General features: G+C 45.5%; 1 protein-coding gene and 1 pseudogene across 2 annotated transcripts; both read left to right on the top strand.

Moving 5' to 3' along the window:
- Positions 1–37,591: 37,591 nt before the first annotated feature.
- LOC144492408 (interleukin-13 receptor subunit alpha-2-like) lies at positions 37,592–67,191 on the top strand. Of its 2 annotated transcripts, XM_078210416.1 has the most exons (8): positions 37,620–37,724; positions 44,117–44,204; positions 47,850–48,031; positions 50,403–50,545; positions 55,091–55,250; positions 62,673–62,769; positions 63,668–63,707; positions 67,007–67,180. In XM_078210416.1, the coding sequence occupies exons 1-8, from the start codon at positions 37,622–37,624 to the stop codon at positions 67,037–67,039; spliced, it is 846 nt and encodes a 281-aa protein (XP_078066542.1). In that variant the 5' UTR covers positions 37,620–37,621; the 3' UTR covers positions 67,040–67,180. The 2 variants fall into 2 exon arrangements, with proteins under 2 accessions (XP_078066543.1, XP_078066542.1); XM_078210417.1 differs by lacking the exon at positions 62,673–62,769 and having other exon boundaries at positions 37,592–37,724; positions 67,007–67,191.
- On the top strand, positions 51,128–51,374 carry LOC144493263 (U2 spliceosomal RNA; annotated as a pseudogene).
- Positions 67,192–72,089: the final 4,898 nt, after the last annotated feature.

The following is a 72,089-nucleotide window of genomic DNA, read 5'->3' as shown; positions in this document are numbered from 1 at the left end:
CCACTCGCTTGCTAGGGGAGTTCGTACTCTACAAGGAGAGATCTTATTGACAATCCCCCGTGGCCATCATAACAAAAGTTAAATTAAAACCAACGCACATTTCAACTGCTGTATAAACTGCTCAAGAAAAGGATGGACCTTGCAAAAAAAAGCCTTTTCTTTCCTTTTACTGTCCCCTAGTGTTTATAGTACATTATCACAATCGGTTAACAAAATGTTCATTATTTGTGCATAAAAGTCACGTCTAAAATTCAATAAAAATGCATTAAAAGCCTGTGAATGATGTGTAATGTTCCACAGGTCTGTGATTAATCTTGAATGCAATATAATGTTCCTCCTGCAATATATCTTGTGTGAGATTGAGAGGAAAGATTTATGTCAATTGTTCTTCTTGTTAAATTAGTAGAGTAGAGGGTTATCTTGACAAAACTCACCAGTCTCTTCCTGTTTGAACTTTCCCCTCACTTGAAACCTGTTGTCTCTACAATGCCTGGGAGATGATCTGCAGTAGGGTCACCGCACATTAGCTCTGCTGATGTCTTACTGTAATTCACGCTCTCCCCAACCCAATAGACCTTATCATTTTATTGCATTTCTTATGTACAGACTACCTCACCTGGCTCTTTCGCTTCTTCCGCTCAGTGTCTGACCCCCTCCCTTCTTCAAGCCATCTTGCACATTTGCAACCAAATTCTGCACCCTTGCTAGGTGCCTCCCCTTACATAATGGGCAGGGGTTGCACAGCCCTGTTGGGGGAGAGGTGGGTGATAGTGTAGGTAAATAGCAGGGAGGCACATTGGGATGACTCTCCAATGTAGTCCTGTCAGCGGGGAGGTTTACCAGTGGTGAGACCAGATGTAGAGCAGCCACTCTTCTGCATTTGCCGAGCAGTCGATTTGAATACTTAAGCCCGTTAGTAGGTTCGATTCTTTGGGCTCGCCAGCATTTAGCTGGTGGTGCAGCACATCCCACCACGTGGGGATGAAACGAGCTTCATGGAGGAAGCCTTCCTGCTGTCATCCAGTAGGGGGCAGGGGAGGTCATTTGAACTGGGAGCTCCATGCCCCAAAGAGCCTCCATACAGAGACATCCCTCTATCTCCCTGAGTTACCTCAGCAGTGACCACTTCTCCCAGAGGGGCCTCTGGCCCACTAATTGAGCCAGCAGCCCATTTACCATTCTTAATCAGATGACGTGCCCAGAGATGGCTGTTTAAGAGGCTGCCTCTGGTAAAATTGCAAGCCTGTCCCGGACCTGTTAAGTGTGAGTTTGGGACCTCTGAACAAAGTCCTTACTTTATGGTCCTGAAACCCACTGGAAAGTCCAGCATCTTGCATCTGTCTTTAAATGGTTGAGGGGGTGGCGGTGGTGAAGGGGGAGGGGGAGGGGGAGGGGGGGAAGGAGGGTGCAGTGGGTAGGGATTTCCTCCCCATCACTCTCGATGCTTAGAGTTCTAGCACAGGATCTGTGCCAAAACATAAGTACAAAGTCAACATTATCTAGAAAGTTTGAAATTTGAACCCCTATACCTTTCGCTCCTCAGGATTTCTCTGACACTCTTCGTATCAGAGCCAGCTGTGGAGTTGCAAAAGACTTTTGCTAAATAGTTGCAGTTTGCAGGGGGGACAACATCTGGCAAACCTAAATATTGGCAGTAACTGCCCTGCAAGTGCAAGCACACTTCCTCGGCTTTAGAAATCAGCTTTAGTCCTCCTTCTGACTCTTTTCCAAGTTGTCTATCCAGATCCAGATTAGGTGCAAATGTCGGGGGTGTTTGTTCCGGTTGTCAGTCTTCTATGGCTTTGTCCATGCCCAGAAGGCCCTGATGAAGGAGCACACAGTCTTTGCTAGTATGTCTGAGACCTTCCACAGCTGTCAACACTAGAGGGACTGCAGGATGTAGAATCATAGCATCCTACAGTGCAGAAGAAGCCATGTGACCCATTCTGTCTGCACCGACTCTCTGACAGAGTGTCTTACACAAGACTTCTGCCTCACCCTATCCCCATAACCCCACACGCTTACCATGACTAATCCTCCTAACCTGAACATCTTGGGACACTAAGGAGAACGTGCAAACTCCACACAGACAGTGGCCCGAGGCCAGAATCGAACCCGGGTCCCTGGCACTGTTGAGGCAGCAGTGCTACCACTGTGCCACCGTGCTGTCCAAGTGTAATGGATAGAAAATACAATATTCTCTTTTAATTTTGAGTTTCCTTTCTCTTGAATGATCTGGGTGCTTATTTTTGCTCCCATTTAAAAAGGGGGAAATAATGTGAAGCTCTTTTAATTTTGTTTGCTTACATTGGGATCTCTATCCTAATTGGGCAGTGAAAAGAGTAGCAATCTAGAGATTAGTTACTCATCATGTTCTGGGATCTGACCTAAGATGGGGGGAGAGAGAGTGGAACATTGGTTGTTTGTGTGTTGGGAATAAGTCTGGTTGAGATTCTGTAGACCAAAGAAGAGAGAGGAAAGGAATAGAAAAAGAATACCAGACACTCACAGGACATCATTTACTCTGTGCAGGTAAAGTGACAGCTTCAGGTCAAAAGATGTTCACCGTGCGTTACCGCCCTCCTGTAAATAAAAGAAAACGTGTTGGTTGTTTTCAGAGCGAATCCTATTGGGAAATGTTTTTTGAGTAGTCTGTTCAAATAGTTAAGGGGGAGAAACAGACACTGAACATTATTTAACCTGGAGAGATATTAAAATTGTTCATTCCAAATAAATGACTTAGTAACAATTATTTAAAAGCAATGTATTGCAGATGCTGGAGTCTGAAACAAAAATAGAAAATGCTGGAAAATCTCAGCGGGTCTGACAGCTTCTGTGGGGAGAGAATAGAGCCAATATGTTTCTTCTTTTCATCTCATTCATCCATTTTATCATCCATCTTTCTCACTTCCATTTTTCCACTTCTCCATTCCAGCTCTCCTTCTCTACCCTCCACAGCCCCCCCCACACCACACCCCCCTCCCCCCCATCCCACACCACCTTCAGGGCCACTGCCACATCCCTCAGGCAGTCCCTTAACTGTCTGTACCTCTATTCTGCCATTCACACATTCGGGTCACGTAATGAACATTTTTAGCACTTTTCTCAGCCTTCTATATCCTCATTTACATTCCCTTTGTCTAATTCCAGCCCCCCCCCCCCCCCACCCCCCACCCCCCACCTCCCCTCTCCCCTCCCACCCCCCCAGCTTCCCCCCACCTCCCCCCGCCCCAGCTCCCCCTCCCAACCCCAGCTCCCCGCCCCCCCCCAGCTCCCCCCACCTCCCCCCGCCAGCTCCCCCCACCATCCTCATGGTATAAATCTCTGCTGATTCTCTTTGCTCTGACGAAGGGTCATCCAGACTCGAAACATTGGCTCGATTCTCTCTCTCCACAGATGTTGTCAGACTTGCTGAGATTTTCTCGCATTTTCTGTTTTTCTAACAATTATTTAAAGACGGGGAAACAAAACGGACAAGTGAGTGAGGTTGATGAATAGATAGAAATTAAAATATAATATCACTGCTCTTCCTCTGGATTAATCAGCAGGTTAATTTGGGAGTGTTGAAGAATTAATTTTATTCAGACTATTCTCTGCTCTGAAGAGATCAATTTGTACTCTTTCTTTTTGAACTTTGCACACGGCTAGTTATCTTTTTTTCCAATCTCTCAAAAATAAAGTCTTAGTTCCATAAATCTTTTCACAAAACTAAGAATCTATTAGAAATCAATTAATAGCTGTACTGATGATTCACAATGAATTCATGTGAGTTAAATATCTCATCAATAGATTATTAGATTTACGGCGATTGACAAAGAAAATCGCAAAAAATCTGTTTTTACGCAGCGACTGTTTCTGATCTCTAATACATGGCCTGAGAGTGAGGTGGAGGCAGATTCACTCATGGTTTTCAAAAGCAAATTGGACCATAATATGCAGACGAAAGAGTTGCAGGGTCCTGGGGAAAAGGGGGGAAGTGGCATTTGAGCAGATGATGGTGTAAGTGGTAATGTCACTGGACAATCTAATGCTCAGGGAAACAGGGTCAAATCCCACCAGAGCAGCTGATAGAATCCAAATTCAATTAATAACAAGAAATAATCTGGAACTGAACAAGCTTGTTTCAGTAATGGTGACCATAAAGCTATCAATCCTGCAGGGGAGATTCAGAAGCTTTGAGGTGGGGGATCGGATACCATTGGATTGGGGAGATGGGATGTTGGAGGGCTTGGTGGAGAGTTGGAGGTTGGAGGGCTTGGTGGAGAGTTGGAGGTTGGAGGGCTTGGTGGAGAGTGGGAGGTTGGAAAGGACATTGGGAGGGGGGCTGTCCAGTCATAAAGGGTAATGAAGCAGATACATTGGATCCAACAGGAAAGGCATTTAACTCATGGATGCAGCAGTCCTTGGCTCCAAGTAACTGTGGGGTTTCTCAAGACTGGGAAAATCAAGCTGCGAAGGGTTAAATTTAAGGTGATCCATAGGTGTGAGATATGTAGACTCATTGGAGGTGGTCGTACTGGCTGGTCATGATCGATCAGCGTGGCAAGCCAGTACGATCGGGCGAGAGGTGGGAAATTGGGTTCGTGCCCGGTTTCTCGTCTCTTGCAATGTTACCGGCTGCATTCTGCCAGCGTAAGCAGCCTCGCGCCCGGGAAGAGTGCATTGGGAGATCGGGGAGCATGTGCAATAGCGCCCCTACAGCTCAGCAGCCGACATCCCAGCATGAATAGGCTCTGTCCACTCCCCCTACTGGCGAGAATCAAACGTGGCCTCATTTGTTTTTCATATGATTGTGTCTGGGAGCTGGCTCAAAAAATGGGCGCGATTCTCTCCCATTTCCACACTCGTTCGGCACTTAGAATTTTTTTGGTAAGACCGCCCCCCATTATATTATTTACACTGTCTCCTGGGAAAGGGTTGACTGCCCAAGCAGCCCCTTCCCCCACCTCTTTAAAAAATGGAGGTAGATAGGTTGGTGTTGTAATTCAGATTTCACAGAATCACAGAGTTTTTACAGCAGAGAGAAGCCCATCATGTCTGCACCAGCTCCCCGAATGAACAATTCCCTTAGAACAATTCTCCTCCCTTCCCCTCCTAACCCTGCACATTCTTCCTTTTCAGATAACAGTCTAAATTCCCTTTTGAGTGAACCTGCCTCCAGCACACTCAGGCATTCTGGACACCAAATACTCGCTGCGTGAAGAAGTTTTCCTTCATGTCTCATTTGCTTCTTCTCACAATCACTTCAGATCTATGCCCTCTCGTTCTTTAGTCTTTCACAAGTGGGGTGAGTTTCTCCATATACACCCTGTCCAGATCCCTCATCAATTTGAATACCTCGTTCAGATCCCTTCTCAGCCTTCTTTCTCAAAGAAAAACAATCCTAACTTCTCCAATCTATTCTATCTAAAACTTTAACCTCCCTCTTGACTCAAACCTGCCCATTTGCTGCATTAATATGTAAAGATTTTCACACAAAGGTAAATTGTTTTCTGGGGGTTAAAGCAACCCCTCTTTCCCACCCCATTATTTTGCTGATTCATGGCTAAATGTTATATTGCAATGGGGTAGTCAGATACTTTGTTAACTTTCTCTACCTTATAACAGTATGATTAGGCATCATTTATATTTGGAGCTGTACTGAGGATGTGAAAGAGGTTATATAAACCCCAGCACATTATTTTACCTCAGCGATACAGTAAAATATGGTCCATAATCCTCTGACCTCACCCGTTGCTTGGATTATCCGGTCCCGCTGCAGCAAACAGAGATTCGGCTGAGCGCCAAATTCTCCGTTCTCGCCGGCAGCGATAGCGAGGCTGGAGAATTCCGGCCACGGTTTGCTTCACGTGTGGACTTGTGATTTCTGAATTGAAACCCTGGACGGGATTTTCCGACCACGCTCATCCCAAAACCGGAAAATCCCTCCCAAGGTCTATGGCCTGCCCACCCCCCCCTCCCCCCCCCCCCGCACCCCTCCTCCCCCACCCCCACCCCGTCCGCTACAATTCCCATGGTGGGCGGGACAGGAAAATCCCCCCCCCCGCCCCACGTTTTCCACCATACAGCACAAAAATGCTAGAAAGTAGTATTTAGTTTAACCTCTGCCGGACTTCCTTCCCAAATCCAACTTGGTCTTCCCGGAGGCTGATGGAGCCATGTCCTCCAGTGTAACTCTCACAGTTCCTTTCCCCTTCTTCATTTGCTGAACAAAGAGAATTAAATAGTTTAGACTTCTTATTTCTGCATTAAAATCATGGAACTATTACTCGACTCCACAGCCACTAAAACAACTCCCTCTCCCTCGCCCGCGCAGCCTAACCATTTCTCTACAGTAAGAAGTCTCACAACACCAGGTTAACGTCCAACAGGTTTATTTGGAATCACGAGCTTTCGGAGCGCTGCTCCTTCCTCAGGTGAGTGGTGTTGTGAGACTTCTTATTGTGCCCAACCCAGTCCAACGCCGGCATCTCCAAATCATTTCTCCATAAGAAAAGGAAAATTCTGCAGGTGCCGGAAAACTGAAATAAAAACTGGACAACTCCCCTCCCAAACGGCCTTTCCAATCTCCCACTCTCCACCAAGCCCACCCACATCCCACCTCCCTATTTTCTGGCCCCTCCCCCAGCCCCGCGGTGTGTTTTTCCCACAGCGGATTTGACTCATAGAGTTCTCGGTGGGATCCTCCGGTCATGGTGAATTTATGGCCTTTTGCACGGCTCGTCCGACCCGTCGCTGGGGAACAAACCGTGCACGGTCGCCTATGGTGGGGCCAGAAGATGCCATCGGCGGCTAGGGCTGGAAAATCACGGCCGGAGAATGGTGAAAACGCTCGGCAGATCTGGCAGCATCGGTGAAAGGATGAACAGATCTTTCCAGATCAATGATCTTTCATCAGGCGGAAGGTCTTTGATCTGAAGGGGTTACTCTGACTGGATTGTTTTTTTAAAAGTGTCTCAGATGGAAAAAGCCAAGGGCAGCCTTCCAGTTCTCCAAATGGCATTTTCTGCCACACTTTCAAACACTTTAAAAAGAAATGGAAGGGGCGCATCCCACGACTTCATGTTGGTGGATTGGGCACCAACAATCTCGACCTCTGATTGGCAGCACAGTGGCACAGTGGTTAGCACTGCTGCCTCACAGTGCCGGGGCTCCTGGGTTCGATTCCCGGCTTGGGTGACTGTGTGGACATTCTCCCCTTGTCTCGGTGCTCCAGTTTCCTCCCACACTCAAAAGATGTGCGGATTGGGTGGGATTGGCCATGCTAAATTGCCCCTTAGTGTCAGGGGGATTAGCAGGGGAAATACGTGAGGTTACAGGGATAGGGCCTGGGTGGGATTGTTGCCTGTGCAGATTCAATGGGCCAAATGGCCTCCTTCCGTACTGTAGGGTTTCCTATGATTCTATGATTCTGACAGATCGGGGCGCCCTGAAAAAAAATAAAATGAGAGCAGAAATAAAAAATCGACCTCAAGTGCAGAGTGCGCAGTGGTTCTACCCACCCCCCACCACCCATCTGGCCCTGCCCCCAGAGTACCCCTCCCCCTCAGGCTCCACCCCCTGGCAATGCCCAGTGCCCAGTGGGCAGTGCCAGGGTGACCGATGGGCATCACCAGTATGCCAGGCTAGCACTCCCAGGTTGCCAGGCTGGCAATATCAGGTTGCTAGGCTGGCATTGTCCAAGGGACACCCCCTCAGCCCTTGCCCTCCCAGGGGGGTGCCTCAATGGCCTCTGCCCCCATCATGCCTGGTCCCTGTTGATGGGCACCAGCTTTAATCCCGGCTGGCGGGAACCTCCCGTGGCGAGGTGGAAAAGGAGAGGAGAAATTTCTTCACCCAAAGAGTGGTGAGCCTGTGGAATTCATTACCACAGGAAGTAATTGATGCCAAAACATTGATTGTATTCAAAAGGTGGCGAGATATAGCACTCGGAGCGAATGGAATCAAAGGTTATGGGGAGAAAGCAGGATCAGGCTATTGAGTTGGATGATCAGCCATGACCGTAATGAATGGTGGAGCAGACTCGAAGGGACAAATGGCCTCGTCCTTCTCCTATCTTCTATGTTTCAACGTTTCTATGAGCTTGGACGATACCATCCCCGACGCGAGGCTGATTTCACCATAAAAAGTGGCTCAGGAAAATTGCGATCGGCTGAACGCCAGTAGCGAATCCCACTACAGCCCTCCTGCTGGTATTTCCCGGCCCACTGCGGTACTCGAGCAGTGCAGCGGGTCAGGAAAACTATGCCCTAGATAAGGAGGGAACTGGGCTTGTATTACCAATATTTAAAGGAATAACCAGGCTGGATGCTGGTAAGATTTTTCTCCAGAACCAGGGAGCACAATTTCAAAATAAGGAGGATGCCACTTAGGGCTGAGATGGGGAGAAATTTCTTTACACAGAGGGTTGTGAATCTTCAGAATTCTCTACCCCAGAGGGCTGTGGAAGCTCAGTCATTGAGTATGTTCAAAGCAGAGATTGATAAATGTTTGATTAACAATAGTGTAAAGGGTTCTGGAGGTGGTGGGTGCAAAAGACATCAAAGTGTCCAATCAGCCATATTAAATGGCGGAACAGGCTCGATGGGCTGAATGGCCTATTCCTGTTCCGATGTTCTTTTGTATTTGAAGCCCCCTGAGGTAAAGTGGCTTGTCAACACTCGCTATCAAGATTCAGACATAAAGAATGGCTATTTGAATAGCTACTAGGTTCGCTTCAGAAAAGGAAAAAGAGAAAAGAAAACAATAAAATAGATTAGAAAATGTAATTATTACAGCTGTCAAACTCGTCTTCCTGGTGGTCTTTTTCTGTTTTGGATGTTCCAAAGTGACACACTGAACCTGAAGAGTCTCTGTTAAAAAAGGACAATACACAGTTAACAGTAAAATGTGAAGGAGCAGCACTCTGAAAGTTTGTGATTTCATATAAACCTTTTGGACTATAACCTGGTGTCGTGTGACTCTCACCTTGTCCACCCCAGTCCAATACCAGCATCTCCACATCATAACAACATAAGAAATAGGAGCAGGAGAAGGTCATTGAACGGGAGATCGTAGTTGACAAATCTACTGGAATTCTTCAAGGATGTAACTCGTAGAGATGATGTGGGAGGGTCAGTGGATGTGGTTTATTTGGACTTTCAGAAGGCTTTCGACAATGTCCTCCCACATTAAGAGATTCGAGTACAAAATTAAAGTGCATGGGATTGGGGATAGTGTATTGAGATGGATAGAAAACTGGTTGGCAGGCAGGAAACAAAGAATAGGAATAAATGTTTTTTTTCTGAATGGCAGGCAGTGAGGAGTGGGGTGCCGTGGGGGTCAGTGCTGGGACCCCAGCTATTCACAATATATGGTCACACCACCTGCAGCCTGTTCATCATGATAAATAATAGGATGGGGGCACAGGACAGGACTATGCTGAGATTCGCACTGCTCTGAGCCAAGTCGGATGTCACAGGCTCTGATACTGCTGGCATGATGCAGTAACTATATCCACGATAGTCACGATATTCAGATGCTGTCATCCTTGTCCCCAGCAGTACATAGAATCATAGAATCCCTGAAGAGGCCATTCAGCCCATCAGGTCCACACCGACATTCTGACAGAGGTCTTGACCAGGACTTTCTCCCCCACTCTATTCCTGCAACCTCACACAATTACCATGGCTACACATCTTGTGATACTAAAGGGCAATTTAGCATGGCCAATCCATCTAACCGGCACATCTTTGGACGGTGGGAGGGACCTGGAGCACCCGGAGGAAACCCACACAGACACGGGGAGAACATGCAAACTCCACACAGACAGTTACCCAAGTCCGGAATTGAACCCAGGTCCCTAACACTGTGAAGCAGCAGTGCTAACCACTGGGTCACCGTGCCGCGCAGCTCCACATTGCTACTTTCTATTGTCCTGCAGTGGACATCGAAGAATGTTGGTGACTGTGTGGGTGACGTAGCTAACATAGCTGAACAGCTGGAGGTGTGTGGCAGCTGTGTGGTGGACCTCAGTTGTGCCTTTGTCCTATATGGACCACCGTTGTGTGTGTTTGTCATACCTGGACACATCCCCTTCCAGTTTGGTTCCTCCCCTCAGCACCTAGTATAAAGGTGGCTGTCTCCTCCCCCTTGTTCAGTCCAGGTCGGTTATTTGTTGGGATCTGCTCCTGATTCTGTTGTGAATAAAAGCCTACACTTATATTGGCATATCGGTAGTCTTTCGCCTTATTGATAGCGCATCAAGCTGTGAGAGAGATGGGTACAGGTCAGGCAGCATTGGTAAGGGTGTGAGGTTGAGGTTGTGTATCTGGATATGAAGTGCTAGGCCCTGCTGAGGCAAAAGTTAGCGGGAGGTCAGAAGAGTGTGATAGATTCAGAATGCAGCAAAGGTGGACTAAAAAAATAATCAGAAAGGAGAAAATGAACAATGAGGGCAAGTTAGAGAGAAACATAAAAACAAGCAATAAAGGATTTTTTAAGTAGGTTAAACAAAAGAAGGAAGTAAAAGAAAGCATTGCCCCCTTAAGAAGAAACTGGGAAAGTAATTATGGGGAACAAGGAAATGACAGATGCTAAATAGATGTTTTGCATCGGCTTTTACTGGAGAAGATACAACATGCATCCCAAAAAATGGTAAAAAAATTACAGGGGGAGAAATTAGTTTTAGGCAAACTAATGGGGTTAAAGGCTGGCAAGTCTTCTGGACCTGATGGTTTGAATCCCAGGATCATAAAGGATTTAGCTACAGAGGTTGTGGATGCATTGGTAGCCATTTTCCAAAAATCCTTTCACTCTGGAACTGTGCCAAAAGTTTGGAAAACTGCCAATGTGGTACCCTTGTTCCAAAAGGGAAGGAGGCAAAATGCAGGAAACTACAAGGCAGTTAATCTAATTACAGCTATTGGAAAAATTTTAGAATTGACTATTAAGGAGAGAATAGCAGTGCATTTGGAAAGTCATAATCTGATCAAGCAGAGTCAGCATGGTTTCATGAAAGGGAAATCATGTCTGACAATTTTACTGGAGTTCTTTGAGGAAGTATCAGCCAGGCTAGATAGAGGAAAACTAGTCAATGTTGTATATTTGGATTTTCAAAAGGCATTTGTTCAGGTGTCACACAAAAGGATACTGCACAAGATAGGATCTTGTGGTGTTGGAGGTAATATTCTGGCATTGATAGAGGATTGGTTAACTAACAGGAAGCTGTGAGTAGTGATAAGGGGGACTTTCTCAGGTTGGAAGCAGTAACCAGTGGAGTGCCACAAGGATCAGGGCTGGCAGCTCTTCACAATACATATTAATGATTTGGAGGAAGGAACAGAGTGTACTTTGGCCAAATGTGCGGATGACACAAGGGTGGGAGGGAAGGTGGGATGTAAGGGGAATATAAATCGTTTACAGAGAGATATTGACAGGTTAAGTGAATGGGTGGAAAATTGGCAAATGGAATTCAACGCAGGAAAATGTGAGATGGTTCATTTTCCAAAGCCCAGCACTGTGCGCTTGGGGGATGCATCAAAACTTGGGGCAACTGCTGCAAATGCTCAACGGGGAAAGGCTACTGACTAAGATCCTTGTGCCGTAATACACTATAGAGTTAGTAAGCTGCAAGATCCCTTGAGCTAGATATTTGACATGAAATGAATTTTGTAAAGTAAGTTGTAATTCTAATGTACCGCTATATATTATATTGAAAGAAACAGATTCCCTATTATGAAATGTCAACTTTGAACTGTTACGTAATGTATTAAACTTTAGGAACAAAGGATATTTTTGGAATTTATTTTTCAAAAAGCATGGACTGACTGGGCCAAAGAGTCTCCATGTGGTAATTGCAGAGTCGTTCTAAGGGCCTATGAGCCAAGGGCCTAGGAGAGGAGAAATCAGACCTAAGCCTAGGATTATCAATCCTCCAGGACTGGTCTGGACACTCCAGGAGTTGAAGATTAATCTCCAGGCACTGCTGAGAGCAACATCTCGGCATTAAAAAAAATTCAACACTTCAGTCAATTAGTTACAGAAACATTGAGGATGGGAATAATAGACTCTTTCACTATTGTCAAGGATCATTCAAAGCTGCCCGCTTGACCAGCACCACATCCATTAGCTTAAAAATTCACTCCTTCCATCACCAACACACCGGGGCAGCAGTATGTACCATATTCAAGATGCACTGCAGCAACTCGCCAAGGCTCCATCAACAGCCTAACCCCCAATTTTTACCATCTTAAAGGACAAGGGCAGCAGATTCTTGAGAACACCAACATCTACATGTTCCCCTCCAAGTCAGACACCAGCCTGACTTGAAATTATATCACTGTTCCCTCACTGTTGTTGGGTCAAAGACCTGGAACTCTCTCCTTTACAATACTGTAAGTCTTACTCCATGCATGGACTGCAGTGGTTCAATAGACAGCTCACTATCACCTTCTCAAGGGCAATTAGGGATGGACAACAATATTGGCCTTGCCAGTGATGCCCACATCCTGTGAAAGAATACATCTTTTGAAAATCCAGTTGGGTAATGAAGGGTATTTTCGCTTTCCAATTGGACAGGGAAGGCAGGACGTTTTGTGGCTGGATGCGATGGGTGGTCAATCGTAGAAGAGTGGGGTGGAACAGCTGCCGATGGGAGGTCATGTGATGACCATTTATATGGGCAGCACGGTAGCACAGTGGTTAGCACTGCTGCTTCACAGCTCCAGAGTCCCGGGTTCGATTCCCGGCTCGGGTCACTGTCTGTGTGGAGTTTGCACATTCTCCTCGTGTTTGCGTGGGTTTCCTCCGGGTGCTCTGGTTTCCTCCCACAGTCCAAAGATGTGCGGGTTAGGTTGATTGGCCAGGTTAAAAATTGTCCACTAGAGTCCTGAGATGCGTAGGTTAGAGGGATTAGCGGGTAAATATGTGGGGGTAGGACCTGGGTGGGATTGTGGTCGGTGCAGACTCGATGGGCCGAATGGCCTCCTTCTGCACTGTACGGTTTCTATGATTCTATGATTCTATGAATCTTCCAGGGATACATCTAGCCAAATTTGGTAACCCTACCTGGGTCTGCTCAAAAAAGTGTGATTTATGTCACAACGCCAGCGTCTTCGATTCTTTGTCAGAAAATAATGATTACTGTACCTATCAAATCTGCTTTTGCATTGTTGTCAAGTGCAACAATCGATTTAAAGGAATTGTCTTCTGGGTTTCCTGTAACAAGACAGACAAAATTCATTTTATTTTTTACTCATTCACTCTCTTACTGAAGCTGCTGAGTGTTATTGATGTATGGTTCCACGAGTTCAATAATCTCATCCTACTTGCCATCATTCTCATATGTGAGGTTAGCAAATGTGACAACATTTGACTGTGCAAGACAACATGGATGGGCAAGCACAATTTTGTCTTCATTTGGCACAAATGTGCAAGCTGCTATTTAACAGGGGTGTGTTCACTCAGAGAGTTTATGCTCTGTACCACAGGGCTGCTGGGACTGACTATAAGTAAGATAGAGGGTTATAGGTAAGCCTAGTCGGTAGGGACATGTTCGGCGCAACTTGTGGGCCGAAGGGCCTGTTTGTGCTGTAGCTTTTCTATGTTCTATGTTCTATGTTCTATAAATGTCACCATTCTGGAGTTCAACATGGGACTTTTCTCATCTCTATGGTTTAGTATCACACCGGGCACTGAATGTGTTTACCAAGACATCAAGGGAGTTCATAGAAATCATAGAAACCCTACAGTGCAGAAGGAGGCCATTTGGCTCTTCGAGTCTGCACCGACTACAATCACACCCAGGCCCTACCCCCACAGATTTACCCGCTAATCCCTCTAATCTATACATCCCAAGACTCTAAGGGGCAATTTTTAACCTGGCCAATCAACCTAACCTGCACATCTTTGGACTGTGGGAGGAAACCGGAGCACCCGGAGGAAACCCACGCAGACACGAGGTGAATGTACAAACTCCACACAGACAGTGACCCAAGCCGGGAATCGAACCGGGGACCCTGGAGCTGTGAAGCAGCAGTGCTAACCACTGTGCTACCGTGCCACCCATTGGGTTGGGTGTCTTTCGGTCTCGGTAAATCGAAGCAAGTTTGCAAAGAACTGAGAGAAATAAATGTTTTCCGATCCTTTCGAATGCAATAATAATGGCTCAGTATAATGGAGCTGATTTTCATTTTTGGTACACATAGCTGGCCAGGCCAAGGGAAAGGGACATTGTGAAAGCTGCCCTCAGTGACAAGCAGGACCTCATTCACATCTGACTGATGAGCTGCAAGTGCTGGACCCGAGCTCACATAAAGTTTATTGATCAGGTAGGGGCAAGGTGAGCAGTAAGGCCCTGGAAATCTGGTAGCCTTTCCATGGAGCCAAGCCAAAAGTCGCAACTTGATGAAGGCTTCAGGAGATTGGGGTGGAGGGCACAAAAGGATCAGCAGCAAGCCAGAGGATTCTTGCAGGACATAGAAGCATAGAAATTAGAAGCAGGATAGGCCATTCAGCCCTTCAAACTTGCTCCGCCATTTATTTTGATCATGGTCGATCATCAAACTCAATATCCTGATCCACCCTTCTACCATAACCCTTGATCCCTTTAGCCCCAAGAGCTATATCTAATTTCTTCTTGTAATCAGACAACGTTTTGGCCTCAACTACTTTCCGTGGTAGTGAATTCTACAGATTCACCACTCTCTGGGGGAAGAAATTTCTCCTCACCTCAGTTCTAAAAGGTACAATATAACCCCTAGTTCTGGACTCCGCCACCATCGGGAACATCCTGTTAGGAAGCCTTCTGAAAGTCTAAATAAACCACGTCCACTGGTTCTGCTTGGTCAACTCTACTAGTTACATCCTCAAAGAATTCCAATGAATTCGTCAAGCATGATTTCCCCTTTATAAATCCATGTTGACTTTGTCTGATTATGCCATTGCTTTCCAAATGCTGAGCTGTGAAATTCTTGAGAATGGACTCTAGCAACTTCCCCAGTACTGACGTAGGCTCACTGACAAATATCCCGGCTGCCCATTTCCAGGACTGGTGGAAATGGTGATAATTGGGTCCAGAATGTTGCAGTGCTTCTCATAGCGCTTACCACCATATTCCCATCAGTCAAAAGTAGTGAAAATCACCCCAAAGAGGTATCTCTACACCTCTAGGACCATTTTAGATTGATAGGATGATATCTCTTGCTGCTAACTACAGGTTGTTAAGGATGAAAAACACTCAGAACCCTTCACCATTTGGAAAGAAACTGGCCAGTCCCCTCAGGGCAAATACACAGATGGCTGATGTGGGAAATAGTGATATACTGATACCCAAACCTGTGCTGGAATTAAGATACATTATTGGAGTAGGAGGGAAAGAGCTTTATCCTGCACAGAACACATAATTGTAATATTGACAGCAGGTATCAAAAGTGTTCTATTAACCAGCAACATTCCCCATACTGAGTAAGGAAAAGCTCTCCAAATAAAAGCTGCAATGAATCATTTAAATCCTTACTTTCGATTTTGCATGCATAGTAGGTTCCTCTTGACTCAAACAGGTTTTCAAGATTTTCAAATTGATCCTTCATTCGGAACAGCAACTTCATATTCACCTGGTCATCATACAAGTCCACTGTGTCTGCAGAGACAGAAGGTTTGCATTATGAATCTGGAAGACCCAAGCTCCAATAATTCCACTTGCTCAGCTAAGAATAAAGAAAGGCTTGCATTTTCATAGCACCTTTCAAGCTCTCAGGAGATCCCAGAATGGTTTACGGCCAATTAAGTACTGTTGAAGTGCGGTCACTGATGTTATGCAGGAAAGGCGGCAGCCAATTTGCACAAAAAGCAGATGATGTGAAAATGACTGGATAATAACAGTAAAATCTGCGGATGCTGGAAATCTGAAATAAAAACAGAAAATGTTGGATAAACTCAGCTGGTCTAGAAGCAAGCACCTGTGGAGAGAAACAGCCAACGGGCAGAATTTTCCTGCATGTTTCACTGCAGCGGAGGTGGCCTGCTATTGACCAGTGGTGGGATCTTCTGATAGAGTTGCCAGATTACCTCATTGTGAATGCTTGGCTGAGCTCCAAAAATTGACATATGGACACAGCCCTGTGGACATTGTTGACACAGCTTGTACAAGAGTTCTAGTTGTTTGATTGACATCTTTATTGCCCTGTAATAACCTGATATTTCTTGAAATGATTTCCAATGCCTTTTAAAGAGGCATTAACTACATGTAATAAGGGGTATAAAGTGGATTAAAGTATGTTATCACTGATCCTATGAACGGTTGTGTGTATTTAATACTTTTATGAGGTGGTAGGATGAGCATTGTTTTTCAAAAATCTTCAAAGTCTCTTTATTTATGACTTCAGTTTTGGAAGCATTATAAAGACTTGCCAAACTTGTCAATGGCTTGTTTGTTCTCTACACAGTGAATTATGACAGTGGATATGGAAATTGCACGGGGACGTGGAGTTAGGATATAAGCGGAGCATGGAGGGGGCATGGAGTTGGTGGGTATGATTTGTGAAGGTTAGAAGGCTTGTAGACATTAACACAACTGGGCTGAGATCCCAGTGAATAGAGATGTACAATCTAACCTGTCAGACTCACCACCTGCCTGCTTCCCTTGCTGCTTTGTGTCTGCCTCAGGAGGCAGCAAGGCTGACCCCATTCCGTCCCCACCTCCCCAACACAAAAATTGGATGGGCAGATTCCTTCAGGACGGAGATGGAATCACATGGTTCTTGGCTTCCAATATTCATCTCCTTGGCAAAAACCCAGCCCTTAGAAACTGGGTCAGATGACTCCACTTAGATTGGTGGGGGGGGGGGGGGGGGGGGGGTGGTGGTGGGGGTGGGGGGGAGATGGCGGGAGGGAGGGAGGCAGGAGTGGGGCTGGGGGGCAGGCAGATCAGATGACTTCACTAGGATCAGTGGATGGTTGGGGGGAGGGAGGTGGGTCAGATGGTTCCACTCAGATTGGCTGTGGGGGGGGGAGGTGGATCAGATCCCTCTACTCAGATCGATGCGGGGGGCGAGAGGTGGGAGGTGGGTCAGATGGCTCTCTGACTCAGATCAGTGGGGGGGGGAAGGGGGGCAGGGGGCTGCAATCGGTCTGGGTAGCAGGGGGATGGGGGGATAAGGGGGTCATAAATGTTGTGGGGGTGGGATAATGTTTGTGTGGGCCAGGGGGAGGCATTATCCGGCCCGGGAGCGATGTGGCAGGGGAGCGGTTTTTATCCGATCGGAGCTGCAGGATTTCGGGCGCGTTAAGCCCCGCCCACGGGCTTATGCAGCACGATTCAGAATCGCTGCTATTTTTTCAGGCAGGGTGCGAATGGGGGCGCCTGAGAATGGGTCTAAAAGTCGGATCTAAAACACTCCCAGTTTCAAGTCCGCCCAGGAGACTTAGAATGAAAATGGTAAATTAGGGGCTAGTGTATCAGTTGCAGGAAGTTGAAGATATGCCAGGATAGACACTGGTTTTGGGTCTATATTGAGTCCAGTGGGCGAGTGGGGAAAGAGTTGAAGAGGGAACCTGATCGTTTTAAAGTCAAGTTAGGAAAAGCACTCTTACTCCTGTTGGCTTCACATTCTATATGTAAACATGTATAATCAGCTTTCTCCTGGCAACATCTAACGGTACATTCCATGAAACATCTGAGAAAATGTATTTAACTTCCATTGCCATTTGGCCTGATGCTGGCTCCAGGTAACCTGGGTGACAACAGTTTGCCCTGACAATACGGTGTGTCGTTCAGATATGGTATGAAATGTGTGTTTGTAAACTGCACCTTATTCTGGACACTTCAGCGCCTGTTTTTGTCTGATCAAATTTCTCGGCCATTGCAGCCACACTGCCAGCTTTCTCAATCAGACAAACCCCGAAAAATCAAGAGATTTAGCATGAAATTCCTGAGTTGCTATTTTTGTTACATAGAAACCAATATGGACTGATAATTGGTTTAGAAACCTCTCTGGTGCAACCCTGCCTGTGGGCAACGGTCAACAAAAAGTCTTGTGGGCCGCACTCAGAGCCCAAATGGAACACATGTTTTTTGTTTTTTTTTATACTTGTCCAATTCAATCAAATCAAATCCAATTCAGAGTCTCAACAAGTTGAGACATTTCCGATCCAGGCTGACAAGACAGGGCGGGCGACCAAACCACCCTGTCCTGGGCCCGATCTACACGAGCCAAGCTGATTGGAGAAGGGGGAGGTTCCTCCTCCAAGACTTGAGCTCATTTGCATCTTAGCCAAAAGGCCGAGATGCCGCTTTTAAAAATTGCTTCATATGAAACATATGAAGCCCCAGCGCAACCCAATGACCTCAACCAAGTGCGGCCGACCATGGGCTGCCGACCACACCACACCCGATCCCAGCCAAAAGGCCGAGAAGCGGAACACATGTTACAAACGTCTGGGGTCACGTACCAACCGACTCAAGAACAGCTTCTTCCCTGCTGCCATCAGACTTTTGAATGGTTCTATCACACATTAGGGTGATCATTCTCTTCACCCTATCTGTGACTGTAACACTGTATTCTGCACACTCTCCTTTCCTTCTCCTCTATGTACTCTATGTACGGCATGCTTTGTCTGTGTAGCGCGCAAGAAACAATACTTTTCACTGTGTACCAATACATGTGACAATAATATATCAACTCAAATCAAATCAAAATGCGGCCCCCTGGGCTGCCCACCATTGTTCCAGAATGTCTCTTAATGCAGTAGTCTTACTCCCACTGCTGACAACAAACAGAGCATAGTGGTCACCAGGCTGCCAGGTGACACCAACACGGTGAAATGCCCGCAGCTCCTCACCATGTAGCCAGCCTCTGGCACCACGAAGCTTGAAGCTCCCAAATGTAGGCCTCAACTGCAAAGTGAACTTGCTTGAATTTGCTAAGGTTTGTGCCAAGACTCCTGGTACGCTGTACAATGCATTGAGTACAGTGGCACCATTGGGAAATGGGACTGACATATTATTACAGCAGCTTCATGCTTAAATTCAAATCTTTTTGCTCCAGTTTATAAATGGAAATGGGTTTATAAATATAGAAACACCCTGCTACCGAGAGTTAACGTGAACATTCATCTGTGTAGGTTTGCATGAAGTTCTTCCTTATCCTCAATTACCTCTACTACTATTTTTCTCAGGGTTAGTTACCCATGTTACAAACAGTGGAATTCGGTTGGCAAGGTCACTATCTAACCTTGCAGTACCTATAGTTCAGGATAGATTCTTCCTTTCAAAGCAGACAAGCATACTGCTGTATGTATTTTGACAAGCAGGGAGTATCTTCTTGGTGCCCAGCATCTTCCCTGGGAACAGTGCTGACTTGATAAGATATCTCCTACCATGCTTAATGCACACGGTGGAGCAGAGGGGGCTTCCTGCAGCTTTCCTCCTCTGCCACAGCTCTTCCGACACAGCACCCAAGTTTGCTTCATTCAAATGGTCCGGGCATTTCACTGCCCAGCTTCCACCATTGACTTGGTTGCTTTCCTGAAGCCAATATGACACAGTTGGTGTGAAACAGGAGTAGCGACCCTTGAGAGAGAGAATTCCCTGTCCACCTGTGCTCCGGCAATTACAGTGGATTCTGCCTTGTGACAAACATAAAGGGAATTCATTCCATGATATGCCTGAGCTAATCTCAGAGTCATTGAGTCATAGAGGTTTACAGCATGGAAACAGGCCCTATGGCCCAACTTGTTCGTGCTGCTCAATTTTTACCACCAACCTAGTCCCATTTGCCCGCATTTAGCCCATACCCTCTCTAAATCCAATCAATTTAGCCACCCTTCCCTGAACACAGTCATCCGAGCATCCTTTCAGCCAGATTGCTATCTTTCCGGCTTTGCCCCCATTTCAACTTTTCTGTGGGCCGAGGCCTAGATTTGGTGATATGAAGTGATTCTCTTGTAGGGGCCTTCAAGAAGTTGGTCCAAACCGCTTGATATTTTCCAGATATTGGACAGAAGTTGTACATCATTAGTTCCCACACACTTTTGTCCCAAAGCTGTTTTCTCCATGGATTTGTGGTGGGTTTTAATCATAGTGGAGCACCTAAGAGCGGTTTAATTCTGAAGCCAGGCTGCACAGGCTGGGTGTCACACAAGATTAAAGGGTGACCTCATTGGGATGCTCAAGATGTCTAAAGGATTTAGTGGAGTAAATTGAAACTATTTCCTCTGTGGGGCGGCCGGGGGCGGGGGTGGGGGGGGGGGGGGGGGGGGTGGGGGGGGGTGGCGGGGGAGAGGGGGGGAGGGGGGGGGGGAGGAAACCAGAACGTGGACACCGAACTTTAAAATGAGAGCCTGTGTCATCAGGTGAGAAAGCAGTTCTCACACAATGGCCAGAATTTTACCGCCCCACCTGCCACTGGAATTGGAGCGGGCGAGGGGTGGACAATAGAAAGGTCAGTTGACCTCGGGAGGGATTTAACGATTTCAGGTGAGCGAGGCTGTAAACTCCTGCCCAAAGGGTGGTGGAAATCTGTAACCCTCTCTCCAAAAAGCTGCTGTGGCTGGGTCAGTTGAAAACTTTAAAACTGAGATTGCTAGATTATCGTTAAGCAAAGAACAAAGATTAAAGAACGGTACAGCACAGGAACAGGCCCTTCGGCCCACCAAGTCTGTGCCGACACAGATACCTCTCTAATCTAGTATTTTCTTGTCTCTACATGGTCCATATCCCTCTATGTCCTGCCCATTCATGTACCTGTCCAGATGCCTCTTGGATGTTGTTATAGAATCTGTTTCCACCACCTCCTCCAGCAGCGCATTCCACCCTGTGTGAAAAACTTGTCCCTTACATCTCTTATGAACTTTCCCCCTCTCACTTTCAAATGGTAGAAGAAAGAAACTCTATCCAAGCCTGTCATAATCTTGTAAACCTCTATCAGGTCCCCCCTCATCTTCCAACACTCCAATGAAAACAATCCAAGTTTGTTCAACCTTTGTTCATAGTCCATATCCTCCAAACCTGGAAAACATCATGGTAAATCTCTTCTGCAGCCTTTCCAATGCATCAACGTCCTTCCGGTAGTGTGGCGACCAGAACTGTACACAATACTCCAAAGTGGCCTAACCAAAGTCTTATACAGCTGCAACATGATTTTCCAATTCCAATACTCAATGCCCCAACTGATGAAGTCCAGCATTCCATATGCCTTCTTGACCTCCTTGTCCATCTGTGTTGCCAGCTTCAGGGATCTGTGGATCTGCATGCCTAGATCCCTCTGTATGCTAATATTTCTAAGGGCTCTACCATTGACTGAATACTTCCCTTCTGCAGTAGACCTTCCAAATTGCATCACTTCACATTTGTCTGGGTTAATTTCCATCTGCCATCCTTCGGCCCAGGTCTCCAGACGATTTGTATCCTCTGACGATCCTCCTCACTGTCCGATTTTTGTATCATCTGCAAATTTACTAATCAGACCACCTACATTTTCCTCCAGATTATTTATTATATATATTATATATATATATAAAAAACAACAGAGGCCCCAGTACTGATTCTTGTGGAACACTGCTTGTCATAGACCTCCGGTTAGAAAAGTACCCTTCCACTGCTACTCTCTGCTTTCTATGCCCAAGCCAGTTTTGTATCCATCTTACCAGCTCACCTCGGATCCCATATGACTTCACCTTCTGTATCAGCTTGCCATGAGGAACCTTATTGAAGGCTTTACTAAAGTCCATGTATACAACATCCACTGCCCTGCCCTGATCAACTTTTTTTGTCACTTCCTCAAAGAACTTAATCAAGTTTGTGAGCCACAACCTCCCCTTCACAAAACCATGCTGCCTATCGCTCATAAGCCTATTTCTCTTCCAGATGTGAGGACATCCTGTCCCTAAGAATCATCTCCAATAATCTCCCCACCTCTGGTGTAAGGCTCACGGGCCTGTAATTTCCCGGATTGTCTCTTCTGTCCTTCTTAAACAGAGGAACAATATTAGTTACTCTCTAATCCTCTGGTACCTTGCCCGTGATTAAAAAGGATACAAAAATTTTGGCCAAGGCCTCAGCAATTTCTTCCCTCGCCTCTCTCAGTATTCTGGCCCTGGGGACTTGTCCACCTTAATGTTTTTCAAAACCTCTAATAATGCCTCTATTTTTATCTCAACATGTCCTAGAACGTCAACATCCTCCTTTCTACACTCATCATCCACCACATCCTTCTCCTTTGTGAACACTGATGCAAAGTACTCTTTAAGGACCTCACCCACCTCATCTGGCTCCACACACAAATTCCCTCCACTGCCCTCGAGGAACCTTTCTTTAGCTACCCTCTTCCTCCTCATATACGCATAAAAAGCCTTGAGATTCTCCTTAATCCTGCCTGCCAAGGACATTTCATGGCCTCTTTTTGTCCTTCTAAGTCCCTGGTTAAATTCTTTCCTCCTATTTTTGTATTCCTCAAGTTTTCAATTTCCTGAAATTTATGTACACCTCCTTCTTCTTTTTCACTAAGCTCTTGTCATCCAGGGTTCCCGAATCTTGCCATCGTTATCCTTCATTTTTACAGGAACAAACTTGCCCTGGATTGTTAACAACTGACTTTTAAAAGACTCCCACATATCGGATGTGGATTTACCCTCAAACAGCCGCCCCCAGTCTACATTCCCTAGCTCCTGCCTAATGCTGTCATAGTAACTGTCCTGTCTGGAAACAATACACATCTCTTTAACCTGTGCTTAACCCTCTCTCCACTCACATTGTCTGTACCTTTAAGACTTGATTACCTGTAAAGACTCACATTCCAACCATTATTTTGTAAATTGAGTTTGTGTCTTTATATGCCCTGTTTGTAAACTGAAATCCCACTCACCTGATGAAGGGGCAGCGCTCCGAAAGCTAGTGGCTTTTGCTACCAAATAAACCTATTGGACTTTAACCTGGTGTTGTGAGACTTCTTACATAGTTAGCCTTCCCCCAGTTTAGCACTTTCAAAGCAAGGGTCTTAAGACTTAGAATTTTGAATGGAGGCTTAAATCCGCTCCTGTTCTATGTTTGTAGGTTTACGTTAATAGGCCTGGGGATAGGGTAGGGGCAATTGCGATGGGATGATTGAACGAGACTCAGTTCACCAAAGGTGGTTAGTAATTACATTGACTTCATCTACCACAGAATCTATGGGAAGGTGTTGCTGCTTCAGTCATCCTGTCACATCCCAGTGTGCATCAGGATCACTAAAGTACCCCTTAACATATCGGGAGGAAATGTGAGCCAGACATCAATGGTAAGTCCTGGCAATCTTTGCATAATTATTCTTAGAAGGTCAAATTAATTTTATCCATTACCTGGATGCTGAATGTTCAGTTTTTCCTCCAAGTAATTCCGGAAAATTATGAGACTACAGTTAGGGTTCGCAAGAAAATGCTGATCATCTGGAATCATAAAAATAAATAAAGTCAAAATAAATGCATGACTACACAGCAGCATCCTCCAAGAAGTTAAAATTCAATCACAAAATCTCCATTTTAAAATCTGGGCAGCAAAATATAGACCGATTGGGGACTTGGGTGGAGAAATGGCAGATGGAGTTTAATCCTGATAAATGTGAGGTAATGCATTTTGGAAGATCCAATGCATATAGGAATTATCCAGTAAATGGTAGAAGCCTTAGGAGTATTGACAGGCAGAGAGATCTGGGCGTACATGTCCCCCGATTACTGAAAGTGACAACACAGGTGGATAAGGTAGTCAAGAAGGCATATGGCATGCTTGCCTTCATCAGTCGGGTCATGCTGCAGCTGTTGTAGCGGGATCCCCTTTTTAACTCCACTGGGCTTATTTTAGGTTGGGTTCTCCGTTACCCAAACCCCACCAATGCCCGAGTGATTCTCTCTCTCGCCGATGGAACAACGGCCACCTTGCGTCTACTTCACTAGAGTAGCGCTCCCAAGAGAGAGAAAAGGAAAACTGCTGCCTATCCACTACCTGGCAGCCTTTCCTGAGTGGGCGGTTTCGAAGCGCCCAGGGTACCCTCAGTTCTAGACTCCGGAATTATGGTAAGGAATATTTATATTGTGACTTGGTCAGAGATCATTGGTGAGAAATTGAAAAGATCAAAACGGACTCCAATGGAAGTCAAAGATATATATATATATATTTATGTGTCAAGATCAAGGTCACCAAACACCAGGAAAACAACACACAATGCCTTATGCTCTATAAGACTATAGCTATGGAAGGAATACTAAAACGGACACAACGAAAATGCTTACTTTACACAAGTTTACCAGTGTCTTAAACTATGAAAGATGCATGCAAAAGCCCCCCCTTTCCCCAAAGCCTCATCCACTATGATGACTCGGGAACTTCGCGAATTACCGGAGGGTACTCACAATCCTAGTTTAAATTGCTCAGTGGGCTTTGGGCTGCGTGCTGGAGATGAACGAGAGGCAGGAACAGGAGAAGAGAGTGGCGGGTGCTGTCATGCTGGTCCGAAGAGAAAAAGAGAGAGAGACCAAAGCTTGCTTGTCCCTTTTTAAAACCTGAAGCAGTGATTCTCTCACACAAAAACAGTTTCTGATCATTGATAGACTCGATTGACTGGGACAAAAGGGCCGACAGCCTTAATTGACATTTTAATGTCTTTTAAATGTTCTCTGAGTCATCCTGATTGGAATCCCATCAGCGAGATGAGTCATTGATGTTGTCTGTGGATGGAATGATCTCTGTTCTCATTGTCTCGCTGCTGGGCTATTTACTCCTTGTCTGCTGGTCATGGTTTCTCCTTTGTTTCCTGTTGATTAGATTATCCCTGTCTCGACCTTCTCGTTATTCCCAGCCTCTTGCATATTCATGTGGCCTGACAACCAGTCGGCCATTTTCCTTATCTCTGGGTTTTTTAATCATGGAGGATTTGCCCTAAAACTTACACTGTGCAGACCTTAGTTAGGGCCACATTTGGAATATTGTGTACAATTCTGGTCGCCACACTACCAGAAGGATGTTGAGGCTTTGGAGGGGGTACAGAAGAGATTTACCAGGATGTTGTCTGGTATGGAGGGCATTAGCTATGAGGAGAGGTTGGAGAAACTTAGTTTGTTCTCACTGGAACAGCGGAGGTTGAGGGGCGACCTGCTAGAGGTTTACAAGATTATGAGTGGCATGGACAGAGTGGATAATCAGATGCTCTTTCCTAGGGTAGAAAAGTCAAGTACTAGGGGAGATAGGTTTAAGGTGCATGGGGAAAAGTTTAGAGGAGATGTGTGAGGCAAGTTTTTTACACAGTGGGTGGTGAATGTCTGGAACGCGCTGCCCGGGGAGGTGGTGGAAGCAGGTATGATAGCAGCATTTAAGGGACATCTAGACAAATATATGTATAGAATGGGAATGAAAGGATATGGATTCTGTAAGTGCATATGGTTTTAGTTAGGCAGGCACCATGATTAGCACAGGCTTGGAGGGCCGAAGGACCTGTTCCTGTGCTGTACTATTCTTTGTTCTTTGTTCATGATGCTTCCAGTGTGGGCTCCGGATAACTTTCATTCCTCGACCTCAATGGGATATGGTGCATTACAGAGTTGGGAAACCCTTTCTCAAGAGGCAACTTCTGACAGGAATCCTTGGACCTGCATGAAGTGGGAATGCATCTCTTGAAATGTGGTTGTATCCCGTGTTTGGATTGATCAGTGAGGAATTCTGGAAGACCTTTTAAAAAGTTTGATGATTCAGAGGGCGAGTCACAGATGTGAGGGCCAAGAAGTTCCAGCTCTTCCCCCAAAACCTCAAGGACAAGCCCAAGACAGTGGTGGAGCAGTCCTGGAGAGCAATGGCTGACAGGTTTACTGATGCCAACATTACCTGCAGAACCTACATTCAGTGAAGGAAAGGATTGAAAGGTTTGACTAAAGCAGCAAGGGCGAGTACAGCCATTCAGCTACCATTCTCTCTCAAAAGCATCTCTCAACAGTCCTTTTACCGACTGCCTCAACACTTTTAACAATTCCCTCTCCTTTATCGTATCTTTCAATGTACAATCACATGACGTGCATTCACTTTCTCATCTCTCGCCCTTCCTCAGACGACATACTAACATTATTCGCATTTCATATACCATCAGAATTTAAAGTTTATTTATTAGTATCACAAGTATGCTTGCATTAACACTGCAATGAAGTTACTGTGAGAACCCCCTAGTTGCCACATTCCGGCCTGTTCGAATACACTGAGGGAGAATTTAGCATGGCCAATGCACCTAACCAGCACGTCTTTCGGACTGTGGGAGGAAACTGGAGCTCCCGGAGGAAACCCACGCTGACACATGCAGACTCCACACAGTGACCCAAACCGGGAATCGAACCCAGGTCCCTGGTGCTGTGAGGTAGTAGTGCTAACCACTGTGCCATCGTGCCACCATTTACACAACCAGCAATTACTCCCAGCACGCCTTCCTCACATTACAATCTTGGTTTCTGGACACAAAATGATGTACCAATCTTTCTTCCATTTTCCCCATTTCTCAGTCCAACAAAGACTGTTGGCCAATCATTTTCCACTCATCACAGACCTTCTTAGCAGCTATTAACCAACTCTGATTTTCCCATTGGTTTTCCATTTAACATTTTTAGGTTTCTTTCTTCTACCATTTGAATTAATCTGATTACTTGCATTTTCTTCATGTGTGCACCTTATAATTTGCATGTTTTCCCTTTCACCCTTTGTAATCACTCCACATCTAGTTTAAATTTTCCTCACTCTACGATCTATTCACCTTGCTAACACATCTACCAGCTTCTTGTTTAGCTGCGGTCAATGAGGTCTCTAAAGCCTCTCCAAAGGCTCTCCAAAAGACTCCAAAGTGGGCTCACCTGAAGAAGTGAGGCTCCGAAAGCTTGTGTGGCTTTTGCTACCAAATAAACCTGTTGGACTTTAACCTGGTGTTGTTAAACTTCTTACTGTGTTTACCTCAGTCCAACGCCGGCATCTCCACATCATGTCATGTCCATGCCAGCTTTCTGCAAGAGGAACCACCCTCCCCCCGCCCCCAGTCCTACTCCCTCACTTTTTCCATGTAGCCCTGCAAATTTTCTCTCTTCAGTTAATTATCCAATTACATTTTGAAGGCTTTGATTGAATCTGTCTCCCCCAGAATCGCAGGCAGTGAATTCCAAATCCTAATGACTCTCTGTGTAAAACACAGTTGTTGTTGCTTCTTTTGCCAACCACCTTAACTCAATGTCTTCTGGTTCTTGATCCTTCCACCAATGGGAACACTTTCTCCCTATCTACTCCGTCCAGACACCACCTTCAAATCTCTTTTCAACTTTCTCTTCTCCAGGGAGATACGCCCTAGCTTCCCCAATCTATCCTCATAACTGTAGTTCCTCGGCCCTGGAACCATTCTTGTGAATTTTTTCTTAAACCCTTGCTAAAGACTTCATGTCCTTCATAAAGTATGGTGCCCGGAACTGAACGCAATACTCCAGTTGGGAGGTTCCTATGTGCAAAATGACAGTGTGTTTCCTATATTATAGCATTTTGTCAAAGATGTCAGGTCCACAACCCCAAAGGCAAAGCACCATTTGGGTCCTGTGTCTTGCTTGCTCAGAATTTTATCTGTAAGCCACCTCCCAAAAAGAAAGTCTAATCCCTCATATCACAACACATCTTCCCTTCCATGGTAGGCTGATGGATTACCTCAGCACATTTTGTGTCATCCTCTGGCTAATTTATGACTTGAACCATACATTATCTGTTGGAGAACACCAGGGATGACAATTCCACTCCCATTTCCTGACCATGCCTTCCAACCCCTTACTAACAGAGCCCCTCCTCCTCCTCCTCCTCCAGGTACCTGTCCTGCTCTAAGCCCGCAGTGTGGCCTTATCATCAATAGGAACGTCTCCCTCACTAATACTTTAATTGTTCACCAAGTCCCACGCTTCAGCCCTGAGTGCGTTATCCTGCTTGATGTTGCTGCCAGCGAATTGTCCCATAACCTTTCAAAAAAAAATTACACCATTACAAAATAGCTTCTCCAAGTCATATCAAAGCTTCCTTTTTATTTAATCCACCAAAGGCTCTTCTCCCCTCTTCCCAAGGCTCGTTCACCCGAGCTGACCATATAACTTCACTGCAACCAAGCACTTTGCTTTGACTAGCCACAGATAATGCTGCTTATGACCATGAGAGCAAAAAGCTTGAATCTGATCTAATCCAATCTCTTTGACAAAATAGCCATATAATGCCCCAATTATTCTGTGCTTTTTGTTTTGCTGGCATTTTTGCGCACCTTTGGCATTTGTTGTGGCATTCTTTGGTACAGGCAGCGCTGTGTTGCTAGCAATATACATTAGCTCTGTGGTAGCTCTAGCTGGTTTTAAACTTTGTTCCCATGAACTGAATTGAATTACTGTGCAAAGCAAGAGCTTTCTTCAATCATTACAACCTTACTGGCAGCTTTGCAAATTCGGAGTCCTCTGATACAATTTTGAGTGTCTGGTGGACAGAACCTGCATTGCAAAAGCTGAGCTTGTGACCCATGGTTGGCGTGAGGCAGAGGCTACAAAATGATGTAGGACCTCTGTTCCTGAAGTGGTCAGTCTATGGCGGTTTCCAAATTCCTGGAGGAGGAGCAATACTCCACTGGACTCCAGAAAAATAATGCTGCAATTCTGGTCAATCCCCATCCTCAACTCAATGGCCTTTCCTTGACTTAGTTTCCTGCCAGTTGTCTTGCCGTTGGAGCAACTCGATATTGTGCTGACCCAGAGATGGCAATGAATTGGGTCTCCCACTGGCTAGCATGGTTGATACCAAAAGTTGTCCGAGAAATTTTAGTTCCCTTTACTCCAAACCTTATCTACAACCTATTTAATCCTTCAGCATAACACAGTACCCAAACTTCTGTTTGTGTTTGTCCGTGAGATCTTGCACTCTCCTACCTGACCGGATGGTCAGCTCCCCTTCACATCCCCAGTTGAACTTGTCATGGTGTTCCTGGTTTGTCACTGGCTGATCTTGTCCATGACCAAAATGGCATCCTTGAACTTTTGTGAGCCACTCGTTTACATCTCGGAGGAGTATTAGACCCAACGGAAACCATTCCTCTTACAAATACCACCACCACCCCATCCCCACCAACCCCCTGAATGCTCTGTTTATTTAGAGGAAGAGGGATCTAGAGGAATTTGCAGGAATGATTGCGTATCTGTATTTTCAAAGGAAGTGAGTTTCCGTGGCTAGGCCAGCATTTATTGCCCTTGAGAAGGTGGTGAGCTGCCTTCTTGAACACTGCAGTCCATGTGGTGTAGGTAAACCCACAGTGCTGTTCGGCTGAGAGTTCCAAGATTTTGAGCCAGTGACAGTGAAGGAGTGGCGCTATATTTTTCAAGTCAAGATGGTGAATGGCTTGGAGGGAATCTTCCAGGCAGCGGTGTTCCCAGTGTCTGCTGCCCTTGTCCTTCTAGATGGTGGCAGTCATGGGTTTGGAAGGTGCTGCCTAAAGAGCCTCTGTGTGTTACTTCCAAATTCCAGTGTCTTAAAGGAGAACATTACCTCCTGTGTGACCAAATTTATCAGAGTCCTCTGTACGTTGCTATGCTGCGCATTATTTCCAAAGTCTAATTTTATGTTTTAATACAGTAACACATTCAGAGGTTAACAAGCAGTAACTGATTAGACACAGAAAGACAGTAATTTTGACAAAGAATGAATTCTTTGTCAATAATCAGAATCATTATAATTTTGTATTCTCCTGTCAATAACAGCCATGTGAAGATGGGCCAGCTAGTTGCCCTCTGCGATTACTTATTGATTTATCCTAAGCTCCTGAACACTTGTCAAAGCTTTTATTGTGTGTTAAGCATCTGCAATGCCCTGCTTTATTTGTCACATTAAGCAGTGGTGTGCTTGTCATTTGAAATGTAAATGATACTTTTTCTTTCCACAGACATGGACAATGCAAGATCAGCTCACCCCCATACTTGATGTAGATGAACATATCCTCTCGCTGAGTCTCCTCTGCTGGATCGAATTTCTGTTTCCTTCCCTGTGTTAATCTGACATCAAAAGCTTTGTGACATCAAGGAGCCTGATGAAGTCATTGGATCAGAAACACATAATTTTAACAAGTTGGATAAGAACTAAGTGCAAGAACATGCAAGAGCTCTCTCAAACGCTTTCTGTGGGACTCCAAGCATATAGAATCAAATAATTATCTCAGCACTAATATAGTAAGCAATAGCAGCATTACGACACTGGGAAGACTCAGTAGGTCAGCTCCAAGGACCTGGGTTCGATTCCTGGCTTGGGTCGCTGTCTGTGTGGAGCTTGCACATTCTCCTCGTGTCTGCGTGGGTTTTCTCTGGGTGCTCCGGTTTCCTCCCACAGTCCAAAGATGTGCGGGTTAGGTTGATTGGTCATGCTAAAAATTGCCCGTTAGCGTCCTGAGATGCGTAGTTTAGAGGGATTAGTGGGTAAATATGTAGGGATATGGGGATAGGGCCTGGGTGGGATTGTGGTCGGTGCAGACTCGACGGGCCGAATGGCCTCTTTCTGTACTGTAGGGATTCTATGATTCTATGATTTAAGTTTATTTATTAGTGTCACAAGTAGGCCTTTTGGCTAAGATCAAGTGTAGTGTTGAAGTCATGAGGTTACACTGAGGCTTCATTTGAAGAAATTTTTAAAAGCGGCATCTCGGCCTTTTGGCTAAGATGCAAATGAGATCAAGCCTTGGAGGAGGTGCAATGCCTGCTCCAATCAGCTTGGATCATGTAGATCAAGCCCAACACAGGAGGTGGCCAGCCTGTCTTGTCAGCTTGGATCAGGAATGTCTCACTTGTGGAGACTTTGAATTGGACTTCGATTGGATTGAATTGGATATAAACAAAAAAAAAATTAGCGTCACAAGTAGGCTTACATTAACACTGCAATGAAGTTACTGTGAAAATCCCCTAGTCGCCACACTCCGGCGCCTGTTCGGGTTCACTGAGGGAGAATTTAGCATGGCCAATGCAGTTAACCAGCACGTTTATCGATAATTATCTGCTGGAAAAGTGTTGCTTTAATTCATTGCTATCAAGAGGAAATTTCAGCATTTAATAAAATCATTGCACTTCTGTCAAGCAAATTCAAATTACGAATAGATCACTCGAGACTAAAATTAAAGCTGAAATCTCAGCAGGTCTCACAGCATCTGTGGGGAAAGAATAGAGCCGAAGTTTCGAGTCTAGGTGACCCTTCGTCAGAGCTTCGGTTAGTTCTCTGATGAAGGGTCATCTAGATTCGAAACATTGGCTCTATTCTCTCCCCACAGATGCTGTCAGACCTGCTGAGATTTTCCAACATGTTCTGTTTTTGTTTCAGATTCCAGCATCCACAGTATTTTGTTTTTTTCAAAGTAACTAGGACTGTTCTCCCAGTCCTGACCAACATTCCTCCCTCAACCAGCATTACTAAAAAAGAAACAGATTATCTTAGACCTAAATCTCCACGCAGATGGAGAGGCTCTCAGACTTAGGCAGAAGTCCAAATCTGAAGGTCCTGTCCCTGAATCTGGTTTCCACCATTTTCATGGGGATGGGAGGAGGGAGAATGAGGGTAGGTTCTAAATTGCATAGTCATGGTTCACGGAAGCAATTGCCCATTAAATCAGCAATTGCCTTCCTTCCTGTATGAGTTTCGTTGGGGTCTGAAACCGGAATTACACAGATTGGACGTGGTAGGAGTAGGTTTGAATGATGTAGCTTTACTTCAATAGCTAATGTACCATTTTGGAGAGGTAAGGTATGCCTTTGGATATGATCCCAGATACCTTTGGGACAGGTCAGGTTTGATTTGATTTGATTTGATTTGATTTTTTATTGTCACATGTATTAGTAATCAAGGAAGAGTATTGTTTCTTGCGTGCTATACAGACAAAGCATACCATTCATAGGGATGGAAACGAGAGAGTGCAGAACGTAGTACGTCATAGCTAGGGTGTAGAGAAAGAACAGCTTAATACGAGGTAGGTCCATTCAAAAGTCTGATGACAGCAGGGAAAAACTTTAATAGAGCATTCTTAGGGAGTTCATAAGAGTTAGAATAAAGTTTTAGAAGTATTGAACAAGAGTAATTAGAGAGTATGCTGGGCACAACTTGCAAGAAGTTGCCACGCTCTGGTGCCATCTTTTGTGTGTCCTTCAGGAGAGGTAAGGTGCCCCTTTGGGAGAGGTCAGGTGCTCTTTGAGATGTTGAACTTAAACATGACTGTGTATAAACTCATTAGAACTATCAAAACTGTCAAATAACTGTCAAGCTGTCCAGGAACTGTCAAACATGTCAAGGGATTTAACTTTACTGGGCTTTAAATTGAAAAAAAGTTTGGAGTTTTAAAAAAGTGCTTTCTATTTCACTCTGTTGGTTGACATAATCTTGAGTGCTCTCATTATAGGATTTGTACTGCATGATTGATTTTACAACCTAAAGGTATTACAGTGGGATGTCTGTTAAGTGAGCAGTTTGATTGACACCTCCAGGTGGATCTAGAAATAAATATTTGTTCTTTGTTTTCATAAGAAAGTAGTTGAAGGAATTCCAAAATTTTTTTTTAATCAATTAGACCACTTCTTAAAATAGTGATATCAGCAATAGACACATGTATGTATTTCATGTCAGCATGTCTCCTGAGGTTTGATCATGGTGGATACTAAGTGACTTGACCTGGAGGTGGTAAAGACGAAGGGTGTTGGGTAGGGGGACATGAGGGCACTAAGTTGGAATGGGTCTATAAAGGGTCATGGGATGAGTGGGAGTAATTGTTGGCATAGGGAATATAAGGCCATGGGTGTGTGGAGAGGGACATAGAGGGTATGAAGGACAATGGTGGGTGTGTAGAAGGCGTAGGGTTGATTAGGGAAATGGGGGCAGGAAGAGGGGCATAACTTAGCATATGGATATGAGGGCCATGAGGTGGCTAGTGCGACATGTGAACATACGGACATACAAAATAGGAGCAGAAGTAAGCCATTTGGCCCCTCAAACCTGCTCTGCCATTCAACAAGATCACGTTTGTGTTTCAAATTCCACATTCCCATCTACTTCCGATAACCTTTGATTCCCTTGCCTAACAAGTATCGATCTACCTCCAATTTAAAAATATTCAATAACCCCCCCACCTCCGTTGACTTCTGAGGCAGAGAATTGCAAAGTCGCACAACCCTCTGAGAGAAAATAATTCTCCTCATATCTGCCCTAAAAGAGTGACCACTAATCTTAAAACAGTGCCCGCTAAGCACAGTGTAGCCCTGGGGTCTGGAAGGGCCATGGGGTTGGTAGAGGTATGGGTTGGTATAGAAGGTATGAGGGGGACATGGGGCTGAGTAGAGGAGCACAGGGTGGCATGAGTTAACATAGAAATATAGAAACTAGAAGCAGGAGAAGGCCATTCGGCCCTTCAAACCTGCTCCGCCATTCATTTCGATCATGGCTGATCATCAAATTCAATATCCTGATCCCCCTTCCCTCCATACCCCTTGATCCCTTTAGCTCCAAGAGCTATATCTAATTTTGTCTTGAAATCAGACAACGTTTTGGCCTCAACTACTTTCTGTGGTAATGAATTCCATGCATTCACAACTCTCTGAGTTGAGAAATTTCTCCTCACCTCAGTTCTAAAAGGTTTTCCCCTTATCCCCTAGTTCTGGACACCCCACCATTGGGAACATTCTTTCTGAACCTACCCTGTCTGACCCTGTTTTTGCTTAATTAATGTTTTGAAAACTAAAACCAAGTACTAGTGCACAGAGGTCGGCCACGGTAGCACAGTGGTTAGCACTTCTGCCTCACAGCGCCAGGGAAGTGGGTTCGATTCCCGGCTTGGGTCACTGTCTGTGCGGAGTTTGCACATTCTCTCCATGTCTGCGTGGGTTTCCTCCGGGTGCTCCGGTTTCCTCCCACAGTCTAAAGACGTGCGGGTTAGGTGAATTGGCTATGCTAAATTCTCCCTCAGTGTACCCAAACAGACACCAGAGTGTGGCGGCTAGGGGATTTTCAGAATATCTTCATTGCAACGTTAATGTAAGCCCACTTCTAACACTAATAAATAAACTTAAGCTTTAAATTCAGCCAGTAAAACCTATTCACAACATGACAGTGACTTCAATTAAATCTCCATTAAAGAATAACTGGACTTAAATAGTTTGGCCTCAAAATTAGACATGTTAGATAAGACAACTTTTACCGTTGCATTATATCTTTGTATGGTCACACAGCAGAGTGTGCTTACTGTTCCTTTTGCTCAGCTGTTAGATAATAACAGGTGCTGAACAGCAAATCTCACTTAATGATCACAGTGACACCAATGGATAGATGATCTTAATCAAGCAATTAAATAGCCCATGCATTCACACCCGGGCAGCTTGGAAAGACTTCTTATCGTCTATAAATTCACAAAATCGATTTGTGCCACATCACCTTAATGTTCAGTAAGTACACTTGGCTTTTTCTTATCCAATTTCTCTTCCTTCTTGCCTCCTCTTTCGAAGTTTCTTTGGAATGGCATTGGCAGCCCTCCAGCTTCTTGCCTAAGCCATCGTTATAAATTCATGAGAGTGGTCAGTGCCGCACGTCATTCAACCATGAAGGACATCACAGGCCAGCTGACGTCACTGGTATTCATCTGTCGTGAGGTAAACCACAATGTTGAAGTGAGATTAGATTCCCAAAATAGCACAGCCTGGTGGCTATTCTGGAATAATTACCCATTCCTCTCTTTCTCCACAGCTTACTGACAATGGATAATATCCACTGCCGCTCCTAATACCTATAAGGGTTTTCTTTGCGTCACTTCAAAATAAATTAAACTAAGATAAATTAATCAGGGGATGTAATGTCAGTGAACAATTCAAGAAAAAGTGTGAGACAAATTTTCTTTTTTGTTAGCGGAGGTGGAGGATCAAGGAAAACTCGCGAGTCACTTTTGTTATGCTAACAACACATGCCAATGTCATGGTGAGTTTTCTGGACACATTTTGAATGGAGAGTTTCTGAGTTTTCGGAATAAATCACTACCGTCTGATAACAGTGCCTCCAACTCAAAATAACATTAAGATATTAATGCACTACTAAAAGCCCCAGTAACAATTTCTATCAGAGGGCGGCACGGTGGCACAGTGGTTAGCATTGCTGCCTCACAGCTCCAGGGACCCGGGCTTGATTCCAGCCTTGATTGATTGTGTGGAGTTTGCACGTTCTCTCCGTGTCTGCGTGTGTTTCCTTCAGGTGCTCTGATTTCCTCCCACTCTCCAAAGATGTGCAGCTCAGGTGGATTGGCCATGCTGAATTTCTCCTTACTGTCCCAAGACGTGTAGGTTAAGGGGATTACCGGGGCTAAATATGTGGGGTTACGGGGATAGTGCCTGGGTAAGATGCTTTATTGGAGAGTTGGTGCAGACTCGATGGGCCAAATGGCCTCCTTCTGCACTGTGAACTGAACATATATCACGATTCTTTCCTTAATACAGTTAACCCAATCCCAATTTTTCTGAACCTGCATTTCGGCCGGGATTCTCCAACCTCATATGTGGCGGGGATTCTCCAGTCCCGCTGCTATGTATGGAGATTGGGCTGAGCGCCAAATTCTCCATTCTCGGTGGCAGTGGTGGCAAGGCATATGACATCAGAGAATTCCGGCTTTCATGTTTGCCAAAGCAATACTCAGCACGATCACTTCCTCAAACAGAAATAATACAATCCTCTATAAAGTCCATGGCCAGAACCTCGCCCACCACAGAATTGGAATGGGCGAGGGACCGACACTGGAAATCTTCATTGACCTCGGGTGGGAATTTCCGGTCTCGTTCGAGCAAGGCCATAAAATCCCACCCCATATGTTGCAGAACATTTACTTCCCATCCTTGGATGACATGACTCAGTTTTAACATTCCTCTGTCTAATCTGGGTGTCTTTCCAACAAGGGGTTTTGGGAGCTACATTGCAGTGTAACCTCTGAAAGGGGTGGGGGTTATGTCCCTCTCCCCTCCATTCGAAATCCCAGAATTGTCATTGATATTTCCCCTGTGTCTCTGAACTGTGAAATCTAAAGGGCAATGAATGGGTCAGGCAAGTTGTAGAATTGGATATCATAGAACCATAGAATCCCTAGAGTGCAGAAGAGGCCATTTGGTCCAATGACTCTGCACAGACTCTTTGACAGAGTATGTTGACCCGAAGAGGCGCCGGACTGTGGCGACTAGGGGAATTTCACAGTAACTTCATTGCATTGCAGCCTTACTTGTGGCTAATAAATAAATAAACTTTACCCAGGCCTTCTTCCCCACCCTATCGCTGAAATCCCACACATTTACCCTGGGACAGCCTAAGGACATGGGGGAGCATGTTTGTTGTTACATTGCTTGAATTCAGGTGTATATCTGACCTTGTCATGTCTGTGACAGTCAATCAACACTTCAAGGTCAGAAGCTGATTCTTTGAATTTCATGTTCATCAAATTCTTAATATCTGACTTTATACTGCATGGCTAGAATTTCACAATACTCCGCTGGTGGGAGGGAGGAGCGGGGTGAAATTGAAGGAATAGGCTTCCGTCTGAGTTCCAACACACTCTGACCATACAGTGATTTTACACTGGGATGGACAAGGCCTCGCTGACAGCACTGTTGGTGTATCTACAACAGATTGGCCAGGGATCTCTGTCCCTTCGCAATGGCAGGATCTTCCGGTCCTGCTGAAGGCGACCCACCCCGCACGGGTTCCCTAGCGACGGAATGGGTGGAGTCATGCAAAATGCCACAGTCATTGGTGGGACTTTCCAGTCCCACCAGTGGCCAATGGCAAACTGCCTTCACTGCTGGAAAACATGCTGCAGTGGGGAAAAGGGGATGGAAAATCCCGCCTATAGACTGCATTAGGTTTACCAGGCTGGGATGGCAGGACTGATGTATATGGGGAGATTGACTAGGTTAGGATTGTTTTCGCTGGAGTTCAGACGAATGAGGGGGGATCTCACAGAGACTTATAAAATTCTAACAGGACTAGACAGGGTAGAGCAGGGAAATTTCCCAATGGTGGGGGATTCCAGAACCACGAGTCACAGTCTGAGGATTCAGGGTAGACCATTTAGGACGGAGGTGAGGAGACATTTCTTCACCCAAAGAGTGGTGAGCCTGTGGAATTCATTACCACAGGAAGTAGTTGATGTCAAAACATTGAATGTATTCAAAAGGTGGCTGGATATAGCACTTGGGGCGAATGGGATCAAAGGTTATGGGGAGAAAGCAGGATTAGGCTGTTGAGTTGGACGATCAGCCATGACCGTAATGAATGGTGGAGCAGGCTCGAAGGGCCAAATGGCCTCCTCCTGCTCCTATCTGATGTTTTTATGTTTCTATGTTTTAATTCAAGAAGGCAGCTCACCACCATCATCTCAAGGGGAATTTGGAGTGGGCAGAAAATGCAGGCTCAGCCAGTGATACTCATCCGATAAACAAATGTGGAAAAAATTCCAACAAACATACGATAACGCATGCTGGAGAGCAAGTTAAGCAGAACTAAGGACAAACCTTCCTGAAGCAGCTAAATTAAATGTGATATATAATGAAAGAGGAAGGTGACTGTATATAAAGATCTCATTTTAAAAATCTGTGCGTGAAAATGGCTGGGAAACACTTCTTGAGAACATCAACACTCCTGAAGCAGATTTATCTCTGCTGGCTAATGGTATTTAACAGTGGGGAATCACATACAAAGTCAAATGGTAAGCAACTTGAAATTTTCTTCTTGCTTTTTTAATTTTTACGCCCCCCGCCGCCACCCCATGGCTCCCAAAGCACTGCTGCCTCACAGCGCCAGGGGCCTGCATTCGATTCCAGCCTCGGGTGACTGTGCGGAGTCTGCACGTTCTCCCCGTGTCTGCGTGGGTTTTCTCAGGGTGCTCTGGTTTCCTCCCACACTCCAAGGATGTGCGGGTTAAGTTGATTGGCTATGCTAAATTGACCCTAGTGTCAGGGGATTGGCAGGGTAAATGTGTGGGGTTGCGGGAATAGAGCCTGGATTGGATTGTGGTCAGTGCAGACTCGATGGGCCAAATGGCTTCCTTCTGCACTGTAGGGATTTTGGGATTCTGCGATTCTGGGATTCTGGGTTCGATTCCACCTTGGGTGACTGTGTGTGTGGAGTTTGCATATTCTCCCCGTGTCTGCGTGGGTTTCCTTTGGGTGCTCCGGTTTCCTCCCACAGTCCAAGGATGTGCAGGTTAGATGGATTGGCCATGGTAAATGCGTGGGGTTATGGGGATAGGGCAGGGGGGTGGGGGGGGGGGGGGTGGGGTGGTGGGCCTGGCTGAGATGCTCTGTCGGAGAGTCAGTGCAGACCCGATGAGCAGAATGGCCTCCTTCTGCACTGTGGGGATTTTGTGGGTAAACTGATGAGAAAAAACTAATTTGGCCTGAGCAACACACACTCACACACACACAGACACAGACACACACACTCACACACACACAGACACACACACACACACACACACACACAGACACACACACAGACACACACACACACAGACACACACACACACAGACACACACACACACTCACACACACACAGACACAGACACACACACACACTCACACACACACAGACACACACACACAGACACACACACAGACACACACACACTCACACACAGACACAGACACACACTCACACACACACAGACACAGACACACACACACACACACACACACACACACACACACAGACACACACACACACACACACACAGAGCTACTGAATAGCTTGTACCATTGGGAAAGCTCTGATGAAGAATTGTGCATCCCAAAAATATTAACCTGTCATTATCTTTTGGATAATAACCAAGTTGCACTTTTCCAGCATTTTTCTTCTTTATTTCTGCTTTTCATCCTTTATAGTTTTACTTGTCACCTGAAAAGACAAGTTATAGATTTGCAGCACTCAATATTTTTAAAAGATCCACAGTTCAGAAATTACGACTGCTGATGATGCTTCATGTGTCTCTTGAGGGAGGCTTTTGTCTACTAATGTAGAGGATGCTGAAAATGAAATGGGTTCACGAATGCATTAAAATAACGAGCTTAGGAATGTCATTAAAAAATGTCGGGCAAAATCACTGGCAGTAACAACTCAGGCTTTAATGACCAAGAAATTTCAAGGTATTGTTTGATTTTCATTGCTGATTAATTATCACGATCCTGTTCCTATTTCATCACTGCGTGATCTCATTATCTTAAGTAATGAAAATATCTCAGGGCTTTGAAAAAAAGTAACAGCACCTCAACATCATGGATTCAGTATCAATTAAACTTTTACAAGATATTATACATTAATGATCTGGAAGATGGAACTGAGGGCATGGTTGCTAAATTTGCGGATGATACAAAGATATATCGAGGGACGGGCAGTGTTGAGGAAGCAGGGGGGGCTGCAGAATGACTTGGACAGGCTAGGAAAGTGGGCAAAGAAGTGGCAGATGGAATACAATGTGGGAAAGTGCGAGGTTACGCACTTTGGTAGGAAGAATAGAAGCGTAGAATATTTTCTAAATGGGGAAAGGCTTTGGAAATCTGAAGCACAAAGGGACTTGGGAGTCCTGGTTTGGGACTCTCCTAAGGTTAACATGCAGGTTCAGTTGGCAGTTAGGAAGGCAAATTCAATGTTAGCATCCATTTCTAGAGGGCTAGAATACAAAAGCAGGGATCTACTGCTGAGACTGTATAAGGCTCCGGTCAGACCCCATTTGGAATATTGTGAGCAGTTTTGGGCCCCATACCTTAGGAAGGATGTGCTGGCCTTGGAGGGGGTCCAGAGGAAGTTCACAAGAATGATCCCAGGAATGAAGGGTTTGTCATATGAGGAGCGGTTGAGGAGTCTGAGCCTATACTTGATGGAGTTTAGAAGAATGAGGGGACATCTAATTGAAATGTACAGAATACTGAGAGGTCAAGATAGAGTGGATGTGGAGAGGATATTTCCACTAGTGGGAGAGATTAGAACTCGAGGGCAGAATCTCAGAGTGAAGGGATGCCCCTAAAACTGAGATGAGGAGGAATTTCTTCAGCCAGAGGGTGGTGAATCTGTGGAACTCATTGCCACAGAAGGCTGTGGAGCCCAGGTCACTAAGTATCTTTAAGACAGAGATAGATAGGTTCTTGATTAATAAGGGGATCAAGGGTTACGGAGAGAAGGCAGGAGAGTGGGGATGAGGTTCATATCAACCATGATTGAATGGCGGAGCAGACACAATGGACCGAATGGCCTCAGTCTGCTCCTATACCTTATGATCTTATAGTAGTTTGAGTATTGCTGATCTGGAGTTATAGGGTTATCCAGTTGCAGGGTTCAGAAGGTTGATGACTAAAATAATAGGGACACCAGAGTGAATAAGGGACTTGATTCACTTGTTTCCTCTCTAACATAATGAAAGTAAGCTGCAGGTTAGAATCTAGCTGAAGATTTTAACTGGTTTATGCATGTGGTGTTGGGTATCTGTGAACGACTATTGGTCGATGGATGTGGCAGGGGTCAAATTGCCTCCTTTGATATAATAGAGGAATTGGCTGGAACTCTCTGACCATTCATTCTGGCGGGATTCTCCGGTCCGGTGACGCCAGTGGGAATTCCCATTGACATCAGCGGGATCAGTGAATTCCATTGCTAGCAAGCGACGCCACCTCCTTCCAGCGGGAAACACGTGGCTGGGAGGCTGGAGAATCTTGTCCCTTCTTACATACCTTATCTTCCTGTGTTCTTTCATTCTCTTTGCTGGCAGTGGACTCATGTCACTGCTGGATGATGGCAGTCATGTCAGGTTGTTAATGACTCTTGACAGCATTCTTTTTATTTTATCAGCCTTATTTCACAGCATAAAATTCAGATATTTGTCACATTTTACACAGAGGCTGGTAAGTACCTGGAATGCATTGCCAGAGGAGGTGATGGAAGCAGATACAATAGCAACATTTAAGAGGCATCTCGACAGATAGATGAATAGGTAGGGAATAGAGGGATAGGGACAAGAAAAAGGTCTTTAGTTTAGAAATGCGTTGTGTGTCAGCACGGTCTAGGTAGGCCAAAGGCTCCTGAGCTATGCTGTTCTTCGTTAACTGTATTACTCCTATTTGCTTCATCTATTATAATGCTTTAAATACTAATGCTTATCCTAGACAAATTGAGCATTATAGATCTGTGAGCGGCAGCGCAGAGGAAGTGAGAAATGGATGACAACAACTGAAGACAGAAATTGCAGAAATCCCCTATGTGTTAAATTAAGTTCCTTTTGGTGGCTCCAAATTTCCCAAAAATTCAGCTTCCTGGAGGCCATTGGCTCACTTCAACTAGTTCCCCAATAATCTCATCATCAGTTGATGTGAAAGGGAGAAGATACTTTGTTTTAACCAGAAGTGGCTTAATGTCTGATGTTTCCCTTCTGTAACTGTAAATGAATTTACTCATAGCAGTTTCATTCCCTAATAGTCACTGAATCATCGACTGCAGAAAAAGTCAGTTCAGCTCTTCATGACAGCATTGAATCACAGAGTACCTACAGTGCAGAAGGAGGCCATTCAGCCCATCCAGTCTGCACCGGCTCTCTGACAGAGCACCTTACCCAGGCCCTATCCCTGTAACCCCATGCATTTACCCTGCTAATCCCACTAACCTACACAACTTGGGACACTAAGAGGCAATTTAGCATACCTTTGAAGGAAACCGGAGAACCCGGAGGAAACCCACGCAGACACGGGGAGAGTGTCCACACAGTCACCCAAGGCTGGAATTGAATCCGGCACTGGCCCTGGCACTGTGAGGCAACAGTGCTAACCACTGTGCCACCCGTTGGCTCTTTTTAGATCTGGCAATGTATCAGTGAAGCAGTTGGGACAGCTGGCTAGACATTTGTTTTTCCAGGTAGGCTTATTATGAATGCTCGGCTGATGACAACTGTGCCGATGTCGGAATAAATGGAGGCATGTCTCCTAGCTTGCCAGCCTCGCCATCCACTCACATCTATTGCCACCTTAGGCCTATCTATAAGGGCAGCAGGACAAACTCCATTCTTTCCCTACCTTTCCTGAACGGAAATGTGGTGGGCTGGGCCCTCCTTAACAGAGATGTGTTGATGGAGTCCCGATATCTATCTCCTTGGTGTAAATCTGGCCTACAATACAAAATTCAAGTTTTTACACTGGGGTCTAGCAGCCCACCTTCCAATCATTGTCTCAGTACAAGTTTCTGTTTCACTGTGGATATTCAGACAGAATTGTGGAGCACAATTACTCTGATGATGTCCCCATTCCTCTGGCCCTGACCAATCCTATTACAGTAGTTCTTGGAGGAAACAGGAGTTGTATCCATGATGCCTTTCTTTGTATTTTACCCAAGGCCCTCCCCAGTGAGGAAGATTTTACTAAACTTGTCTTCTGTGCCTTTGAATAGTGAAGTTATAAATGGTTGCTGCTCCAAGCACGGACCATGACTTTTCCAGCTGTAGGCTGTCAACACTTATTAGTAGGAAGACCCAGACTAGAAAATGAAAGTGTTGATGTGAACATGGTTGTATCTTTGGTGTCTGTGATGCAGCAGAATCCATAACAAAATGCAAATATGGTTCCCCAGATCCAGAGGTCCTTGCACGGTGCAGAACTGCTTCAAGCAGCAATTATTGTGATTCAGCAATGAACAGAGAGACGGAACCTGTGTGTGTCTGTCTGTATGTGTGTAGAGTTTTAGAGTCATAGAGAGTCATAGCAGTTTACAGCCTTTGGCCTAACTTGTCCATGCCGCCCCTTCTTTTTTAACCACTAAGCTAATCCCAATTGCCTTCATTTGGCCATATCCCTCTATACCCATCTCACCCACGTAACTGTCTAAATGCTTTTTAAAAGACAAAATTGTACCCGCCTCTACTACTGCCTCTGGCAGCTCATTCCAGACATTCACCACCCTCTGTGTGAAAAAATTGTCCCTCTGAACCCTTTCGTATGTCTCCCCTCTCACCTTAAACCTATGCCCTATAGTTTTAGACTCCCCTATCTTTGGGAAAAAATATTGACTATCTCGCTGATCTGTGCCCCTCATTATTTTATAGACCTCTGTAAGATCACCCCTCAGCCTCCTGCGCTCCAAACAAAAAAGTCCCTGTCTATCCAACCTCTCCTTATAACTCAAACCATCAAGTCCTGGTAGCATCCTAGTAATTTTTCTCTGCACTCTTTCTGGTTTAATAATATCCTTTCTATAATAGGGTGACCAGAACTGTACACAGTATTCCAAGTGTGGCCTTGCCAATGTCTTGTACAACTTCAACAAGATGTCCCAACTCCTGTATTCAATTTTCTGACCAATGAAACCAAGCATGCCGAATGCCTTCTTCACCACTCTGTCCACCTGTGACTCTACTTTCAATGAGTTATAAACCTGTACCCCTCGATCTCTTTGTTCTATAACACTCCCCAATGCCCTACCATTAACTGAGTAAGTCCTGCCCTGGTTCGATCTACCAAAATGCATCACCTCGCATTTACCTAAATTAAACTCCATCTGCCGTTTGTCAGCCCACTGGCCCAATTGATCAAGATCCCATTGCAGTCGGAGATAACCTTCTTCACTGTCCACTATGCCACCAATCCTGGTGTCATCTGCAAAATTACTAACCATGCCTCCTAAATTCTCATCCAAATCATTCATATAACTGACAAATAACAGCGGCCCCAGCAACGATCCCTGAGGCACACCGCTGGTCACAGGCCTCCAGTTTGAAAAACAACTCTCTACAACCACCCTCTGGCTTCTGTCATCAAGCCAATTTTAGTGTAGTGTGGGTGCTCAATATATGTGAGCTGGGGTGTTACTTCATAGAATCATACAACGCAGAAGAAGTTTATTCAGCCTGTTATGTATTGTAAGCTGTGCACTGTGTCACATGATTACATGGTGACATTGTCAGATTTCCCCTCTCTTCCATCCTGGACAGTAAGCAAGCCACACTTATCTAATAAAGTTCCACAAACTGGCTAAGTAACCCATTGTGTGGCAATCTTTCCATTCTTTTATCCGTACTTTTCCATCACAATATTCAACTTTTGTAACAGTGTGATTTCCTTTCCCTCTAGATGTGAATTGCATCGTCTACAATGAGGAATTCATGGAGTGTACATGGAATCACAGTGAAGGGAAACCAAACTACACACTGTATCACTGGTGAGTCTGCTGTCAGGTAGAGTGGAGAGTTTCATGGGTCTGTCCTGATAGAACTTGGTGCAGAATTACACCACAGCAGAGGCTCCCATGACTATCCATTTATCAAGCTGAATAAGAAAGTTTCTCTAAGAGCTTGACTGTAGAGCTAGTTTTGAGTGATTACTGCCTCGATGCTGGGCAGGTTGGCCTGGGAGAGGATGCTGCTGTTGGACCCCATTTCTAGCCATTTGATGTGGAGGATCTTACAAAGATGCTGCTGGTGATACTTGCCAATGCTTTGAGGTGCCTTTTCTGAGGCAGATCAGAGTGCAGGGATTACTGCATATAACCATATTCCCAATCTTGGATTTGAGATCCTGGTCTCCAACACTCTTTTCCTCAGTCAGCGAAAGGCTGAGTTGGCACATTGGAGGTGATGATGAATTTCATCGTCTATGTTTTCCTTCATTGCTCACCTGATGAAGGAGCAGCGCTCTGAAAGCTCGTGCTACCAAATTAACCTGTTGGACTTTAACCTGGTGTTGTGAGACTTCTTACTGTGCCCACCCCAGTCCAACGCCAGCATCTCCACATCATTCCTTCATTAACAGCAGGCACTTGAGATATGGAAAATAGTCCATCAATGGGGGGCAGTGGGAGGGGCTATTTTTCTGTGGGAGCTGGTTCGAAGAGGACCTTAGTTTTCCAAGTGTTTAGTAAAGACTCATTTTCTCATTTGCTTTCGGAGAAGGTATTGACAATGACCTGGAACTCAGTTTCTGAGTGAATACAAATACATGCATCATCTACATTCTGAAGCTGAAGACTGAGGTTATGGATTGAAGGCAGTGTAGATTGAAAAATTTCCCGCCTGTGCTATGGGTTATCTCCTCGCCTATGGCTAATTTGTTGGAGGTGAGGTGAAGAATTGCAATGAGAAAAATGGAGAAGCGTGCGGGTGCAATGACACAGTCTCACTTGAACCTGAGAAGTAATTACCAGGACCCAAACCCTCCCCTCTGCACATCCCATTCTATTTCTCTTCTGCTGAGATCAGGGATTGTCGACTGAGACCTTTTACATCTAGACATCTCAGAATCCCAGTGGGCAGCGTACTCACCAAAGCAATAACTGCCCTACGCAGAGCTCCATCACAGCAGGACAGCAGAAATGTTTTTAGGGTGCTCTCAAAAGCATCCCTAAAGATGACAAACATATCCACCAACTCAGGGGGACCCAAATTTGCGACCAACCAAAATGGAAAAGACTCATTAGGGAAGGCACCTGGCATATTGAGAGACTTCATCAGGGTTGTGTAGAGACAAAGTTGAGGCATCAAAGTCTCCAAATAACTCATCTACCCAATGCTTCAAGCACCACAGAGTCTGCAGATCTTGATGTGAAGATGCCGATGTTGGACTGGGGTGGGCACAGTAAGAAGTCTCACAACACCAGGTTAAAGTCCAACAGGTTTATTTGGTAGCACAAGCTTTCAGAGTGTCACTCCTTCTTCAGGTGAGTGAAGAATTGTGTTCACAAACAGGGCATTTATAGACACAAACTCAATTTACAAGATAATGGTTGGAATGCAAGTCTTTACAGGTAATCAAGTCTTAAAGGTACAGACAATGTGAGTGGAGAGAGGGTTAAGCACAGGTTAAAGAGATGTGTATTGTCTCCAGACAGGACAGTTAGTGAGATTTTGCAAGCCCAGACAAGTTGTGGGGGTTACAGATAGTGTGACATGAACCCAAGATCCCGGTTGAGGCCGTCCTCATGTGTGCGGAACTTGACTATCAGTTTCTGCTCAGCAATTCTGCGTTGTTGTGTGTCGTGAAGGCCGCCTTCGAGAACACTTACCCGAAGATCAGAGGCTGAATGCCCGTGACTGCTGAAGTGTTCCCTGACTGGAAGGGAACACTCTTGCCTGGTGATTGTTGAGCGGTGTTCATTCATCCATTGTCGTAGCGTCTGCATGGTCTCCCCAATGTACCATGCCTCGGGTCATCCTTTCCTGCAGTGTATCAGCTCGACAATGTTGGCCGAGTCGCAAGAGTATGTACCGTGAACTGGTGGATGGTGTTCTCATGTGAGATGATGGCATCCATGTCGATGATCCGGCATGTCTTGCCGAGGTTGCTGTGGCAGGATTGTGTGGTGTTGTGGCCTCAACCGGGATTTTGGGTTCATGTCACACTATCTGTAACCCCCACGACTTGTCTGGGCTTGCAAAATCTCACTAACTGTCCTGGCTGGAGACAACTCACACATCTTTAACCTGTGCTTAACCCTCTCTCCACTCACATTCTCTGTACCTTTAAGACTTGATTACCCGTAAAGACTCGCATTCCAACCATTATCTTGTAACTTGAGTTTGTGTCTATATATACCCTGTTTATGAACACAACTCCTCACTCATCTGAAGAAGGAGCGACATACTGAAAGCTTGTGCTACCAAATAAACCTGTTGGACTTTAACCTGGTGTTGTGAGACTTATTACTCTGCAGATCTTAGCAGCCATTTTAAAGCTTGGTCTTAGCAGCCATTTTAGAGCTTGGTCTTAGCAGCCATTTTAGAGCTCGCCAAAGCAGAGCAGAAGAAAGCTATCCTTGATCCAGAGGGCCTACCTGGAGAGGGGGACATATCAAATTATCATTGCTTCTAATAAGTAAAGGTAAACACAAGCATGAGATTATAATGATAATAAAAGGAGAGAGGAACAGGAATAGGCTGTACGCTCCCCAGAGAGTAAGAAAACACAAGAATTCACACATTTAAACACTGTGATCACAATAAATTACAAAAACTCTGTCCATGACAGAGAAATATCACACAAACATGTCAAGGATTCCTCTGGCAAAAGCATTTAGTTTGTATTTTGATGACATTGGGATTTTAATGCCGACCAGTTTCCAATTGGACGGTGAGAGATGAATGATAATGTGCTTGAAGTGAAGGTTTTGAGAGAGTAGACATAGAAAAGATGTTTCCATTCATGGGGCAGTCAGACCATAAATATGAGATAGCCACTCATAAATCCAATAAGAAATTCAAGAGAAATGTATTTACTCAGAGAACTTGCTACTTCATGGAGTCGTTGAGGCAAATAACCGCTAGGGCGGCATGGTGGCACAGAGGTTAGCACTGCTGTCTCACGGTGCCAGGGACCTGGGTTCAATTCTGGCCTCAAGTGGCTGTGTGGAGTTTGCACATTCTCCAAAGGTGTGTAGATTGGGTTGATTGGCCATGCTAACTTGCCCCTTAGTGTTGGGGCAGATTGGTAGGGTAAATATGTGGGGTTACGGGGATAGGGCCTGGGTGGGATTGTTGTTGATGTAGGCTCAATGGGCCAAATAACCTCCTTCTGCACTGTAGGGATTGTATGATTCTATGAATAATGATTCTCTGGTTTATGAGATTTTGATGTGTGGTTATTGGCTGCTGTATTTCCTACATTACAACAGTGGCTGCACCTCAAAAGTACCTAATTGGTCGTAAAGCAATTTCCCAAGGACATGAACGGCACTATCTAAGGTCTTTTTCTCTTTAAATAATTCTTGAGCATGCAATGATTTTCAAACATATTCAGCTTTCCAGCTGATTTTGAATTTCAGCTGATAAAACCCGTACTACGAATGAAACAATAATCATGTCTCATCCCGCAGGTATTCCAAAACTCCAGCAAAGGAATGTGGAAATTACATCCAGCAGAACGGCTATAACATTGGTTGCAATTTCTCAAAAAGTGAAATTATCCAATTTCGAGAATTTTTCGTCTACAGAAATGGATCCAGTGCCACAGGAAATGTGTTACCACTGACTCGAACATTCCAGCTGCAGAACCAAGGTAAAAAAAAGACAAGGGAATCATTCACAAGACACAGCCAGTGATACCAGCACCTTGGAATGATATTCTCATGTTGGGAGGGATGGGGTTGGAAGCAGGGCCTGGTTTCTAATGAATGTATCGCTTGGTTGGGAGGGTTAGGATAGTGAAGGCCCCTTTGCAAATATTGATGCTTCTGCAAGAAAGACTCAAAGTCTTATCCAAGTTGTAAATGGAGCAGAAAGGGTTTACAAGTAGGATATGCTAATGGACAATGTTGATGGTGATGTACCGCAGACACCAGAAGTACCGCAGAAGTCAGTCATGTGTTAGACGAGAGAGAGGGGGAGGGGGGTTGGCAATCATTCCTAGAACTATTCCTAGGCCTACTCCATAAACTGTGCAGATGAATGAACAAATGTTAAGCAGATCTCAGAATATGTCGACACCCCTCTGTAGAGTAACCAAGTCCCATGCCAAGAGTCCAAGATAGAAGGATGCACCTGAGAATAAAATAATCCTACATAAAGGTGACTAAGGTCGGCACGGTGGTTAGCACAGCAGCCTCACAGCGCCAGGGACCCGGGTTCAATTCCGGCCTTAAGTGACTGTGCGGAATTTGTTCTCCTCGTGTCTGCGTGGGTTTCCTCCGGGTCCTCCGGTTTCCTCCCACACTTCAAAGATGTGCGGGTTAGATTGATTGGCCATGCTAAATTGCCCCTTAGCGTCAGGGGGATTAGCAGGGTAAATACATGGGGTTACAGGGTTAGGGCCCGGATAGGATTGTGTTCAGTACAGTTTCGATGGGCCAAACGGCCTCCTTCTTATATTCTGCAAACCTGTGCAGCCTTCGACACAATTAACCACTTCATTCTCCTCCAACATCTCCTCATCAACATCCAACTAAGCACAACTGCACTCACCTGGTTTCATTCTCACCCATGAAGTCACAGCCATTTCCAGCACCTACTGCAGCCACTGTGCAGGTTCCCTTCAACAGGTGCAGGCTGGCTTTAAGAAGTGCGGGCTGTCCTTGCATGAACCTGGGCCCCTTACTGAGTGTGTATCCACTCAGCAGTGTTCAGCACTGGGCTGTATGTCACAATCATGGAGATGAGCAGTTAGCACAATGATGCAACCTTCATCATTTCCATCGGGTGTGGGGTAATCGAGTATTGCAATCCCCGTGCCTGTAACGGGCTTTATTGCAGTTTATGCCCCTGATGAGTAGAGCCAGGCATCAGAGCATTAAGGGCAAAGGAAAGATGAATGGCTTCTGGCATTGAGAGCTTTAGCCAGCAGACAGTATAAGGCAACAAATTTGCCTTTAAAATTAGAAGGTGCAATAAAACAAGTCAATGAAAGATTGGCAGGTACCGTGGAGCAGTGAGAGCTTTACCTTAAAGACTAAAGGTGCAGTAGAGCAGCGAGTACTTTTCCCCTCACTTGTTTGAATTAATGCTGCACTTAAAATAACACAAAACCTCGGTCGCACTAAAGCTGCTGTGTCATTTTAAAATGCTACATTGCTGGAAAATTGAGCATGTGGTAAAAGAACCTCCAACGTTAAATGAAGGTAATTTCTGTCATGGAAATAGTTTGTTCAAACATACATACAACGTAACGATGACAAAAGAGAAATTAACCTCAATTGGGAAAATCTGTACAATTGTAAAGTGAAGATGTTTATGCATTGGGTAGGGGATGGAAAATTCCTCTCACTAACAAGTCGTGGGTTAGGGTAATCACTATTCAGCTGTTACCTGGTGGAAAACAAAGCACCTCAGCAGCTTGTGAGTATATCAGAGTTTTTATCTAACGCACCCCTTCCTCTGTCTCCAGCCCTTCGGTGTATTATTTGCCCTTCTTGTCCATTTTCCAAAGTGACATTATCCTTTACCCCTGGGCTTTTCACTGCACGCATATCCTTGGATTTCATTTCCAACTCAATTTACCCTCAATTTTGGATACTCCTAACGTTCCTTTCTCGACTTGGTTGCTGCGGAGGGATTTGTTGCAGTTCTTTCCAAACCCCAAGAGAAGGGGGATATGCAAGAAAAAACCAAGAATTGATTTCATTTTTAATAGATTTACCATCAAAATATGATGCTCATGCTCCTCAACACATGACCTGCATCTTTGTGGCACATTGCTTACCGTTTAACTTCATTAGAGTCATTAGCAACGATCAAATGCTTCATTTCTCAATTTTTAAAAACATTTTGTTGGTTGTTTTATGCGTCAACAATGGCAACTTAACATGCTGAAAGAATCCATAGCATACTTTATTGTATGAATGGGAAATGCACATAATTCAATGTTCCAGTATGGTAAAAATTCTTGAAATGATCTTCTTTATTATCGGGACATAAACTCAATTTTTACCTTTCAGTGAAACTCAATCCTCCTGAAGACCTGTCACTGAATATGACGACCAGGAATGAGCTCATTTTGAGCTGGGACGTACCAAAGAACTTACTGAAATGTCGAATATATGAAGTCAGGCACCGGAGTAATAAGGATAAGGAGTGGCAGGTACAGTGTGACAATAAAAACAAGGCTAACAAGTGTTTTCCCTTATAAACAGAGAATAGGGACTAACTTTCAGAAACTGAGTAGAGTAGCACATTATCACATTGTCACTGGGAATTCGGATGAAGATCTATCCTTTGTAGTCTGTCAGCAGACTAAAGACAAATGTTTGGCATATAGATGACTAAAATTCTTAGATTTGGGATGACTACTGCTTGGGGCTTTTAACTGGAGGAAGGTAGGATGACATGTTCAAATGTGGTTTGGTGTCTACTTTAACTGGCTTGCAAAAATAATCAGCAGTTCCTTCTACGTGGCCAACAAATGAAACCACCATTTAATGGAATAGGATGTGTGCCCATTCTGTAATTAGAAGCATGGTGTCTGTAATGACTTCAACGAGGCACATGAGGTGGGCCTCTTGGAGTATGAGCTCCCTGATTGGGGTCATACTTGCTTGCCCAATCAGGGAGCCTCACCTGTACATAAATATGGGAGTGTCAAGTCCACAGGCACTCCTGATTCTGATAATGAAGCACTCTCGGAGTAGAATAGAGTTTGTAAATAAAAGTAATCTGGAGAAGGGACGCTTCTCGGCCTTTTGGCTAAGATCAAGTGTAGTATCTGTTCTCGCTTCTCGGCCTTTTGGCTAAGATCAAGTGTAGTATGGATTGGATGCTGCACTTGGTTGAGGTCATTGGGTTACATTGAAGCTTCATATGTTTCATATGAAGCAATTTTTAAAAGCTGCATCCCGGCCTTTTGGCTAAGATGCAAATGAGCTCAAGTCTTGGAGGAGGTGTTGCTTTGCTCCTCCAATCAACTTGGCTCATGTAGATCAGGCCCAGGACAGGGTGATTTGATCGCTCGCCCTGTCTTGTCAGCCTGGATCTGAAATGTCTCAACTTGTTGAGACTCTGAATTGGATTTGATTTGATTGAATTGGAAAAGTATATTAAAAAAAAAATCTGGAGAAGGGACATTGGCCTCTGAGGAGTTATTTCAGTGGCAACCCACTCATTTTCTGTGCAGAATGACACTGCTCCCCGTGCCATGTGTGAGAAGGTGTTTAGAACTTGGAGACCCCAAGTCTACCTTGTCTGCTTCTAACAATTTTTTAGGGACTATTGCTGGTGGGATGGTAATCAGAGTCTCTGTGTGGGCATGATGACTCCAAACCCCCACAACTCATAATGGAATTTAGTGTCAGGCTCGAGATATGACAGAAAATATATGCTTATATATTCATCTGCTGGACTACTTTATAAAGACAATATTTTTCTGTGCGGTTAAAAATGGAAGATTGCTGAGCTAACAACATGTCTCCACCTGATGCCTTGCAGCAGTTCCAAAGTAACAATAGCCATAGGGAAACGGAGTCAGGTCCAGCTAACTCCAAACAAAGGAAAACCTTCTCAGGTCATAATCTCCAGTGATTGTGTTAATGGCCAAAGCATTAGCAGTCCTAACACCATGGCTTCGACAAAGAGAGTGTCAGTTATTTAACTCAACCCCAGTGTCTCCAAAAACAAAAGGATTCCTGATTCCGATTAAATCTCAATATTCCAATTATCCTGTGTCCAATGCTGAGGAGGCATGTCACATGACCTCCCCCAAGCTGCATTGTGATATCACCCGTTAGAATTGAATTCCAGTAGTGGCTGTATTTCATCCAACATCAACATTACTCCAGGCAACAGCCTGTGCTGTCCACCATCAAGCCGGTGGCACCAGAACAAACTCGGACCTGAATCAAACCTGCCCGCTGCTTGAACCTTGGAACTCATGCCTCCTGACTGATTCATTCTGCACGCCTTCTCCTGTCCTGCAACCCTCAGTCTGAAAATGATGTGGAGATGTTGGCGTTGGACTGGGGTGGGCATGGTAAGAAGTCTCACAACTTCTGATGAGATTCACACACCTGATGAAGGAGCAGCGCTCCGAAAGCTCGTGATTCCAAATAAACCCGTTGGACTTTAACCTGGTGTTGTGAGACTTCTTACCATTAGTCTGAAAAGACAGAGAATTCTGCAATCAGCCATCTTCCCCTCAGAAGGAACATTCCAGGTGACTTTTGATTCCGAACTCTGGACACGTGTAAAACCCATAATTGTGTTTTCTTGTGATCATGTCCTGAACCGTCTTCACTCTGTGAGTGTAAAAAGGGGTGGACATTGTGAAATCCCTACCTCGTATGTGTGTGGGTGTGTGTATATGTGTGGGGATGTGTTTGTGGGTGTCTGTATCTTACCTGTGCATTAATAGAGGGTTGGAACATTTCCAGACTTAAGGATTGGGGAAAATATGCAACCATTTATAAAGGGATCAGAATTTAAAAGCAGCTTTCTGTTTATGGGCGGTGAGAAAGTGGGAAATCAGGGCAGCTTAAATTGACCCCCCTTCCTGTCTGTGCCATTAGGAATCAAATCTAAACCCCCTCCTTTCCCCCAGCCTCCTTGCCCCACACCCCCAACTCTAATTACCACCGCCACTCCTTCATGGAAGATGCGATGCAGATTCAAAGCATCTGCTGGACAGGCTAACTCAGGGCACTTTGAATAATGAAGCTGATTTTCTAACGACACCTGCAGGGATAGACAGGAACTGTTCTCTGTTAGCCTGAATGGGGCACGGAAGCAGGTCCAGAATCCAACCCAGCAGAACAGGGATAAAACTCCATGCTGTTTGTACCAAGCTGACCCACACAAGCCATCCATCCAACTGAGGCAATTGGCTTCCAAAGGGGTCCAAGTTGCTGTGGCAACATACACTTTGACATGCATATTGTAGCCTGGAGCAATGGATAGTAATGATAGAGGCTCCAATTCCTTTCCATTAAATGGCTGACCAGGAATTTCCCCTACTCTTGCCACCAGCATATGTTAGAAGGATTTCCAAGTTCATCTTTAACATTAGCACTGCTGCCTCACAGTGCCAGGGACCGGGGTTCAGTTCCCAACTTGGGCCACTGTCTGTGCAGAGTCTGCAGGTACTCCCCGTGTCTACGTGGGTTTCCTCTGGGTGCTCCGGTTTCCTCCCACAGTCCGAAAGATGTCCTGGTTAGGTGCATTGGCCATGCTAAATTTTCCCTTTGTATCCGAACAGGCACCGGAGTGTGGCGACTCAGAGATTTTCACAGTAACTTCATTGCAGTGTTAATAAGCCTACTTGTGACACTAATAAATAAGTTTTCAAACTTTGAAACAGGTCCCTCTATACATGAACATTTTCCATTTTCCTCCCAAAGTGGATAACTTCACAATTCCCCACATTATATTCTGCCCAATTCTTGTCCACTTGCAGCCTCTCACGACCTCATTTCCCACCTAACTTTGTAACATCTGAAAAATGTGCGCCAAATTCTAGCTGCCATTCACATTAGCAAGATCTTATGCTCTCTCCCTCCATGGGTTTCCTGGGGGTGCGTTCTATGGGAAACCTCACTGACAACAGCAAGAACATAAGATCCCAGTTTGTTCGTTGCTAAAGAAGTGTTAAAAATGTGCATCAGAATGAATTCCTCACTCATCACAATTAAAACAAATCCTTCTCCAATATTGGAGCCACCTTGCTGACCTCTTCACACAGCTCTGCACTTTGACATATTAAATTTGTCATCACATTTAAGTTCTGATTGCTACTTGGTTGTACATAGAATCATAGAATCCCTGCAGAGGGAGGCCAACTGAGTCTGCATCGACCACAATCCCACCCGTAACTCCACATATTTACCCTGCTAAGGGCGGCACGGTAGCACAGTGGTTAGCACTGCTGCTTCACAGCTCCAGGGTCCTGGGTTCGATTCCCGGCTCGGGTCACTGTCTGTGTGGAGTTTGCACATCCTCCTCATGTCTGCGTGGGTTTCCTCCGGGTGCTCCGGTTTCCTCCCACAGTCCAAAGATGTGCGGGTTAGGTTGATTGGCCAGGTTAAAAATTGCCCCTTAGAGTCCTGGGATGTGTAGGTTAGAGGGATTAGCGGGTAAATCTGTGGGGGTAGGGCCTGGGTGTGATTGTGGTCGGTGCAGACTCAATGGGCCGAATGGCCTCCTTCTGCACTGTAGGGTTTCTATGTTTCTATGTTTCTTAATCCCCTGACACTAGGGTCAATTTAGCTTGGCCAGTCCACCTAACCCACACATCTTTGGACCGTGGGAGGAAACTGGAGCACCTGCAGGAAACCCATGCAGAGACGGGGAGAATGTGCAAATTCCACACAGACAGTGACCCAAGGCCAGAATTGAACCCAGGTCCCTGGCGCTGTGAGGCATCAGTGCTAACCACTGTGCTACTGTGCTGCCCCAGTAGAGAGGAAAACAAGTAGAGAGGAAAAGTCAATTTTAAGACCAGTATTATTTGTTGAGTATGGACTCGAGGAAGCATTACATATTACAAGAGGGAAGCATGATTAATCAGTTTTGTGGCACAACTGAACTGTGGAGGGGATGGGGGACATGGCAGCTCGTTAAATATTGTTCACCTCAGTAATGAGATTTAAATATTATCATAAATTAATATCACCTGCCACTTTTTTCTGCTTTGTTCATATAGGTATATTCAATCAATGCGCAAGCAAGATATACTTTGTCAAGTATGGATCCAGAGAAATCTTATACATTTCAAGTGCGAAGTAAGATTAACCAGTATTGTGGCACAACTGACCTGTGGGGTGAATGGAGCTTACCTGTTGAGTCGGCAAGACATGGCACAGGTAAATAAAATATTTTTGTGACATACTCATTGAATCTTCCAACACAGAAGTGGAGATGTGGCGTTGGACTGGGGTGGGCACAGTAAGAAGTCTCACAACACCATATTAAAGTCCAACAGGTTTATTTGGAATCATGAGCTTTCGGAACGCTGCTCCTTCATCAGGTGAGTGGAGGTAGGTTCACCAACCCGGCATATACATGCGAAGACACAATTGCAAGATGATTACACATTCTTCACATTCTAATCTGTAATTACCTTGCAATTGTGCCTTTGTCTATATATGCCGTGTTTGTGAACCTACCTCGAGTCACCTGATGAAAGAGCAGTGCTCCGAAAGCTCGTGATTCCAAATAAACCTGTTGGACTTTAACCTGATGTTGTGAGACTTCTCACTATTCCAACACAGAGGAAGAGCATTCAGCCTGTAGTGGTACTTTCGAAGAGCTAATCAATTCGGGTGGCACGGTAGTACAGTGGAGGCACAGTAGCACAATGGCTAGCACTGCTGCTTCACAGCTCCAGGGACCTGGGTTCGACTCCTGGCTTGGGTCACTGTCTGTGTGGAGTTTGCACATTCTCCTTGTGTCTGCATGGGTTTCCTCCGGGTGCTCCGGTTTCCTCCCACAGTCCAAAGATGTGCGGGTTAGGTTGATTGGCCGTGCTAAAAATTGCCCCTTATTGTCCTGAGATGCATAGGTTAGAGGGATTAGCGGGTAAATGTGTAGGGATATGGGGGTAGGTGGGATTGTGGTCGGTGCAGACTCGATGGGCCAAATGGCCTCTTTCTGCACTGTAGGGTTTCTGTGATTTCTGTGAAAGCTGCTCCTTTCCCAGAGCCCTTCAGTTTTCTCCTTCAAGGATTTCTTCAGTTTTCTTTTCAAAGATTTCACTGAGCTTGCTTTCTCCACTCTTTTAGGCAGGTCTTAAAAACTAACAGCATCTTCTCACCCCTGCCTCTTTGACCAATTATTTTGATTTAAGTTTATTTATTAGTGTCACAATTAGGCTTACATTAACACTGCAATGAAGTTACTGTGAAAATCCCCTGGTCGCCACACTCCGGCACTTGTTCGGGTTCACTGACTGTGGAAGGAAGCCGGGGCACCTGGAGGAAACCCACGCAGACACTGGGAGAACGTGCAGACTCCACACAGACAGTGATCCAAGACCGGAATCGAACCCGGGTCCCTAGTGGTGTGAGGCAGCAGTGCTAACCACTGTGCCACTGTGCCCCCCATTGCTTCTTTAACCATTGGTTAATGCCCTCTCTGCCAGGGGAACCTGTTCCTCCCTTTTCACTCCATCACAAGCCTTCCTGATTTGGTACACCTCTACTAAATATCTCCTTAACCTTTTCTGTTCCAAGGAGGAAAAGCCCAACCTCTCCAGCTGTGTGTCTGTAATTTCTGATCCATGGTAGCGTTATGTTTAACCTTCTCGGCAGTCGCCCTCCCCATTGCAACCAAGACGTTGGCATCTTTCTTAATGATGTCCAGATTTGATCACAGCAATCCAGCTGAGACCTGCTCAGTGACTTCTAAAAGTTGAGCAAGTTTCCTTGTAAACATTCTTACCCCAGGACAAGAGGTGGGTGGGCATTAAAATAGAGAGGCTAGGCAGCATGGCAGTTCCTGAGCTCCATATCATGGCGGCAGGATGGGGAGGTGTAGTGGGAGGCGTAATCACCAATCAAGCTCATTATAGGCCTCTTAATGTCCATTATCGGGGGCCAGCTTGCATTTTCCAGTTACCTCCAGCCTCCTGAAGACATCGGGGGAATAGTTTATCTCTCTGGAAGCAGCCTTCCGGTGGGAGATTGGGTGGCCAGTGCTCTATGTTGGTTAGAGCTTTCTTTGCCTGCCTGCGTGAAGTAGCAAAGGTCTACCTGCAGAGGGACTCTCCCAGGCCCACTCTCCCCCACCTCCCCCATACCCAACATGCAAAGGCCATTTATTAATTGAATTTCTTAAACAGCATTTTGGAACGCGCTCTCCTTCATATACCTCCCATGGCAACCTGATTTCAGACTGGAAAGTTACTGATTGGTTGTCCAGTTTCGAAAGCCCACCCACTTTCCTTAATTGGCATTTCTGGGACAAATTACATTGAGTGACTGTTGCCCACGCATTGCAAGCTTCTGGGGCAGAATCTTGTTGAGACTTTGTGGGGGGGGTGAGGGGGGTTCTCGCCTGCTAGTTGGTGGCACAATGGTTAGCACTGCTGCCTCACAGCTCCAGCGACCTGGGTTTGATTCCCAGCTTGGGTCACTGTCTGTGTGGAGTTTGCATGTTCTCCTGCTTGGGTTTCCTCCAGGTGCTCTGGTTTCCTCCCACAGTCCAAAGATTTGCAGGTTAGGTGCATTGGCCATGCTCAATTGTACCTTAGTGTCCTGGGATGCGTAGGTTAGAGGGATTAGTGGGGTAAATATGTGAGGTTACAGGGATAAGGCCTAGAATGGGATTGTTGTCAGTGCAGACTCGATGGGCCGAATGGCCTCCTTCTGCACTGTAAGGTTTCTATTGGCGCTGCCTCTTTTCTGGAATGCCTGGCCAGCCACAGGACAATTGGGCAGTAGCGAGGCCGATGGCGGACCTTCCCCTGGATTCAAGACCCCGGTCTCCCTTAAATTCTCTTTTCTGTTTTCTCAGTTCCTCTTGGAACCTTCTGTGTTGATCCTGATTTTCGATTATATTATCCATATAACCTGATATCTGTCACCCTTTATCTGATTTATTTGACTGTCTATCTCTTTTGCCATCCAGGGAGCTCTGGATTTGTTAGTCCTATCTTTTCCCCTGACGGAAAACACCTTGACTGTGCCTGAATTATCTCTTCTTTAAAGGCAGCCCATTTGCTCAGTCACAGTTTTGCCTGCCAATCTTTAATTCCCATTTGTCTGGGCTGATCCATCTCACCCCAGTGAAACTGGCCCTCCCCCGATTAATAATTCTTACTCTGGGTTGCTCCTTGTTCTTTTCCATAGCTGATCTAAACCTGGTGGTATCTACAATAAGAAGGAGAAAATGCTGGAAAAACTCAGCAAATATGGCAGCATCGGTGGAGAGAGAAATAGAACTAACATTTCAAATCCATATGACTTCTACTGAACTAAAGAAAGGGAGGAATGTGATGGATTTTATACTGTTTAAGAAGGGGTGGAGCAGGTGGAGCAAAATAGCCGGGGTGGTACACTTGTACACAGTCCACTGAGAGATCAAGGCACATGCACAATTGCACCACTCACAGACAGCAGCCGGCTTCCCGGCGAGAATAGATTCCGTCCACTCCCTCTGCTGGCTTGAATCACACTTTGGGGGGGAATCTTCAAGTGCTGCATGCCAGGGGAATTGTAAGGGAAGGCGGCAGAACATACAAAGGTCCGTTGACCTCAGGTGGGGTTTTCATATTTGGAGTGAACGCAGCCGAAAGATCCCACCCTTTGTCTCATGTTTGCACTAAGTGCCATACAATTTGCGTGTGGGAACTCGCCCAGAAAATGGGTGTGACTCTTTCCCAGTTTCATGCTCGTTTGGCAGTTAGAATATATTTGGTAAGATCATGCCCGGTGACATTTGTGACCTACCGGTTGTAATATTTTCTGAAAATCTTTTCTCCTCAATACTTTGTAGCCCATTTGAGAGTCCGGTATGTCCCAGTTTTGGATTGAGGTGGGGTGCAGACTGAATCACACTGGATTACTGTCCAATATTAGGGGTGGAATTTTACTGTCTTGTCCCACCATCGATGGGCAGAGCGAGCCAGTAAAATCGGGCACGAGCCGAGAATTCAGGATCATGCCCTGATCAAGAGCCGGATTTCCAGCAAGGCCAGTCTCTCGCCAGAAATATATTTAAATGTTCATTAGCATGTGTTTAGGGAACAGCCCTGTTGGCCTTGCCGGTGGAACCGGCCATTGAGGCTCCCCCAGGGAAGCCAAGGGCAAGAGGGGTTGCCCCTTGGGCAGTGCCAGCCTGGCAGTGCCAGCCTGGCACCTGGACAATGCCCAGCAGGCACATTGGCACTGCCGACCAGGCAGTGTCAGGGCCTGGAGCCTATGGGGGGTCCAGCATGAAGGGGAGGCCTGATCAGGGGGTGGGGGGGGGGCCCGCTGCACACTCTGCAACAGGATTTGGTGGGATGGAGGCCTGCTCCCGCTCTGCAATGGGATTGGATCGGAGGGGGGGGTGCGGGAGGGGGGACTGCTGCCGCTCTGAAATTGTGATTGGATCAGTCTGGGCAGTGGGGGGGGGGGGGGGGGGGGGGGGGTGTGACAGAGGCTAGATGCCCATGCGTTGTGGGGCTCGTGATCAGCCGTGGGTCCCCATGATTGTGGGTGCGGGGAGAGTTGGTTGAAACTGCTTTCAGCAGCAGGGGCCTGACAGCTCTCTCTCTCTGTCTGTCAGACCCCTGCAGTTGTTATTGAGCATGTGTAGAATCAGAGCCTGCACATGCACAGTAGCTCCCTCTACAGGCTGGCTGGCGAATTAAGCCCAGCCCACTGCCTGCAGTAGCTAGAAACCTTCTAGGCCATTTTTGCAGTGACTAAGTGCGTAAGAGTGGGCGTGGAAACGCATCCAAAAAATGGACCAGGAACTCTCCCATTTTCACACTAGCTGGACACTTAGAATGATTTTGTAAAATTCCGCCCTAGATCTGCACTCTTTACCAATGGGAATGAAACGTGGGAAGCTGGTCGACAGCAGACAGGTGCTTCATAACATTATTTAAGAAAGGAGGAGGATACTCTGGCATGGCTAGAGGGAGATTCAGAGCAGGTCTTGACACAGGTTTTTATAGATGTGGAATAAAAATGTGAGGAGGCCTTGGTCAATTTTTCTTGTTTTTCTGTCTTAGGTATTTTGATTTTGTGACATATGTTAATTCACTTATTTCTCCTCCTTCATCTCTTTCCCACTAGTACGTTTGCCAATCCAATTCCAACTCTCTTCCCACTTTGTCTCATCTAAAAGTTGCTCCATCCATTCGGTTCATCAGTTTGAGCTTTTCCCAAGGCGAGTCCATCAATCTCTTCTAACAACATTTGGAAATGATCTCTTCCTACTTGTGCTTTGCATATTTTCAAATAACTGCCACATTCTTTTTGTAATAGTTGCACTGAACTCTATTTCTCCTTTCAACAGTTCTTCCTTCTTATTTTTAATTGGACAGTTCTTCTGAATTGCTAATTTGTTCAACAGTAAAAGGCAGACTTTTGTCTGTTTTCATAGCTAGTTATGCCCGGAACTGTTGCCAGAAGCTTAAAGCTTGAGGAGCGTCACTCAGCATCAAGCATGAGTGACAGGGAGTCTCTCCCACCCTTACCACCAACCTCTGGCATGTCGGAAGGATTTGCAGGTTGTTACTCAACCTGTTTGACCACGTTATTGACGCACCTTCCTTGGCTATCAAGTCGTGTGGTAGGACTTGAACCCGGAGCTTCTGGCTCAGCGTTAGGGACACTACCCACTGTGTTCACTTCAAACACGGAAAGTCCCGCCCAAGGTCGACAGACCTTTGCATGGTTTGCACCCCCTCCCCCCCCTCCTCCCCCCCACTATGATTCCTGTGGCAGGCGGGAGAGGAAAACTCCCCTCTCTGAGTTAGACTAATCATGGTCACATCAAGATTAGATGTCAAAGCCTAACTTCTAAAGATTCTTCCAAAGCAGGCCAATCAGGGCATGTCATATTTTATGTGGCGATACAGGGGTGATCACAAACCAGTGTGGCCCGATTGGTCACACTTGCCAAATTCCACCATTTCTGTAGGCCCTAGCATACCAGTGCCTTACCTGAGTTAGGAAAGATGCAGAATAGCGCCATCTGCTGCAGAGGCATTTGTGATGACTTTACAGAACAGGATTAGCACATAAAATAGCAAGAATGGCCTTTACATTTGGCTGTAGCCATTTGCAGATATTCCGTGTTCTATTTCGTCAGTTTTACAGCACAGGGAAGCCCTTCGGCCCATTGTGGTTGTTTGCCTTCACCTGTGTATTTGTTCAGCCTGGTTACATATCTGACTACTTTGTAGGTTCATCTTGCTGAGCACAAAAAAAACAAATTGTTAACAAGGCCTGCCCCCTCCTCTGTGTCAAAACAAATACAAGGAAGAACTTGATTCTGGACGCTACAAAGCTGCCAAAATGTTTTCAGTACTTAAATAAAAGAAGTTGCTTTTTCTATGACTTGAACTGGCAAACCTTCTGCCATTATGGCAAGGGAAAAAAGGTCAAGAAGGGTCACAGGGTGGCACAGTGGTTAGCACTGCTGCGTCACAGCGCCAGGGACCTGGGTTCGATTCCCGGCTTGGGTCACAGTCTGTGTGGAGTTTGCACATTCTCCTCGTGTCTGCGTGGGTTTCCTCCGGGTGCTCCGGTTTCCTCCCACAGTCCAAAGATGTGCGGGTTAGGTTGATTGGCCATGCTAAAATTGCCCTCTTAGTGTCCTGGGATGCGTAGATTAGAGGGATTAGCGGGTAAATGTGTAGGGATATGGGGGTAGGGCCTGGGTGGGATTGTGGTCGGTACAGACTCGATGGGCCGAATGGCCTCTTTCTGTACTGTAGGGTTTCTATGACTTCTATGATTTCTAATTCCAGCCTCGGGTCACTGTCTGAGCGGAGTTTGCACGTTCTCCCCTTGTCCGCATGGGTTTCCTCCGGATGCTCCGGTTTCCTCCCACAGTCCAAAGATGTGCGGGTTAGGTTGATTGGCCATGCTAAATTGGCCCTAGTGTCAGGGGGATTAGCAGGGTAAATGAGGGTTATGGGAATAGAGCCTGGGTGGGATTGTGGTCGGTACAGACTCGATGGGCCGAATGGCCTCCTTCTGTACTATGAATTCCTGGTCTGTGTTGAGTTAGCTGATCTCAGCCAGAGTTATCCTTCTGGGTTAGGAACAAGACAGGTTTCCCCATCCTGATGTTGGAAAATGGATGAATGTAGACAGTGGTTTGACTGTTAAACCACCTGTAAGTGAATTGTCCATTGCTCGATGCACGAATAACCGTCTCTGGGGGATTGTACCCCAATGCAAGTCATGTTTTAAAGTTTATTATTGTCACAAATGGGCTTACATTAACACTACAATGAAGTTTCTGTGAAAATCCCCGAATCGCCATACTCCAGCACCTGTTCGGGTACATTGAGGGAGAATTTAGCATGGCCAATCCACCTGACCAGCACGTCTTTCGGACTTTGGGAGGAAACCAGAGCACCCAGAGGAAACCCACGCAGACACGGGGAGAACGTGCAAACTCCACACAGACAGTGACCCAAGCTTGGAATCGAACTCGAATCCCTGACGCCGTGCGGCAGCAGTGCTAACCACCGTGCTGTCCTTCGTGCTTCTTGGGGGATTAAAGCATAAAAATAAGTGGGTAAAAAGGGGAAAAAAGTAGATAATTCTTTTGTTTTTCAGAGAAATCACAAAGAATATTTTATATATTGACGTCATTGTCCACTGTGCCACTTGTGGGTTTTGTGATAATTGTGACATGCCAGCAAAAGCGTAAAAGGTGAGAAAAATGCTGATTTCACAACGATTTGAGAGGTGCGATTCCAAAACAACTTCAACCTTTCTTCCATCCAAAATATTGACCTGTCTTTTCCCTTTACTTATGCTGCTCAATCTCTTATGTACTTCCTGCTTTTTAAAATGTTTATTCCTAACAGTACTGCCCTCGGCATATTTAATCATCTATACATACATTATTACTGGTGCTGAAGTTTTCATTGTCCCCTCTCTGAACCATAGAGTCATAGAGGTTTACAGCATGGCAACAGGCCCTTCGGCCCAACTTGTCCATGCCGCCCTTTTTTTTCAAACCTCTAAGCTAATCCCAATTGCCTGCATTTGGCCCATATCCTCTATACCCATCTTATCCATGTAACTATCTAAATGCTTTTTAAAAGACAAAATTGTACCCGCCTCTACTACTACCCCTGGCAGCTCGTTCCAGACACTCACCACCCTCTGTGTGAAAAAATTGCCCCTCTGGACACTTTTGTACCTCTCCCCTCTCACCTTAAACCTATGCCCTCTAGTGGGAGGAAACCGCAGCATCTGGAGGAAACCCACGCAGACATGGGGAGAATGTGCAAACTCCACACAGACAGTGCCCCAAGCTGGGAATCGAATCCGAGTCCCTGGTGCTGGGAGGCAGCAGTGCTAACCACTGTGCCACTCAAAGTTCACTGGGCAGACCATTGAACTTCTCTTGTTTAAAAAGCAAGATGCTATAGCAAGGAGAAATGACTAACTACTGTGGTCAATAAATATGCTAATTACTGCCCAGCCTTTGATACAAGTACCTGCAGAAATCTTTGACAAGTTCAAATGTGAAATGAAAGGAGTGCATTTTGTTTTGCTCTGCAATGATTAACCAGATCTGTTTGGACAAAATTTTCTTACAGAACACATTGTCCCTCTGATGATCAACACAGCTCCTCAAAGGTAAAATATTCATCATATATCCTTTTCAGCACACATAATGCAGTCTCTGGCCGGGACTTTCTGGCCATTCACTGCGGTGGGAACTTCCGGTCCCATCGACAGCGCATCCCTGCCACGGGTTTCACAGCAGCGACGGAGGCATTCGACAGGAAGCCCCATCGACAACAGCGGAACCAGAAGATCTCACCGTCGGCCAAAAGCAGGCCGCCTCCTTCATGTAAATCCCACCTATTGGGCGGGATTTCCTAGCCAGGCTCACCCCAAGACCGGAAGATCCCGCCCGAGATCAACAACCTTTGCATGGTCCTGCCCTGCCCGCTACGATTCCCGCGGCGGATGGAAAGGGACAATTCCACCCGTTAAGCATGGTGAACTATTCATAGAATCATGAAACAAAGAAGGGGGCCATTTGCTGGCTGTGCCAGCTCCTTGCAATTAGTCCCAAATCCCAGCTCTGTCCCTGCAATCTTTTCCCCTTCAAGTTTTTATCCAATTCCCTTTTAAAGATTGCCACTGAATCTGCTGACAACACCCTTTCTGGCAAGTTGAGGTCATAAGGATTCTCAGTGTAAAAAAAACAGTCTCTCCCTCTCCCCTCAAAGTCTTTTTTGCCTATTATTACCTCTAACACTGAAAAGATGGCTGAGATAACGTTTTCACCCACTTGTTAGTCTGTTAACAATATATCTCAAAATCTAATGGATGGATTAGAGCAAAACCTGGCACATGGAAATGGCCCAAGGAAGAACTGGTTAATTCTTGGCAAAAATGTGGATCCGGATCCTGGATGTTTCTGGAAGGATCCATTAACATTGGAACATAGGGCGAATTAGTTAGTTTTAGAATGTTGTGGGTTATTTTATTTAGAATAGAAACTCTCGAAGCAGGAGTAGGCCATTCAGTCCTTCGAGGCTGCTCTGCCTTTCAGCCTGATCATGGCTGATCATCGAATTCAATATCGTGATCCCCCCTTCCTCCCATATCCCTTGATCCCTTTAGCCCCCAGAGCTATATCTAATTTCTTCTTGAAATCAGTCAACATTTTGGCTTCAACTACATTCGATGGTAGTGAATTCCACACATTCACCACCCTCTGGCTGAAGAAATTTCTCCTCGCCTCAGTTCTAAAAGGTTTACCCCTTTTCTCAAACTATGACCCCTAGTTCTGGACTCCCCCACCATTGGGAACATTCTTTCTGAATTTATCCTGTCTAACCCTGTTAGAATTTTATAAGTTTCTATAAGATCCCCTTTCACTCTTCTAAACGCCAATGAATGTAATCCTAACCGACTTAGTCTCTCCTCACATGACAGGCCTGCTATCCCAGGAATCAGCCTGGTAAACCTTTGCTGTACTCCCTCTATAGCAAGGACATCCTCCCATGTTGTTGATTGTTTCGTAGCGTTGTGCATTGTTTCCGCTGCTTTGATGGAATTTGTCACGGCTGTCAAAATGTGAGCAGAGTTTTCAGAGCAGGTTGTTGGATGTGGATTTGCCTGAGGCCTCCTCAATGAGATGGAAGCTCCTCATAAAAAGCTTTCTTTTCAGAGCACTAACAATGCAGGGAGAAACCTCAATGGAGAGCTGAGTAATTGTAATAATGTTGAGTTAAGGCAACATGGTGGAGTTATGTGCACTATCTGAGTGCCCTCTTCACTGGTCTTACAACTGTCCCCTTTGGTTATCGGCCCTTGTGTGAATGGAAACAGTTTCTCCCTATTCATTCTGTCAAAAAAACACTCATAATGGACTGTGTCATATATTTTCTTTTCATTTGATTCTTTATGAAATTATATTCATCTTACTAAGAGAAGGTTAGAGGTCAATAGAATTGGATGTTCCATTTACATCGACTTCTTTGCTAAAATTGGGAAAAAGTAGAAAATTGTGCTCCATGTGACATCTTAGTTTCCAAAAATATTGAGGAGAAAATGTCATTGCGCCTCCTGCTTTTAATCAATCACTTATTGTGAGTAACGAGGCTAAAACGCATCTATTCTCAAAATGTCATGTTGACCTAGTTCACATGCTCTGGAAGGTAGGTCACAAGGGTGTTTCTCACCCAGGAACATTTCTATTTCCACACATATACTGTTGATTTTTAAAAAAACGATATCCTTCTATCGGTGACAGTGACAAGTCCGGCATTTATTGTCCATCCCGAATAACCCTTGGGAAGAGGGTGATGGTGAGCAGCCTTCTTAGAATCATAGGATCCCTACGGTGCAGAAGGAGGCCATTCGGCCCATCGAGTCTGCACCGACTCTCCAATAGGGCAATCTTACCCGGGTCCTATCCCCGCAACCCCATGTATTCACCCCACTAATTCCCCCGGACCTACTCACCTTGGGGCACTGAGGAACTATTTAGCATGACCAATCCACCTAAACTGCGCATCTTTAGACTGTGGGGGGGAAACCGGAGCACCCGGAGGAAACCCACGCAGACATGGGAAGGATGTGTAAACTTCACACAGGCAGTGGCCCAAGGCAGGAATCGAACCCGGACCCCTGGCGCTGTGAGGCAGCAGTGCTAACCACTGTGCCTTCTACATGGGAAGCACTCCAGTCCTTGTGATGCTTTGTATACTTTGTCAGAGCTGTTAGTAGGAATAATTGACTGAATTTGGTCATTTCAAATGACAAATCAGAGCCCACCACATTGCATTGGATTTGAAGTCCAATATAGGCTTGAGCAGGTGAGGAGAGCAGGTTCCTAAAGAGTATTAGAGAACCATCTGGTATCTTCATGCCTATTAATGATACTACTTTTTAAATTCCCAATTTATTTAATTAATTGAATTTAAATTCTCCACCTTCTGTGGTGGGATTTGAACCCACAGCTCTGGGCAATTAGTCCAAGTTGCTGGATTACCAGTCCCTGTGACATAACCACATAACCCAAGCACCAGTTTAGCAAGTACGAGAGGAATCATTTCTTTCTCTGCCTCTCCCAGGCGCTGTATATTTTTCTGTTACGTTTCTAGTTACTCCTGCTGGAATTAGAAATTTGCACGTGGATTTGGGAGTAACATTCTGCTGATGCAGTTCTGGACAATGTTCAAGAGTTCCCGAGGTAGATTATACACACCCGAACCCTCAGAAGAATGAAAATGTTAGGGGACGATAAAGTGTTTAAAAAAGGTAAATCGCCTCTCAATAAACTACAAGAAGAGGGTTGACAAATTAGCGAGTATCCAGCTCGTAAGCTCAGAATCACCACTGAGATGTAATTTGTTATTTGTGAATAAGTGGGTTGACTATAAAAATATATATTTTTTGCACACCATTTTTCACAGGGATTCTATATAATGAAAACGTCTCACAACTGAGGATTTCCCATCCAGAAAATTGCTTCACCGTGTTTCCAAAGGAAAATGGATGATTTCGTTCAGGAGCTTTGTCACTCAACTTTCTTCTTTCAGAGTGGCAATTGTTTGCGACCGTATGAATAAAAGGGGTGACAGGAAAGTTGCATCATTCTAAAAGCATTCTTTCAACGATCACAATTATGCATTCTTGAAGCTTATTGTGTATGTTTAACACTGCTTGCAAGGGGCCCCATCATTCTGATTTAGCAAGTGTAGAAACATAAGCTCTAACATGAATCATTTAGCAGATGATTCTCTACCTAAAATTCCAGTGATTTTACCCAAATCAACCAGCTAACTTAAAATAAAGGAACCCTGTCCTCTACACACTGGCTTACGCAATAGCTTTGTGGCCATTACTGAGACTATTTATTTTATTTCGGATCTTTAAAACAATTGAATATAAATTCCCCAACCCCCACGCTGGGATTTGAACCCCATGGCCGGTATTTTACGACCTCGCTTGGGCAAGGCTCGTAAAATCCCGCCTGAGGCCAATGGAGAATTCCGTTCTGCGAGCCTCGCCCGCCCCGATTCCAGGGAGGGCAATGCCGGTACAATTCCGGCCTGTATCTCTGGATACTTAATCCAAATGGCATTTCATAACACAATTGCAAAAATGAAATGACAACTAGATGCATCCACGTAGCAATCAGCTGATAAAGAACATTTTTTTAGAATCCCTGCAGTGCAGAAGGAGGCCATTCGGCCCATCAAGCCTGAACTCTTACCCCAGGTTTCCCCAGCCCCTCTACAAATTTTGGAGCTCTTTGCTTCACCCTACAATTTATGCACTTTTCAAAACCAGGTGTGATGTCAAGAAATCACTGCAAATCGAGTTTCCTCCTCCGAGCTCTCACTTTTTCCAATGTTGGTGGAATTCTACAGGAATGGGGTTTGGGCCAACACGCACTCAATTTAAAAGAGTCTCTGGCCAAGTGAGTGGGAAGGTGATTTGATTACTAGTATCATAGAACCCCTACAGCAGAAGGAGGCCACTTGGTCCATCGAGCCTGCACCGACAACAATCCCACCCAGACCCCATCCCCGTAAACCCACATACTTACCCTGCTTATCTCCCTGACACTAAGGGGCAATTTTGCACGGGCAATCAACCTAACCCGCACAGCTTTGGACAATGGGAGGAAACCGGAGCACCCGGAGGAAACCCACGCAGACGCGGGGAGAACGTGCAAACGCCACACAGACAGTGACTCGAGGCCGGAATTGAACCTGGGACCCTGGCGCAGTGAGGCAGCAGTGCTAACCACTGTGCCACCGTGCCACTCCTAATGTCACGAATGTGTTGTTAATCATGTTTAACCTCCTGAACTCCATGTCCTACCTCATCATATGAGCCCGAGGTCCCTGCCATCCTTCTCCCAATATCAGTTACTCAAGCAGGATCCATTCAGTCCACCACATATGCACAAGGAGAAATAATTTTTTAGTCCAAAATATTGCCCCTCTACTTGGCTCTTCCCACTGTTTGCATGTTACATTAAAGTTTGGTTTCCTAGAAGCACCATTTGAAGTTAGAAATGCAGGAATGAATTGATTGTACCATTAGAACATAGAACATAGAACATAGAACATTACAGCGCAGAACAGGCCCTTCGGCCCACGATGTTGCACCGACCAGTTAAAAAAAAAACTGTGACCCTCCAACCTAAACCAATTTCTTTTCGTCCATGAACCTATCTACGGATCTCTTAAACGCCCCCAAACTAGGCGCATTTACTACTGATGCTGGCAGGGCATTCCAATCCCTCACCACCCTCTGGGTAAAGAACCTACCCCTGACATCGGTTCTATAACTACCCCCCCTCAATTTAAAGCCATGCCCCCTTGTGCTGGATTTCTCCATCAGAGGAAAAAGGCTATCACTATCCACCCTATCTAAACCTCTAATCATCTTATATGTTTCAATAAGATCCCCTCTTAGCCGCCGCCTTTCCAGCGAAAACAATCCCAAATCCCTCAGCCTCTCCTCATAGGATCTCCCCTCCATACCAGGCAACATCCTGGTAAACCTCCTCTGCACCCTCTCCAAAGCCTCCACATCCTTCCTGTAATGTGGGGACCAGAACTGCACACAGTACTCCAAGTGCGGCCGCACCAGAGTTGTGTACAGTTGCAACATAACGCTACGACTCCTAAATTCAATCCCCCTACCAATAAACGCCAAGACACCATATGCCTTCTTAACAACCTTATCTACTTGATTCCCAACTTTCAGGGATCTATGCACACATACACCTAGATCCCTCTGCTCCTCCACACTATTCAAAGTCCTCCCGTTAGCCCTATACTCAACACATCTGTTATTCCTACCAAAGTGAATTACCTCACACTTCTCCGCATTAAACTCCATCCGCCACCTCTCGGCCCAACTTTGCAACCTGTCTAAGTCTTCCTGCAAACTACGACACCCTTCCTCACTGTCTACCACACCACCGACTTTGGTGTCATCAGCAAATTTGCTAATCCACCCAACTATACCCTCATCCAGATCATTAATAAATATTACAAACAGCAGTGGCCCCAAAACAGATCCCTGAGGTACACCACTTGTAACCGCACTCCATGATGAATATTTACTATCAACCACCACCCTCTGTTTCCTATCCGCTAGCCAATTCCTGATCCAATTTCCTAGATCACCCCCAATCCCATACATCTGCATTTTCTGCAGAAGCCTACCATGGTGAACCTTATCAAACGCCTTACTAAAATCCATATATACCACGTCCACTGCCTTGCCCCCATCCACCTCCTTGGTCACTTTCTCAAAAAACTCAATAAGGTTAGTAAGGCACGACCTACCTGCCACAAAACCATGCTGACTATCACCTATCAATTCATTACTCTCCAAATAACTATAAATCCTATCCCTTATAATTTTTTCCAACATCTTGCCGACAACAGAAGTGAGACTCACCGGTCTATAATTCCCGGGGAAGTCTCTGTTCCCCTTCTTAAACAATGGGACAACATTCGCTAACCTCCAATCTTCTGGTACTATACCAGAGGCCAACGACGACCTGAAGATCAGAGCCAGAGGCTCTGCAATCACTTCTCTTGCCTCCCAGAGAATCCTTGGATAAATCCCATCCGGACCAGGGGATTTATCTATTTTCAGACCCTCCAGAATATCCTGCACATCCTCCTTATCAACTGTAATACTGTCTATTCTACTCCCTTGCAACCCAGTGTCCTCCTCAGCTATATTCATGTCCCCTTGCGTGAACACCGAAGAGAAATATTGGTTCAATGCTTCACCAATCTCCTCCGGTTCCACACATAACTTCCCTCTGCCATCTATAACTGGCCCTAAACTTGCCCTAACCAACCTTCTGTTCTTGACATACCTATAGAACGCCTTAGGATTCTCTTTAACCCTATCCGCCAAAGTCTTCTCATGTCCCCTTTTAGCCCTTCTAAGCTCGCTCTTCAACTCCCTCTTAGCCAATCTAAAGCTTTCTAGTGCACTACCCGAGTGCTCACGTCTCATCCGAACATAATCCTCCTTTTTCTTTTTAACCAACAAAGAAACTTTTTTGGTGCACCACGGTTCCCTAGCCCTATTGTCTCAGTAATGTATGATGACTTCCTTTCGAAATTGACAGCTGAAATCATATTCCTGGACTGGATTGCAGCATTAGTTATATTAAACCTACTTTAACCACCAAACCTCATTGTTTTCTGAAGTGATTTCTTTACCTTACCAGCAGGTGGCAGCAACGACAAATTACATTTATTTTCTGGCAACATTTTCGGATGAGGGGAGAAATTTACTGGTGTCCCAGTTTTATACTTCAGAACTGTGTTTTTAAAAATTCTTTCATGGGCATCATTGGCTGGGTCTGGAGTTACATGTAGTGGGGCGGCACAGTGGTTAGCACTGCTGCCTCAGGGACCCGGGTTCGATTCTCGGCTTAGGTGATTGTCTGCATGTAATCTGCACGTTCTCCCCGTGTCTGCGTGGGTTTCCTCCGGGTGCTCCGATTTCCTCCCACAGTCCAAAAGACGTGCTGGTTAGGGTGCATTGGCCATGCTAGATTCTCCCTCAGTGTACCCAAACAGGCGCCAGAGTGTGGCGACTAGGGGATTTTCACAGTAACTTCATTGCAGTGTTAATATAAACCTACTTGTGACACTAATAGAAAATCTTTAAACAAACCAGACCAGGTAAGTGCAGCAGAATGGAGGTTTTTGCAACAACTGAGGATGTTTTTATGGTCACCATTAGACTTTTAATTCCAAATTTCTTTTATTGAATTCAAATTTCACCATTTGCCGCGATGGGATTCGGACCAGGTCCCTGGAGTATTAACCTCGCTCTCCAGATTCCTAATCCAGTGAAAATGCCACTCTGCCACTGACTCCCTCCCGGAGGCACTCTGACAACAGGCTTTTAGTGCAGTGTCATGTACTACACTCTACCCTGAGGGTACAATTCTATGCTTCTGTATTTCTGTAGCAGAAAACAATGTAAGAGGGGTGACAGTGGTCAACACTTAAGTATCGAAGATCGTGGCAGGATTAATTCTGTGCACTGCATTTCCTGAGTTGCTGCCTTTAAATGGGTGGCATGGTGGTTAGCGCTGCTGCCTCACAGTGTCAGGGACCCGGGTTCAATTCTGGCCTTGGGTGACCGCGTGGAGTTTGCGCATTCTCCCCGTCTCTGCGTGGGTTTCCTCCGGGTGCTCCGGTTTAACCCCGCAGCCCAAAGATGTACAGGTTAGGTGGATTGGCCATGCTAAATTGCCCCTTTGCATCCCAAGATGTATAGGTTAGGGGGAGCAGTGGGGTAAATGTATGGGGTTACAGGGGTGATAGGGCTCTGTTGGAGAGTAGGTGCAGACTGGATGGGCCGACTGTCCTCCTCCTGCACTGTAGGGGAGTCTATGAAGTCCAGTTCATGCAGTCTGCTGGGATTAGGATAACGTGCACGAAAGCTGTGGTGAGATTTGAGCACGCCTGCAAAAATGAAATGTTATCAGACTAT

Source organism: Mustelus asterias, chromosome 4 (assembly GCF_964213995.1).
Source record: "Mustelus asterias chromosome 4, sMusAst1.hap1.1, whole genome shotgun sequence".
Taxonomy (NCBI): Eukaryota; Metazoa; Chordata; class Chondrichthyes; order Carcharhiniformes; family Triakidae; genus Mustelus; species Mustelus asterias.
The sequence above is the reverse complement of the archived record's forward strand: the minus strand, read 5'-3'. Positions and strand labels throughout refer to the sequence as shown.

What these genes read in the sequence shown, in the direction of transcription:
- LOC144492408 (XM_078210416.1), top strand. Translation starts at nt 37,622, where the DNA reads ATGGCTGGGAAACACTTCTTGAGAACATCAACACTCCTGAAGCAGATT. An exon ending in AACTACACACTGTATCACTG is followed by an intron (nt 44,205 to 47,849) that starts GTGAGTCTGCTG and finishes CTCATCCCGCAG; the next exon opens with GTATTCCAAAACTCCAGCAA. An exon ending in ATCAACACAGCTCCTCAAAG is followed by an intron (nt 63,708 to 67,006) that starts GTAAAATATTCA and finishes CATTTTTCACAG; the next exon opens with GGATTCTATATAATGAAAAC.